At 49.4% G+C, this 69,881-nt stretch overlaps 2 protein-coding genes and 1 pseudogene across 3 annotated transcripts; 1 reads left to right on the forward strand and 2 right to left on the reverse strand.

The window, feature by feature from the left end:
• The first annotated feature begins 565 nt into the window (after positions 1 to 565).
• On the forward strand, positions 566 to 49,041 carry MYBL2 (MYB proto-oncogene like 2). Of its 2 annotated transcripts, none has more exons than XM_074406561.1 (14): positions 566 to 771; positions 6,906 to 6,999; positions 10,988 to 11,059; positions 12,007 to 12,099; positions 16,790 to 17,010; positions 19,892 to 20,090; positions 29,222 to 29,509; positions 33,725 to 34,138; positions 39,334 to 39,473; positions 42,808 to 42,907; positions 44,164 to 44,277; positions 45,681 to 45,785; positions 47,760 to 47,909; positions 48,512 to 49,041. In XM_074406561.1, exons 1-14 carry the CDS (start codon positions 752 to 754, stop codon positions 48,638 to 48,640), a joined length of 2,139 nt encoding a protein of 712 aa, XP_074262662.1. In that variant the 5' UTR covers positions 566 to 751; the 3' UTR covers positions 48,641 to 49,041. The 2 variants fall into 2 exon arrangements, with proteins under 2 accessions (XP_074262662.1, XP_039335517.1); XM_039479583.2 differs by having other exon boundaries at positions 568 to 771; positions 19,928 to 20,090.
• Positions 49,042 to 58,346: 9,305 nt separating this feature from the next.
• On the reverse strand, positions 58,347 to 59,166 carry GTSF1L (gametocyte specific factor 1 like). The gene is made up of 2 exons (XM_010346880.2): positions 58,599 to 59,166; positions 58,347 to 58,523 (listed from the first exon to the last, which is right to left on the reverse strand). Exons 1-2 carry the CDS (start codon positions 58,875 to 58,877, stop codon positions 58,431 to 58,433), a joined length of 372 nt encoding a protein of 123 aa, XP_010345182.1. The 5' UTR covers positions 58,878 to 59,166; the 3' UTR covers positions 58,347 to 58,430.
• Positions 59,167 to 68,068: 8,902 nt separating this feature from the next.
• On the reverse strand, positions 68,069 to 68,679 carry LOC120367886 (small nuclear ribonucleoprotein E-like; annotated as a pseudogene).
• Positions 68,680 to 69,881: the final 1,202 nt, after the last annotated feature.

Consider the following 69,881-nt stretch of genomic DNA (forward strand, 5'->3'; position numbering starts at 1 on the left):
TGAGGCAAGCGAATTGCTTGAACCCGGGAGGCAGAGGTTGCGGTGAGCGGAGCGTGACATTGCACTCCAGCCTGGGCGACAGAGCGAGACTCCGCCTCAAAAAGAAAAAAAAAGTGTGTTAAGGAGGGTCTCTCGGAGGCAGGCGAGGAAGCAGGGAGAGGCACAGACTGGTCTAGGTAGGGGTGATGAGCCGCTTTAGGGTGGGGCTGCAGGGACGCACAAGTGGCTAGGACTGGCGTGGGGGATTCCGCCCTGGCGCTTTCCCTGGCTGGCTTTCCCATGCTCGCGCCTCACTCCCCTGCCAAGGTCTTCGCTATGTGGGCTACTCCTGGGCACCGCAGACCGACCCCTGAGCAGTCCTCTGGCGTCCGCTCTGCGACTCCGAAGTAGCGGCCGCAGCCGCTGCCCCACAGCCGGCCCCAGAGGGGCTGGGCAGGTGCCTCCCGGCAAGCCCCGTCCCTCCCCGCCCCGCCGGCTCCGCCCCTCCCGCAGGCCCCGCCCCGCCGCCCGCGCGCCAGGCCCGGGCGGCGCCGACGCGCTTGGCGGGAGATAGAAAAGTGCTTCAGCCCGCGCCGGCGGCGGCTGCAGTTGCTGCGAGCGGGGAGCGCGGGACTTGCGGACACGCTGACGACGTCGAGCGCGGCCCGGGGCCCGGAGCGGCCGGAGCAGCCTGGGTCTTGACCCCGGCCCGGCTCCCGCTCCGGGCTCAGCCAGCGGGCGGGCGAGCGCGGCGCGGTCCGGGCCGGGGGGGATGTCTCGGCGGACGCGCGGGTGAGACGTGCCGGGCGGGCAGAGGGCCCGTCCCCTTCTCTGTAACCCACCCCTCCCCCACTCACCCCCCGCACCCTCCCCAGACCCCCTTCAATCTGGGCGTCCGTGTGTGTGTGTGTCAGCAGTGAGGAGGGTGTTTCCGCGAGAATGCTGCGTCCTGGGCCCTCTGAGGCAGGGGGCACGCGCAAAGCTGGAGGGCTCTTGGGGGGTCCCTCGCGGCCCCCCGAGCCTGCTGGGCCTCCGAGCTGGGACGGGCGGGTCCCCTGGGATCCGGGCCAAGCCCTGTATGATGTCATTGTGTCTCCCGCCTAATTGCGGGATGGGGGTGGCCCGGCCAGTGTCAGCTGGCAGGGCCTTCGCCTGGGAGGGAGGCGATCCCTGGGGGAGAGGGGGAGTCTCCAAGGCCCAGCCAGTGGGAGGCCGAGCCTGGGAGGCACTTGTCGTTCCAGCCTAGTTTTAGGTCAGCTTGGCTGGTGGGCTTGGCTCCTCAGCATTCCGGGGTGCACAGAACCCCCCAAGCCCTCTCCCCCCGACTGTGAGGCGGGTGCTGAGTTGGGGGCTCTTTGTCTCTCCCACCTCGGTTCCGCGCCCTAGCTGGGTTCAGTTTGAGACCTCTCTTCCTGTTCCCATGAGGAGTTTTGGGCAGCCGGGGTTGAAGGTGCTAGGGAGAGAGAGTCCCTGGGGCAAAGGCAGGAACTGCGGTCTCCATTTTAACTTATTTCCCCAGAGACTTAAGTGGCAGAGCCGAGCCCGGATCCCGGAGCCGGGTCTGTGGCTCCAGATCCCTGTCTTACACCTGTGTGCCTGGGGCCTGAGCTCCAGGCTTTTCAGCCTGCCTGGGAGGCGACTGTGGAGTCCTGACCTCTTTCCTGCCTAGATCCCTGCTGCTCAGATAACTTTCCGTCCGTCTTAAGATGATAGCTTCGTCTAAAGATGAGGCCTTCCACCTCTCTAGATTTTTGCCCTTTCAGGCTGAGGATAGGGATCTGAGTGGCGGTTGGGGCGTCTGGCACAAGGACTGTGTTCCTCAGGCCCCACTTTCCCAGGGAAGCGCCAGTGTCTGGAAGAGTTTTCTGTTCAGGCACCTATCAGATCCTGCTCTGATTTTTTTTCTTTTTTTTTTTTCTTTTTTTTTAAAAAAAAGGCAGGGTCTCGCTCTGCAGCCCAGGTTAGAGTGTAGTGGTACAATCATAGCTCACTGCACCCTCAACCCTCCCGGTTCAAGTGATTTTCCCATCTCAGCCAGCTGGGACTATAGGCTGGATAGCTGGAATTATGGCCACATGCCACCACAACTGGCTACTTGTTTTATTTATTTATATTTCATATATTTATTTATTTATTTATTTATTTTGAGACGGAGTTTCGCTCTTGTTACCCAGGCTGGAGTGCAATGGCACAATCTCGGCTCACCGCAACCTCTGCCTCCTGGGCTCAGGCAATTCTCCTGCCTCAGCCTCCTGAGTAGCTGGGATTACAGGCACGCGCCACCACACCCGGCTAGTTTTTTGTATTTTTAGTAGAGACGGGGTTTCACCATGTTGACCAGGATGGTCTCGATCTCTCGACCTCGTGATCCACCCGCCTCGGCCTCCCAAAGTGCTGGGATTACAGGCTTGAGCCACCGTGCCCGGCCTTCATATATTTATTTTTTGAGATGGAGTCTCGCTCTGTCGCCCAGGTTGGAGTACAGTGTCACGATCTTGGCTCACTGCAACCTCCGCCTCCGGGGTTCAAGTGATTCTCCTGCCTTAGCCTCCCGAGCAGCTGGGACTACAGGCATGTGTCACACCCGGCTAATTTTTGTATTTTTAGTAGAATGGGGTTTCACCACGTTGGTCAGGCTGTTCTCATGAACTCCTGACCTCATGATCTGCCTGCCTCATCCTCCCAAACTGCTGGGATTACAATTATGAGCCACCACGCCTGGCCTGTTTTATTTTTTTGTAGAGACGGGGTTGGGGGATGTCTCACTATGTTACCCAGGCTGGTCTCAAACTCCTGGCTTCCAGGGATTCTTCTCCCTTAGCCTCCCATAGTGCTGGGATTATAGGTGTGAGCCATCTTGCCTGGCCACATCCTGATTTTTTATTCAGAAAGTGTTATTTCAGGAGTGACTGTCCCTAGATCACCCCCAGGTCCTCAGCTACTTCTCCCCTAAGGGGCTCAGTGGAGGAACCCTTCCATGTGAAGGATGGCAGCTCCATAGCCCTCAGCCCATTTTCTGGCCACTTGCTGTAACTCTGCTCTGCCCTAGTGCCCGACTTCCTGCTTAGCCTCTGACTCACCCCTGTCCTGGAACAGAGCCCAGCACATTGAAGGGCAAAAGGTAGGCTATGTTGGACCAAAATGTGGTTGCTACCACTAACTGGCCTCTGCTTTTCCAGCCAGTATTAGGATATGAGGGTTTGCAGATATGTGGAGATAGGACGGTTCAGAGCCTGGCTCAATGAACTTGGCAGGTGGCCTGACCCCTCTGAGCCTCAATTTTTCTGCATCTATTAAGTGGGGGTAATGAGAATGTGGGTGAAGTCGGTGGCCAGCACATGTGGTAAAGTAGATCATCTCACAGAAAAGTCCCAGCTATCTGAGATGCTGACTGTATCAAACAGCACTGGAGGTTGGGCATGGTGGCCCACCTGAGGGCAAGAGTTTGAGACCAGCCTGACCAACATAGTGAAACACCATCTCTACTAAAAATACAAAAATTAGCCGGGCGCGGTAGCTCACGCCTATAATCCCAGCACTTTGGGAGGCTGAGACGGCTGGATCACAAGGTCAAGAGATCGAGACCATCCTGGTCAACATGGTGAAACCCCGTCTCTACTAAAAATACAAAAATTAGATGGGCATGGGGGCGCACACCTGTAGTCCCAGCTACTCGGGAGGCTGAGGCAGGAGAATTGCCTGAACCCAGGAGACGGAGGTTGCAGTGAGATCGCGCCATTGCACTCCAGCCTGGGTAACAAGAGTGAAACTCCGTCTCAAAAAAAAAAAAAAAAAAATTAGACTCTGTCTCAAAAATAAACAGCATTGGAGCACCAGAAAAGTGTACATGCAGACGTTCTTCTCATCTTTGAAAGAGTATTTGCTGAGCTTCTGCTAGAAGCCAGGCCTTGTTTGTGCTGGATGCTGGAGAAGCAAAGATGGTTTCTGTCGTGAGCAGTCTGGGGGCAGTTGTTTTTAAAGTCAGCTTCCTTCTGTTATTAGTATCTTCTGGATTTTTGCCTTCTATATGGCAATGGTGGTGGACCCATGAACTGGGTCAGGAATGAATTCCAGAGCCTTCTATGACTCCATCCCTTCCTTTTCTATTCCTGAAAATTTTTTCTTTTGAAACCAGGACATGCCTGGCCTAAAAAATTTAATTAGTATTTCTATCGACTAAAGGCAGCAGCTTTGCACATTTTTCCATTCATTTGTGGTATATTCAGTCCCTGGGCAAACATTTCTTAAGGCCTTTGGTGATAAGCCCTGGGATACAGAGGTGGAGCTGACCTTTGTAGAGGATGTAGTGGAGATAGGCAGTTGCAGTGTGTAAGGACCCAAAGCAGGAAGTTTTTCCACGTGTTGTAGAAGTGTAGGAGTGACTCAAGGAAGGGATGGTGAGCTCTGGAGAACAAGCAGAAGGTAATGCGGATAGCACAGTAAGCGCCTTTCATTGGGTCTTGAGACCTAGACTTGCCTTGTTTGGAAATCTGTAAGCTTCTTCCAGTTTACAAATGCATGACCTAGCAACTGAGCAGACCGAGATGATCTGATGCAGGTTCTGTTGAGTTGGGGAAAGGTTACTAACCTTCCTCATGTACCTGACATCTCTGGATGTGGATTGTGTGATTTCCATTTTTGTAACTATTAAACTGGGTAAATACGAGGCCTTTTTGGAGCAACTTGGAAAATTCCCTTGTAGAATAAAAACACCCAGGCTTCAAAGCAACTTATACTTGTTTCTTTTTTTTCCCCCTGAAGCCACGTTAGAATATACTGTACATTGATGTATCTTTCTTTCTCTCTCTTTCTTTCCTTTTTTTTCGAGACGGAGTTTCACTCTTGTTACCCAGGCTGGAGTGCAATGGTGTGATCTCGGCTCACCGCAACCTCCACCTCCTGGGTTCAGGCAATTTTTCTGCCTCAGCATCCTGAGTAGCTGAGATTACAGGCACGCACCACCATGCTCAGCTGATTTTTTTTTTATTTTTAGTAGAGACGGGGTTTCACCATGTTGACCAGGATGGTCTCGATCTCTTGACCTCGTGATCCACCCGCCTCAGCCTCCCAAAGTGCTGGGATTACAGGCTTGAGCCACCGCACCCAGCCTGCTTGCCTGCCTGCCTGCCTGCCTTCCTGCCTGCCTTCCTGCCTGCCTGCCTGCCTGCCTGCCTTCCTTCCTTCCTTCCTTCCTTCCTTCCTTCCTTCCTTCTTAAAAAAAAAGAAAAGAAAAGAGAGTCTTGCACTATCTTCTGAGCTGGAGTGCAGTGGCGTCATCTCGGCTCACTGCAGCCTCCATCTCCCGGGTTCAAGTGATTCTCCTGCCTCAGCTTCCCAAGCCTCTGGGATTATAGGCGCCTTTATTTATTTATTTATCATGTAAGATACCTGTTATTGAGGATAGGCACCTGTGTTTTTAGTAGAGACGGGGCTTTAGTGCGTTGGCCAGGCTGGTCTTGAACTCCTGACCTCATGCTCTCACCTCAGCCTCCCAAAGTGCTGAGATTACAGGCATGAGCCACTGCCTGGACAGTACACTGATTTTTCTTTCCATTAATTATGCCTGTGTGTAGGCAAGGATTGAAAAGGGATTTACAAAAATGGACATAAGCTGGATGTGGTGGTGCACACCTATAATCCCAGTTGCTTGGGAGGCTGAGGCAGGAGGATCACTTGAGCCCAGGAGTTCAAGACCAGTCTGGGCAACATAGTGAGACTCTGTCATTACAAAAAAAAGAAAAAATCCAAGCACAAGAAACAATTTGGGCAGTCATGGTGGCTTAGGCTTGTAATGCTAGTACTTTGGAAGGCCAAGGTGGGAGGATTGCTTGAGCCCAGTGAGCTATGATTATGCCACTGCATTCCAGTCCGGGTGACAAATCCAGTCTGTCTCAAGAAAAATAACAAATGGGCGGTAACTATGCCCTTTTGTTGTTTTTTCTTTTTTTTTGAGACGGAGTTTCGCTCTTGTTACCCAGGCTGGAGTGTAATGGCGTGATCTCGGCTCACCGCAACCTCTGCCTCTGGGTTCAGGCAATTCTCCTGCCTCAGGCTCCTGAGTAGCTGGGATTACAGGCACGCGCCACCATGCCCAGCTAATTTTTTGTATTTTTAGTAGAGATGAGGTTTCACCATGTTGACCAGGATGGTCTCGATCTCTTGACCTTGTGATCCACCCGCCTCGGCCTCCCAAAGTGCTGGCATTACAGGCGTGAGCCACCGCGCCTGGCCTTTTTCTTTTTTTTTTTTGAGATGGAGTTTTGCTCTTGTTACCCAGGCTGGAGCGGAATGGCGTGATCTCGGCTCACCGCAACCTCCGCCTCCTGGGTTCAGGTGATTCTCCTGCCTCAGCCTCCTGAGTAGCTGGGATTACAGGCACGCGCCACCACGCCCAGCTAATTTTTGTATTTTTAGTGGAGATGGGGTTTCGCCATGTTGACCAGGATGGTCTCAATCTCTTGACCTCGTGATCCACCCGCCTCGGCCTCCCAAAGTGCTGGGATTACAGGCTTGAGCCACCGCGCCCGGCCTGTTTTCTTTAGTTACTCCCGAGGTAGGAGAGTTCGAGACCACTCTGGGCAACATGGTGAGACCCCATGTCTGCAAAAAATACAAACATTAGCTGGGTGTGGTGGCATGCACCTGTAATCCTAGCTACTTGGGAGGCTGAGGTGGGAGGATTATTTGAGTCCAGGAGTGAAGGCTGTGATCGTACCATACTGATCTTGAGCCCAGTGACAGAGTAAGACCCTGTCTGAAAATAAAAAGAGTTGAGGCAGAAGTGCCTATGTCTTAAAAAGAAGAAAAAGTAAAAACCTCTCCCCCAGACTTTCCCTAGGATAGGCTGGCAGCTGCCCACATGTTCTCCATTGTGTAAAACATAATGGACACACCATCCTTGACCTTTTGGCCTGCTTTCTCCATAGCGAGGAGTTGGATGAACTGCACTACCAGGACACAGATTCAGATGTGCCGGAGCAGAGGGATAGCAAGTGCAAGGTCAAATGGACCCACGAGGAGGTGAGTGCCACGGGGAGGAGGAGAGGGCTGATGGTAGCTGGGGGCTGGCCAGAGGAGCTGAGCTTGGAGTGTCTTCACGATGTCCTGTCAGAGGGGATGAAGAGAGGGAGCCGGTGAAAGAAGGATAGGTCCTCTGATTGTCCTCATGTCTCTTCTCAGAGCATTCTGGGGGACTTAATTCTGAGGACTCTGTGGATCGAAGGGGACATGTGTCTCAGACCTTAGAGCTTATTGTGTCTCCCCACTTCTTTTTTTGGTGGGGGGGCGGTGGGGGGTGAGATGGAGTTTTGTTCTTGTCGCCCAGGCTAAAGTGCAATGAGAAGACCTTCTTGGCTCACTGCAGCCTTTGCCTCCCGTGTTCAAGCAGTTCTCCTGCCTCAGCCTCCCAGTAGCTGGGATTACAGGCATGAGCCACCACCCATGGCTAATTTTTGTGTTTTTAGTAGAGATGGGGTTTCACCATGTTGACCAGGCTTGGCCTCCTAAAGTGCTGGGATTCTAGGCGGGAACCACTGCCCACAACCAACTCTCCCTTTCTTTTTCTAAAAAACTGTATTGGACCTTGTGACACGAAACCTGACTTGGTTTCCTTCTAGCTCCATCTTTTTATTCTTTAATAAACTTGATTGAAGTATAATTTTTTTTTTTTTTTGAGACGGAGTTTCGCTGTTGTTACCCAGGCTGGAGTGCAATGGCGCGGTCTCGGCTCACCGCGACCTCCGCCTCCTGGGTTCAGGCAATTCTCCTGCCTCAGCCTCCTGAGTAGCTGGGACCACAGGCGCGCACCACCACGCCCAGCTATTTTTTTTTTTAATTTTTAGTAGAGACGGGGTTTCACCATGTTGGCCAGGATGGTCTCGATCTCTTGACCTCATGATCCACCCACCTCGGCCTCCCAAAGTGCTGGGATTACAGGCATGAGCCACCACCCGTGGTCCTCTTTTTTTTTTTTTTTTTTTTTTTTAAGAGAGAGGCTCACTTTGTCGCCAGGCTAGAGTCCAGTGGTGCAATCTTGGCTCACTGCAACCTCTGCCTCCCTTCAATTCTCCTGTGTCAGCCTCCTGAATAGCTGGGATTACAGCTGTGTTTCACCACATCCAGCTATGTTTTGTATTTTTAGTAGAGATGGGTTTCCACCATGTTGGCCAGACTGGTCTTGAATGTCTGACCTCGTGACCTGCCCGTCTCGGCCTCCCGGAGTGCTGGGATGAGTCACGGAACCTGGCAGATGAAAGGTTTTTAAAGCAGGGAGTGATGTGAATGTAGCTGGGCTTCACGGGAGCTCACCTACTGTATGGGGGATCAATAAGAGATACAGAGCAGGCTGGGCCTGAGAGACCAGTGTGGAGGAAGTGGGAGAGAGAATGGGAGAGTGCCAGGCAGGCAAGAGGTGACTGGAGAGGGCAGTATGTGGATGGAGCTGACCAGGTGGGGGAGGCCCAAGGGGAATGGGAAAAGTGTAAGTTTGGAAACAATAGTATCCATGTCAGTTGTCAGGGAGGGTGGTAGTGTTGCAAATGGACTGGGGAACATGGGAGGAAGCAGGTATGAGCCTGGCCAGGGGAGGGAGGGGCATGGTATATGTAGGGAAGGGGGTGTCCTGTGCTGGCTCTGGGTGGACATGTGGGTATAGGCCTGGGCTGGCTCACCCAAAGGATTTACAGTGACTTTGCCCAGCCTGTGCTGGTTCTAGCCAAGATGTGGTTGAGGGCTTAGATTCCTGTCGTGGGCCACATGGTGATCAATTTATCTGTCTAGAGCATATATACATATATGTACACATAAATTCGTATGTTTGGCAAAAGCATCTCACTTTAAATTTATCCTCTTTCTCTCCCTTAAATCTACCCTGTTAACCATCTTTAACTTTGTAATTCCAGGGTGTTAAGTATTTTCAGATTGTTTTGCAAAAGATCACTCAAACATTTTCATCTTTGAAACTGGAAACTTGATTGGATATGGTAGTTTATGCCTGTAACCCCAGCACTGTAGGAGTCTGAAGCAGGAGGATTGCTTGAGTCCAGGAGTCCTTAGAACAGCCTGGGCAACATAGCAAGACCCTGTCATTAAAAACAAAACAAAAAATACCCACTAGCTTGGCGAGTCACAGTGGCTCAGGTCTGTAAGGTGGCTCAGGTCTGTGATCCCAGCACTTTGGGAGGCCGTGGCAGGATATTGCTTGAGGCAGTCTAGACCAGCCTGAGTAACATGTAAGATCCTGTCTCTACAAAAAAATAAACAAAAATTAGCCAGGCGTGGTAGTGTGTGTCTGTGGTCCCACCTACTTGGGAGGCTGAGGTGGGGGGAACACTTGAGTCCGTGAGGTTGAGGATGTGGTGACGTGTGTTTGTACCACTGCACTCCAGCCTGGGTGACAGAGCGAGACCCTGTCTCAAAAAAAAAGGAGGAAGGAAAACTGAAACTAATTAAACATGAATTCACTCTCCTCCCACCCTCTAGTCCTTGGCAGCTACCTTTCTACTCTCTGTTTCTGTGATTTTGACTATTTTATTTTTTTTGAGACAGAGTCTCGCTCTCTCAAAAAATCTCAGTTCACTGCACCCTCCACCTCTCAGGTTCAGGTGATTGTCTTGCCTTAGCCTCCCGACTAGAGATGAGGGTTCACCACGTTGGCCAGGCTGGTCTGGAATTCCTGACCTCAGGTGATCCACTTGCCTTGGCCTCCCAAAGTGCTGGAATTACAGGCATGAGCCACTGTGTTTGACCTGATTTTGACTATTTTAGATGCTTCGTGAGTGGAGTCATGAGTATTTGCCTTGTCGAGTCTGGCTATTTGACTTAGCATTGTGTCCTCAGCTTTTATCCATGCTGTTACATGTGTCAGAATTTCGTTGACTGAGTAATATTTCATTGCATATATGCATCACATTTTCTTTTTTCTCTTTGAGATGGAGTCTCAATCTTGCTCTGTTGCCCAGGCTGGAGTGCAGTGACATGATCTCGGTTCACTGCAACCTCCACCTTCCAGGTTCAAGGGATTCTCTTGTCCCAGTCTCCTGAGTAGTTGGAATTATAGGTGTACGCCACCACACCCGGCTAACTTTTGTATTTTTTTTTTTTTTTTGAGACGGAGTTTCGCTCTTCTTGCCCAGGCTGGAGTGCAATGGCGCGATCTCGGCTCACCGCAACCTCCACCTCCTGGGTTCAGGCAATTCTCCTGCCTCAGCCTCCTGAGTAGCTGGGATTACAGGCACATGTCACCACGCCCAGCTAATTTTTTGTATTTTTAGTAGAGACGGGGTTTCACCATGTTGACCAGGATGGTCTTGATCTCTTGACCTCATGATCCACCCGCCTCGGCCTCCCAAAGTGCTGGGATTACAGGCTTGAGCCACCGCGCCCGGCCAACTTTTGTATTTTTAGTAAAGATGGGGCTTCATTATGTTGGCCAGGCTGGTCTTGAACTCTTGACCTCAAGTGATCTGCCTGCTTCGGCTTCCCGTGAGTGCTGGGATTACAGGCCTAAGCCAACATGCCTGGCTGATGTTTTCTTTATATATTAATCAGTTTGATTGAGGAAAACTTTATATGCAATTAACTGCAACTGTTTATAGTATGATTCAGTGGAACCACCAGCATAGCCGGGCTATAGAACATTTCTGTTGTCCCCAAGACATTCCTTGCCCCCCTTTGCTGTTCAACCCTTTCCACCACTGGTCTCAGACAACCACTTTTTGTCCCTATAGCTTAGTTTACATTTTCTAGAATTTCATATGGATGGAATCATATGGTGTGTACCCTTTTACGTCTGACTTTCATGCATCATAGTGACTGAGATTCATGTTACTGTGTGAATTGGCAGTTCTATTTCAGTAGGAATTTTTTGAGACGGAGTCACCTAGTAGGTATTCACTTCATGACAGAATGAATGAACGAGGCTGTTCCCCTTTAGACTGTGCTCCATCACGGACAGCCCTGAGGTTTTCTGCACTTACGTGTGCTGAGCCCATCTTTCTGGTGTTGGCAGGACGAGCAGCTGAGGGCCCTGGTGAGGCAGTTTGGACAGCAGGACTGGAAGTTCCTGGCCAGCCACTTCCCTGTGAGTACAGTCCCTCTGTGGCCCTCCCTCGCAGCAAGGGCTCTAGGAGAACAGTGTGCCTGGGACACACTTTCTGCCAAGGAGGAGAAAAGGGAGTTCCTTGATAAGCCTCTCAAAACACAACCAAATAAAACAGGGCAAATTGACCTTTGTAGGATCTTTCTTCCCAAACAGTCATTCAAGCAAGGCACCCTGATGTAAACATCTCCCGGCTCCTTAGCGTGCCTGGTAATCTTCAGACTCTGAGACATTTGCAGCATGTGGTGCATATCTGCATTTCTTCCTGTAAGTCAGGAGTGAACAGGTGTTTGGTTTCTCAACAATGAGACTGAAACTGAGGGGAAGTGATGTTTTCAGCAGGTTTCATGGTGAGGCCCCTGCAGGCCTGGGAGGTGCTACCACATCTGAGCATTTAGAGTTTCCTGATGATGAGGGGGCCCTCCCTCAGGACCTGTTTCTCAGGCCTTCCCGCCCCTGACCTGCAGGTGTCTGGGAGGGAGGGGTTATGGAAGGAGCTGCCCTGTGGCTTACCGCCTGGGCCGCTCAGGGACCGGAGTCACCAGACCCCTTCCTGGCCCATTTCCTCATCTCCCCCTCTTCTGTGTAATCTGAACTCTGGAGGGAATAAAAATGTTCTCCTAGAAAAAAACAAGGGTCCCTGAGAAACAAGGAGTTAAAGACTTGTGATGGTGGCCCCTTGTGTTCAAATGATGGGGGGCGGGTGGCTTCCCACAGGGGCCCGATTTTGCCCTCTCGTAGCAAAGGGAAACCGTCTGCGTTCTGGGATGTGGGGGTGTAGTGTATGGTGGCCACATGGAACAGACACACCTACCTAAGATGTGCCTAGTCCCAGGCCATTGGCTCTTGAGCCTAGTACTTAACCAGGGTCCCAGCCTGAGGTCCCAGAAGTTCTCATGGATTGGTTTGTTCTTCTGTTCTTTTCCCAGAACCGCACTGACCAGCAATGCCAGTACAGGTGGCTGAGAGTTCTGAATCCAGACCTTGTCAAGGGGCCATGGACCAAAGAGGAAGACCAAAAGGTAACTGCTGTGACAGTGCCTTGCACACAGTGGGCCTTCACCCATCAGCGAATCTGAGGACTGTGAGATTGCCCCTGTGGGGTTGTCATGCTAAGCACTGAGTTGTCTACCAGCAAGTCCGGACACTCCCATGCTGCCCTGGCTCTAGCCCTGAGGTTCCAAGTCTCTGAGTGTCTCAGATGACTGGACTTCTCTTGCTCCAGCCATGGAGGGGAACAGCCGCAGTGCAGCGTTGTCATGAGAGTTAAGCAGGTGATGCTTGTATGGGGCTTGCCTGTCCTGTACATGGTAAGCTCTCAGCAAATGGCAGCTGCTGCTATCCGTAATTTAATGATGATTGCACCCTGTGACCTTCTTCACAGGGCACAGAGCATCACATGTGTCTTCTTTTGATCCCCATGGCAGTCCTGTGAGGTGGGCAGAAGTTGTCAGTCTCATTTTATGGATGGGGAGAGTAAGACTCATAGAGGCTAGGGATGTCCCCACGCTAGGAGAGGCAGTAGTATTACCACAACTGCCTTGGGCTGCCTTGGGAGTTCTGCATCTCTTCTCCCTGATGGCAGCCCAGAGGATATCATTCCACCAAGGCAGGTATGGCTCAACGGAAGGAGCGAGACAAGGGAACTAGGCATTTTTAAATGAATTTCTTTTGAGATAGGTCTTACTTTGTTGCACTGGCTGGAGAGCATTGGCTAATTTTTTATTTGATTGATTTTTTTGAGGTGGGAGTTTGCGCTGTCACCCAGGTTGGAGTACAGTGGCACAATCATGGCTTATTGGAGCCTTGACCTCCCAGGCCCAAGCATTCCTCCAGCCCCCAAGCATTCCTCCCACCTCAGCTTCCAAAGCAGCTGGTACTACATGTGCCACCATGCCTGGTTAATCTTTTTAAAATTTTTTTGTAGAGACAGCATCTCACTATGCTGCCCAGGCTGATTAAACTTCTGGGCTCAAGTGATCCTCCCATATCAGCCTCCCAAAGTGCTGGGATTATAGGTATGAGCCATCATTCCTGGTCTTTTTTTTTTTTTTTTTTTTTTTTTTTTTGAGACGGAGTTTCGCTCTTATTACCCAGGCTGGAGTGCAATGGCGTGATCTCGGCTCACCGCAACCTCCGCCTCCTGAGTTCAGGCAATTCTCCTGCCTCAGCCTCCCAAGCAGCTGGGACTACAGGCACGTGCCACCATGCCCAGCTGATTTTTTTGTATTTTTAGTAGAGACGGGGTTTCACCATGTTGACCAGGATGGTCTTGATCTCTAGACCTCATGATCCACCCGCCTCGGCCTCCCAAAGTGCTGGGATTACAGGCTTGAGCCACCGTGCCCTGCCCTTTTTTTTTTTTTTTTTTTTTTGAGATGGAGTTTCGCTCTTGTTGCCCAGGCTGGAGTGCAATGGCGCGATCTTGGCTCACTGTAACCTCCGCCTCCTGGGTTCGGGCAATTCTCCCGCCTCAGCCTCCTGAGTAGCTGGGATTACAGGCATGTGCCACCATGCCCAGCTACTTTTTTGTATTTTTAGTAGAGACAGGGTTTCACCATGTTGACCAGGATGGTCTCGATCTCTTGACCTCGTGAGCCACTGCGCCCGGCCGGTCTTTTTTTTTTTAATTTGTAGAGATGAGGTCTCCCTATGTTTCCCAGGCTGGTCTTGAACTACAGGGTTAATGGTATCCTCCTGTCTTGGCCTCCCAAAGTTCTGGGATTACAGTCATGAGCTGTGGCCAGCACCCTGCCGTAAAATTAGCTCTGTGGTGGTGGGGTGCCTGTACTCTGGAGGCTGAGTTGGGAGGATCATTTGAACCCAGGAGTTCAAGGCTGCAGTGAGCCATGATCACACCACTGCATTCCAGCCTGGGTGACAGAGTATGACCCTGTCCCTTAAAAAAATAAAATAAAATAAAATTTAGTTTTTTTGTTTTTTGTTTTAGTTTTATTTATTTTTTTTTATATCTTCCTTTCGCTTTGAGCAAAAATTAAAAAATTTAGTTTTTTTTTTTTTTTTTGAGATGGAGTTTCACTCTTGTTGCCCAGGCTGGAGTGCAGTGGCCCTATCTCAGCTCTCTGAAACCTCTGCCTGCTGGGTACAAGCGATTCTCTTGCCTCGGCCTCCTAAGCAGCTGAGATTACAGGTGCACACCACCATGCCTGGCTGATTTTTGTATTTTTGGTAGACAGGGTTTTGCCATTTTGGTTAGGCTGGTCTTGAACTCCTGATCTCAGGTGATCCACCCACCTTTACCTCCCAAAGTGCTGGGATTACAGGCATTAGCCAATATGCCCAGCTTAAGACCTTGCTTTTTTTTTTTTTTCCTGAGACGAGTCGTGTCTGTTGCCAGGCTGGAGTGCAGTAGTGTGATCTCAGCTCACAGTAACCTCCGCCTCCTTGGTTTAAGTTATTCCCGTCTTAGCCTCTTGAGTAGCTGGGACTACATGTGTACATCACCATGCCCGTCTAATTTTTTTGTAGCTTTTAGTAGAGATGGAGTTTCACCATGTTGGCCAGGATGGTCTCCCAAAGTTCTGGGATTACAGTCATGAGCCGTGGCCAGCACCCCGCCGTAAAATTAACTGATGATCCACCTGCCTCGGTCTCCCAAAGTGCTGGGATTACAGGTGTAACCAACTGTGTCCAGTCTGATGCCCAGGCTGGAGCTCAATGGCAGTAACTGAGCTTACCGCAACCTCTGCCTCCTTGGTTCAAGTTATTCTGCCTGAGCCTCCCAAGTAGCTGGAATTACAGGCTCCCACCACGACTCCTGTAATTTGAATTTTTAGTGGAGATGGGGTTTCACCATGTTGTCCAGGCTGGTCTGGAACTCTTGACCTCAGGTGATCTGCCCCCACCTTTGCCTCCCAAAGTGCTGGGATTACAGGTATGAGCCACCAAGCCCAGCCGAGACCTTGTTTCTTTAAAAAAAAAAAAAAAATAGGCCGGGCGCGGTGGTTCAAGCCTGTAATCCCAGCACTTTGGGAGGCCGAGGCAGGTGGATCACGAGGTCAGGAGATCGAGACCATCCTGGTCAACATGGTGAAACCCTGTCTCTACTAAAAATACAAAAAATTAGCTGGGCATGGTGGCGCGTGCCTGTAATCCCAGCTACTCAGGAGGCTGAGGCAGGAGAATTGCCTGAACCCAGGAGGCGGAAGTTGCGGTGAGCCGAGATCGCGCCATTGCACTCCAGCCTGGGTAACAAGAGCGAAACTCCGTCTCAAAAAAAAAAATAATAATAATAATAATAATAATAAATATATATATATACACACACATCTATCTATCTATCTATCTATCTATCTATCTATCTATCTATCTATCTCAGCACTTTGGGAGGCTGAGGTGGGCAGATAATCCAGGGTTATGGGTTTGAGAACAGCAGTCTGGTCAACATGGTGAAACCCTGTTCATCTCTATCAAAAAATACAAAAACTAGCTAGGTGTGGTGGTGTACCTGTAATCCCAGTTTACTTGGGAGGCTGAGGTGGGAGAATTGCTTGAACCTGGGAGGCAGAGGTTGTAGTGAGCCAAGATTGTACCATTGTACCCCAGCCTGGGCTACAGAGTGAGACCCTGTCTCAAAAAAAATAAAAACATAAAATCCCTTAAAAGAAAAATGAAAGTGATATGTGGTTGCTATAAAAATTTAAACCATAGAGAAAGGAAGTCAAAATATTTCTTCACCCAAATCTTTGTCAAAGAGGCGTCCACTCTTCATTTTGCTGTGGCCTGTGTGCACACGGGAACATGTGTGTCTGTTGTATACGCCGGGTCTGGCCTGGCTCTTATGACTGCCTATGTTGTGCTTTGTGTCCTCAGCTAGGAAGCCTGCCTCAGAGGGCAGGTGTGGGGACTCAGGTCCAGCTAGGTCAGCCTGCAATGCCTGATACCACAGCTTAGCCTGTATTCCCCCCAATTTCCATGGAAGTGCTGGAGAGTCTTGTGGCAGCCTGGGGCATGGCTGGGGTGGGAAAGTCTATTTCCCACCTTTAGTTTGGACCCCACTGTGGGTTGGTCCTCTTTATCCCTCTGCCTTTTTTTTTTTTTTTTTTTTTTGAGATGGAGTCTCGCTCTGTCGCCAGGCTGGAGTGCAGTGGCACAATCTCAGCTCACTGCAACCCCTGCCTCCTGGGTTCAAGTGATTTTCCTGCCTCAGTCTCCTGAGTAGCTGGAACTACAGGCGCCTGCCACCACCATGCCTGGCTAATTTTTGTATTTTTAGTAGAGACGACGTTTCACCATGTTGGCCAGGCTCATCTCCATCTCTTGACCTTGTGATCTGCCTGCCTTGACCTCCCAAAATGCCGGGATTACAGGCATGAGCCACCGTACCCGGTCTCCCCTGCTCTTTTCTACTTAACTTATTGGATTGAACCCTGAAGAGGGAAGCAAGACTCTGGTTCCCTTCTTTACCCCACTTGATCACCAATCTAGGAAGAGTCTCTGGCGTTCTTGGCCTGGATTTATTCCAGGCAGTAAATGAGAGGGATGGTCAGATCCTTAGGTACCCTCTGTGGGCTACACAAAGGCATCCTGGGTGGCATCCCTGCAACCCGCTCAGTGGCTTCTGTGTTGTCTGAGGGGGTGTGGTAGGTGGCACCTCTGAGGGCCACAGCAAGGCTTAAGTGGGTGTGAAGGGCTATGGTGGAGTCGAGGGAGGGGCCGGTGCCAGTGGCTACCCAGAGGCTTTTCTCCAAGGTCATCGAGCTGGTTAAGAAGTACGGCACAAAGCAGTGGACGCTGATTGCCAAGCACCTGAAGGGCCGGCTTGGGAAGCAGTGCCGTGAACGTTGGCACAACCACCTCAACCCTGAGGTGAAGAAGTCTTGCTGGACTGAGGAGGAGGACCGCATCATCTGTGAGGCCCACAAGGTGCTGGGCAACCGCTGGGCCGAGATTGCCAAGATGTTGCCAGGGAGGTGAGCTGTCTTCTTGGGGCTTAGGGCAGGTTCCCAGGAAATCATGTCCGTGTTTCTGATAGAGGAGGTTTCCATGATGGGTGCTGTGGTCTTGTGCTCTTGTTCTCTAATACCCAGCCTCGACTCCAGGGCATTGTGGCTCATGCCTGTAATCCCATCACTTTGGGAGGCCCAGATGGGTGGATCACTTGAGGTCAGGTGTTCCAAGACCAGCCTGACCTTTTAAATCACTCTTCCAAAACAGACTCATCTTTTTGAGTCTTTATCACTATCTCTGTAAGTGATGTGCCATTTTACGTGTTGATCTGCTATAGGAGATGAGCTTTCTTGGGCTTTCCCACTCCCCCATAATGTGTATTGTTCCAATAATGTATGATAGTTATTATTAAAATAATGTTTATGGCTGGGCATGGTGGCTTACGCCTGTAATCCCAGCACTTGGGGAGTCCGTCTCTCAGGTTCAAGCAATTCTGCCTCAGCCCCCTGAGTACCTGGGTTTACAGGCATGCACTGTCATGCCTGGCTGATTTTTGTATTTTTAGTAGAGATGGGGTTTTACCATGTTGGCCAGGCTGGTCTAGAACCCCTAACTTCAGGTGATCTGCTTCCAAGGGCTGTTCTATGGGAAAGGTCATAGGTAGAAGTTGTTGGCAACATGCTGGGCGGCTGGGGACTGGATGCGCTGTAGGTACGGAAGATTTTGCCTGGTGAGCATTGTGTCCCTGAGGGCTTGTAGTGCAGATGATCTGAGGATATTCTCTTAGACTAGGTGCTCAGTCAAGCTATTATTCCCTGTTCACTTTTGAAGGGAGGAGCACTCTGCTTGGAACTCCAAAAAAGCCAGTGCCTACTGTATGTCAGCACCTCTGCCCTACTATGGCACTGTATGCTGCTGCATGGCCTTACTGCCTCTGCAGCTTACCTCTTCAAGCTTCTCTGGTAGCACACCACCCTGCCTTTCTGTACTCCTCTACTGATGCTTGCTGCCCTTTTTTTTTTTGAGATGGAGTTTCGCTTTTGTTACCCAGCCAGGCTGGAGTGCAATGGTGCGATCTCGGCTCACTGCAACCTCCGCCTCCTGGTTCAGGCAATTCTCCTGCCTCAGCCTCCCAAGTAGCTGGGATTATGGGCATGCACCACCATGCCCAGCTGATTTTTTCTATTTTTAGTAGAGACGGGGTTTCACCATGTTGACCAGGATGGTCTCGATCTCCTGACCTCGTGATCTACCCGCCTCGGCCTCCCAAAGTGCTGGGATTACAGGTGTGAGCCACCGCGCCTAGCCTGCTGCCTTTTTTTTTTTTTTTTTGAGATAGAGTCTCTCTCTGTCACCCAGGTTGGAGTGCAATGGCACAATCTTGCCTCACTGCAACTTCCAACTCCCGGGTCCAAGCAATTCTCCTGCCTCAGCCTCCCAAGTTGCTGGGACTACAGGTGTGTGCCACCATGCCTGGCTAATTTTTGTATTTTTAGTATAGACAGGGGTTCCACCATGTTGGCCAGGCTGGTCTCAGATTCATGACCTCAGGTGATGGGCCCGCCTTGGCCTCCTAAACTGCTAGGATTATAGGTGTGGGCCACTGCGCCTGATCTGCCCCGCCTTGGCCTCCTAAACTGCTGGGATTATAGGTGTGAGCCACTGCGCCAGACCTGCTGCTTGCTTCTCACCACTATACTTCTATATGCTTTCATGGTACCACCCCATCCTTCTCTACTACTCCGTGCCTCTCTGTTACTACATGCTTCTCTACTAACCTACTCTGCTTTACACTACTGTTCTGTAAAAGATGTGTCTTCTCACTGAATCTTCAGTGAGTGATGGAGTATGGCATAGTCTTCTGACTTCCAGATAAAGAAACCAAGGCTCAGGGAGGTGAACAGTAGTGGGCCTTCTGACCTCTTTGGCCACTTACCGATCTGTGGGAGGTGAGCAGGCCTTGAGTCTGAGGTTAGCGTGAGACTCAGGGTGGGAATGAGCAGGCAGTGTTTGCTTATGGTTTCTACACATACGAAGTGGGCAGGAAAGGAGGTGAGAGTTCCAAGCACATATCTTCAGTTTTATCATTTAAAAAATTTTTATTTTATTTTTATTATTTTTTTTGAGACGGAGTTTCACTCTTGTTACCCAGGCTGGAGTGCAATGGCGTGATCTCGGCTCACCGCAACCTCCGCCTCCTGGGTTCAGGCAATTCTCCTGCCTCAGCCTCCTGAGTAGCTGGGATTACAGGAACACACCACCATGCCCAGCTAATAATTTTTAATTTTTTAAAAATTCTTTTGTTTTTTAAAGATGGGCTTTTACCATGGTGGCCAGGCTGGTCTTGAACTTCTGACCTCAGGTGATCCGCCCACCTCGGCCTCCCAAAGTGTTAGGATTACAGGCGTGAGCCACTGCGCCCAGCTCCAATTCTTACTTTTATTCTTTTTTTTTTTTTTTGAGATGGAGTCTCACTCTGTAGCCCAGGCTGGAGTGCAGTGGCATGATTTCAGCTCACTACAACCTCCACCTCCTGGGTTTTGGCGATTCTCATGCCTCAGCCTCCCAAATAGCTGAGACTACCACCAGGCCCAGCACCTCCCAAAGTGCTTGGATTACAGGCATTAGCCACTGTTCTTGATTTTACAATTTTTTTTTTTTTTTACCTGAACCTGACAGTAGCTGATGTTGTTTTATAATTTTTGTCATAGCCTGAGTGATTCAGCTGCTTATTTTACAGAGCTTCATGGAAATGCTCTGTAAATCATTAGGGCTAGAGGCTCATGAGACTTCATCTTAGAGCTGAAAGAAACCTTAGAGTTCATCCAGTGGAAGATCCACTTACAGGAGCAGGAGTTTGGCTTTGGGAGGTTAGTGATGTGTTTGGTGGCACCCCACCCACAGAACTGGGGTTCAGAGGCCCCCTGCTGCCCCCTGCAGGACAGACAATGCTGTGAAGAATCACTGGAACTCTACCATCAAAAGGAAGGTGGACACGGGAGGCTTCCTGAGCGAGTCAAAAGACTGCAAGCCCCCGGTGTATTTGCTGCTGGAGCTTGAGGACAAGGACGGCCTCCAGAGCGCCCAGCCCGCGGAAGGGCAGGTGAGACAGCTGCTCAGCCTCCAACTTGGTTTGATTTCACATTACTTGTCTGCCTGCAGATGAAGGATAGCAGAGAAAGCTGATTATATAAAACTATGAATTAGTTAAGGAGATCCTCAGCCTTCATCTATGCTCGTTGGTGGCCTCCTTCTTACCTGTTGCTCATTCTCATTTTTTTAAAACTGAAAGCATGTTTGCAATTAAAAATAAAATCAGATGTGACCTGTAATCCCAGCACTTTGGGAGGCTGAGGCTGAGGTGGATTGCTTGAGCCCTGGAGTTGGAGGCCAGTGCAGGCACATGGTGAAACACCGTCTCTATCTTTTTAATTTTTTTTTTTAATTTTTTGAGACGGAGTTTCGCTCTTGTTACCCAGGCTGGAGTGCAATGGCGCGATCTTGGCTCACCGCAACCTCTGCCTTCCGGGTTCAGGCAATTCTCCTGCCTCAGCCTCCTGAGTAGCTGGGATTACAGGCACGCACCACCACGTCCAGCTAATTTTTTGTATTTTTAGTAGAGACGGGGTTTCACCATGTTGACCAGGATGGTCTCGATCTCTTGACCTTGTGATCCGCCCGCCTCGGCCTCCCAAAGTGCTGGGATTATAGGCTCGAGCCATAGTCGGGCTGTGCGTGATTGTGTGCACCTGTCGTCCCAGCTACTTGGGAGGCTGAGGTGGGAGGATTGCTTGAGCCTGGGAGGTGGAGGTTGCAGTGAGTCAAGATCCTGCCACTACACTTCAGCTTTTATTCATAAATAAAATAACAATTTGAAGCAAGCATGAGAAAACATTCAGATTTGATGATGCTGGATATGTGGTAGGTAACAATTGTCCTCTATAGTGTAATCTTTTTTGTAATGGTGTGAACTATTTAATAATTTTTAAAAATCGTTTTTCCCTCTTTTTATTGGCTAGAGGTAACTTGTTGACAGCTACAATTCTTCCACAATGCCCTGCTAGAGGAATATATTATGTTTTTGCTCTATTTCTTTTTTTTTTTTTTTCTTTTTTTTTTTTTTTTTTGAGACGGAGTTTTGCTCTCGTTACCCAGGCTGGAGTGCAATGGCGCGATCTCGGCTCACTGCAACCTCCGCCTCCTGGGTTCAGGCAATTCTCCTGCCTCAGCCTCCTAAGTAGCTGGGATTACAGGCACGCGCCACCACACCCAGCTAGTTTTTTGTATTTTTAGTAGAGACGGGGTTTCACTATGTTGACCAAGATGGTCTCGATCTCTCGACCTTGTGATCCACCCGCCTCGGCCTCCCAAAGTGCTGGGATTGCAGGCCTGAGCCACCGAGCCCGGCTGCTCTATTTCTTGATTTTTCAGTTTTAGAGACTGTCTCTCGATTTTGCCAATATGAATTCCCCTGTTGGATGACTTTCAGATGGTAGAGAAAGGTATAAAATGAACAGTAAAACGACTTCTTTTTCTAGTTTCAACTCTCCCTGCATCTCTTAACCAGAGGAGTCTTCTTCTGACGGTTTCTTGTACATCTAAGTAGTATGCTTTCGATCTTTTACTTCTGATTGAAGAAAAGATCTCTGTTCCACAAAGAGAAACAGTGAGCATCAGGCAACTCATAGAAGACTTTTGGCATAGGACAAAGATAACTGATTGTTAGTTTCCCAAAACTCGACTGTGCTGAAAGCTAGTTACTGACTTGGCTTTTGTCCCCTGACACTTGGAGTGTTTGAAGTGCTGGCTGTGCTGGGCTGGGATTGAGCCTCAGACCATGACCCTGAGGATAGGAGGTCAAATTTTTTTTTTTTTTTTTTTTGAGACGGAGTTTCGCTCTTGTTACCCAGGCTGGAGTGCAATGGCGCGATCTCGGCTCACCGCAACCTCCGCCTCCTGGGTTCAGGCAATTCTCCTGCCTCAGCCTCCTGAGTAGCTGAGATTACAAGCACACGCCACCATGCCCAGCTAATTTTTTGTGTTTTTAGTAGAGATGGGGTTTCATCATGTTGACCAGGATGGTCTCGATCTCTTGACCTCGTGATCCACCCGCCTCGGCCTCCCAAAGTGCTTCAGCCACCGCGCCTGGCCTTTTTTTTTTTTTTTTTTTTTTTTAATACAGAGTCTTGCTCTTGCCCAGAATGGAGTACTGTGGCGCCATCTCTGCTTGCTATAGTCTCCACCTCTCGGGTTCAAGTGATTCTCCTGCCTCAGCCTCCCAAGTAGCTGGGAAGCTGGAATTACAAGCATGTGCTGCCATGCCTGGCAAATTTTTGTATTTTCAGTAGAGGTGGGTTTTACCACATTGGCCAGGCTGGTCTCAAACTCCTGACCTCAGGTGATCCACCCGCCTCAGCCTCCCAAAGTGCTGGGATTGCAGGCATGAGCCACCGTGCCCAGACTGTTGCTTTCAGCCTTACCCATTTCTCTCCAGTGTCATCTTTCTGGTGTGCTATTTATTTAACTAGTTTCTTTCTTTCTTTTTCTTTCTCTCTTTTTTTTTTGACACAATGTCTTACTCTGTTGCAGAAGCTGGAGTACAGTGATGTGATATCTGCTCACTGCAACCTCCACCTCCTGGGTTCAAGTGATTATCCTACCTCAGCCTCCTGAGTAGCCGGGACTACAGGCATGCACCACCATGCCTGACTAATTTTTTTGTCTTTTTTAGTAGAGATGGAGTTTTGCTATGTTGGTTGGGCGAGTCTTGAACTCTTGACTTTGTGATCTGCCTGCCTCGGCTTCCCAAAGTGCTGGGATTACAGCGTGAGCCACCACGCAGCCATATTAAACTAGTTTCTTACTGATGAAGATAAAGATATTACTGTTCTTTGCTATTAGAGATAAAACTTTAATAGCCATCCTTGTTGCCAAATCACTGCTTCATTGTGCAGTTATGTCTTGAGAAAGTCCTAGAGATGGACAGATACATTTGGTGGTTGGGGGGAACCCTCTTGGCTGAGTGTTGTGGCTTATTCCTGTAAACCCCTGCACTTTGGGAGGCCAATTGGGAGAATTGCTTGAGACCAGGAATTGTTGACCAGCCTGGGCAACATAGGGAGACTCTAGCTCAACAACCACAAAAAAAATGCTGGGTACAGTGGCACACACCTGTAGTTCCAGCTACTTCTGAGCCTGGAGCAGGAAGTTCACTTGAGCCCAGTAGTTCAACAGAGTAAGACTCTGCCTTTAAAAAAGCAAATAAGCCAGGCGTGGTGGCTTACACCTGTTACCTCAGCACTTTGAGAGGCCAATTTGGGCATGGTGACACTGGCCTGTAATCCGAGCTACTAGGGAGGCTGAGGCATGAGAATTTAGAATCACGTGAATCGGTGTGGCAGAGGTTGCAGTGAGCCATATTTGTACCACTGCACTCCAGCCTGGGTGACAGTGAGACTCAAAAATTTGAAAAAATGGACAGAAACCTAAGAAAATACATTTTCTTAGATTACTGCCAGGAGAATTTTGCCTGTTAATTCATATATGGGAACACACCCAACTGCCCCCACTCACTGGTCAGTGCTTGCCATTATAAAATTGCTTCCTCTGCTTCAGAAGTAAAGGTGATCATTGCTAAAACTAACAACTTCTTAGCACTGGGCAATGCAGAAGGCTGAGCCTGCTCATCTCAACTTTCAGAAAGAATCAATATATTGTTGAATATGCCTGCCAATGCCTTTTAAGGTTAATAAGCTTGCTTGTTTATTTATTTATTTATTTATTTATTTATTTATTGAGACGGAGTTTCGCTCTTGTTACCCAGGCTGGAGTGCAATGGCGCCATCTCGGCTAACTGCAACCTCCACCTCCTGGGTTCAGGCAATTCTCCTGCCTCAGCCTCCTGAGTAGCTGGGATTACAGGCACGCGCCACCATGCCCAGCTAACTTTTTGTATTTTTAGTAGAGACGGGGTTTCACCCTGTTGACGAGGATGATCTCGATCTCTTGACCTCGTGATCCACCCACCTCAGCCTCCCATAGTGCAGGGATTACATGCTTGAGCCACTGTGCCCGGCTAGTTATTTATTTAGAGATGGGGTCTAGTTCTATTGCCCTGGCTGGAGTGCAGGGGCATCATCTCGGCTTGCTGCAACCTTCACCTCCTGAGTTTAAGTGATTCTTCTACCTCAGCCTCCTGAGTAGCTGGGATTATAGATGTGTGCTACCACACCAGCTGATTTTTGTATTTTTAGTAGCGATGGGGTTTCACCATGTTGGCCAGGCTGGGCTCGAACTCCTGACCTCAGGTGATTCTCCAGCCTTGGCCTCCCAAAGTGCTGGGAATACAGGCATCACTGTGCCTGGCATAAAATTAGATTGTTATCTTAATTGTTTTACAGCTTTCTTTTTCTATTTAATACACCTTTCCATGTTGTTATGTGTATTCAGATCTCCAACATTCCTGAATATGCTTTATCTTACTTAAAACCCTTATGTTGATCTGTTCCTATTTCCATCAGTGCTGTAATGAATATCATTGTAACTATGTGGTTGTTTTTTTTGTTTGTTTATTTTTTTGAGGTGAGTCTTGGCTCTGTTACCAGACTGGAGTGCAGTGGTGAAATCCCGGCTCACTGCAACCTCCACCTCCTAGGTTCAAGCGATTCTTCTGCCTCAGCCTCCTGAGTAGTTGGAACTACAGGCATGTGCCACCACACCCAGCTGATTTTTGTATTTTTAGTAGAGATGGGTTTTCACCATGTTGGCCAGGATGGTCTCGATCTCTTGACCTCATGGTCCACACTCAGCCTCCCAAAGTGCTGGGATTACGGCTGTGAGCACGGCGCCCGGCTGGTTGATTTTATAGATGTGGAATGGTTGGGTAAAATTGTGTGGACTTTTGAAGTTTTCATCAGCATTACTGAATTACTGCCAGAGGAGTTGTACAGTTTAATCCTGCTGTCAGCATTATATGGGACTGCTTGTTTCTAACCTCATTGTCAGTACTGGCTATGGTTATATAAAAAACATCTTTGCCAGTTTTAATAAGCAACAAATTAATTACATGTTATTTTATTTATTTATTTATTTTTTTTTGAGACGGAGTTTCACTCTTGTTACCCAGGCTGGAGTGCAATGGCGCGATCTCGGCTCACCGCAACCTCCGCCTCCTGGGTTCAGGCAATTCTCCTGCCTCAGCCTCCTGAGTAGCTGGGATTACAGGCACGAGCCACCATACCCAGCTAATTTTTTGTATTTTTAGTAGAGACGGGGTTTCACCATGTTGACCAGGATGGTCTCGATCTCTCGACCTCGTGATCCACCTGTCTCGGCCTCCCAAAGTGCTGGGATTACAGGCTTGAGCCACCTCGCCCGGCCTAATTACATGTTATTTTAATTTAATTGAATTACTTTGGAGTTGATCTTTTTTTTTTTTTTTTTTTTTTTTTTTTTTTTTTTTTTTCCAGCTTTATTGAGACATAATTGACAAATAAATTGCATGTGTTGGCCAGGCATGGTGGTTCATGCCTGTATTCCCAGCACTTTGGGAAGCTGAGGCTAGCAGATCAATTGAGGCCAGGAGTTTGAGACCAGCCTGGCCAATATGAGTGAAACCCCGTCTCTACTAAAAACATAAAAAATTGGCCTGGCGAGGTGGCTTATGCCTATAATCCCAACACTTTGGGAGGCCAAGGGGTTCGGATCATGAGGTCAGGAGTTCAAGACCAGCCTGACCCGACCAACATGGTGAAACCCCATCTCTACTAAAAATACAAAAATTAGGTGGGCATGGTGATGTGTGCCTGTAATCACAGCTGCTTGGGAGGCTGAGGCAGGAGAATCGCTTGAACCAAGGAGTCAGAGGTTGCAGTGAGTGAGGTGAAAACGCCATTGCACTTCAGCCTAGCGAGAGAGTGAGACTCTGTCTCAAAAAAAAAAAAAAAAAAAAAAAAAATGCCAGGCATGGTGGCTCAAGCCTGTAATCCCAGCACTTTGGGAGGCCGAGGCAGGCAGATCACAAGGTCAAGAGATCGAGACCATCCTGGCCAACATGGTGAAACCCTGTCTCTACTAAAAATACAAAAAATTAACTGGGCATGGTGGTGCATGCCTGTAGTCCCAGCTACTTGGGAGGCTGAGGCAGAAGAATTGCTTGAACCCAGGAGGCGGAGGTTGCAGTGAGCCGAGATTGTGCCACTGCACTCCAGCCTGGTGCCTGGCAGCAGAGTGAAACTCTTGTCTCAAGAAAAAAAAAGAAACCAAAACATTAATCAGGCATGGTGGTGCGTACCTGTAGTCCCCAGCTGCTCAAGAGCCTTAGGCATGAGAATTACTTGAACCTAGGAGGTAGAGGTTGTAGTGAGTTGAGAGTGCCTCTGCACAGAGGGACTTTGTCTAAAAAAAAAAAACCACAAAAGAAAAAGGAATTACATGTATTTATGGTGTACAATATGTTTTGGTTTTCATTTCTTTTGCTAATGAGGGTGAGTAACAAATTGCCCCTTAATTTGTTATTTGCCTTGGTCTTCCATTTTTTTTTGTCTTTTTTTTTTTTTTTTTTTTTGAGATGGAGTTTCGCTCTTGTTTCCCAGGCTGGAGTGCAATGGCGCGATCTCGGTTCATCGCAACCTCCGCCTCCTGGGTTCAGGCAATTCTCCTGCCTCAGCCTCCTGAGTAGCTGGGATTACAGGCACATGCCACCATGCGCAGCTAATTTTTTGTATTTTTAGTAGAGACGGGGTTTCACCATGTTGACCAGGATGGTCTCGATCTCTCGACCTCGTGATCCATCCGCCTCGGCCTCCCAAAGTGCTGAGATTACAAGCTTGAGCCACCGCGCCCGGCCTTTGTCTTGTTTTTGATTTGTACATTTTATTTGTATGTTAAGAATGTTACTCCTTTATCATGTAGTAACTATTTTTTCCCAGTTTGGTAGATTTCTTCTTTATCTTATAAAGATATAAAGGTATGATTTACATACAGTAAAATTCACTTTTTGTTCCTTCATTTTTTGGCGGCGGCGGTGGGGCGTACATTCGGAGTTTTGCTTTTGTTGCCCAAGCTGGAGTGCAATGACCTGATCTCACCTTACTGCAACCTCAGCCTCCTGAGTGGCTGGGATTATAGACATGTACCACCATACCCAGCTAATTTGGTATTTTTAGTAGAGATAGGGTTTTTCCATGTTGGTCAGGCTGGTCTCAAACTCCTGACCTCAGGTGATCTGCCCCCCTTGGCCTCCCAAAGTACTGGGATTACAGGCATGAGCTACTGCACCCAGGCTTTTTTTTTTTTTTTTTTTTTTTGAGACGGAGTTTCGCTCTTGTTACCCAGGCTGGAGTGCAATGGCGCGATCTCGGCTCACCGCAACCTCCAGCCTCCTGGGTTCAGGCAATTCTCCTGCCTCAGCCTCCTGAGTAGCTGGGATTACAGGCACGTGCCACCATGCCCAGCTAATTTTTTTTGTATTTTTAGTAGAGACGGGGTTTCACCATGTTGACCAGGATGGTCTCGATCTCTCGACCTCGTGATCCACCCGCCTCGGCCTCCCAAAGTGCTGGGATTACAGGCTTGAGCCACCGCGCCCGGCCCAGGCTTTTTTTTTTAAGACGGAGTCTTGCTCTGTCACTAGGCTGGAGTGCAGTGGTGCAATTTTGCCTCACTGCAACCTCTGCCTCCTGGGTTCAAGTGAGTCTCCCGCCTCAGCCTCCCACGTATCTTGGATTCTAGGCACACACTACCATGCCCAGCTAATTTTTTTTGTATTTTTTTTTTTTGAGACGGAGTTTCGCTCTTGTTACCCAGACTGGAGTGCAATGGCACGATCTCGGCTCACCGCAACCTCCGCCTCCTGGGTTCAGGCAATTCTCCTGCCTCAGCCTCCTGAGTAGCTGGGATTACAGGCACCTGCCACCATGCCCAGCTAATTTTTTGTGTTTTTAGTAGAGATGGGGTTTCACCATGTTGACCAGGATGGTCTCGATCTCTCGACCTCGTGATCCACCCGCCTCGGCCTCCCAAAGTGCTGGGATTACAGGCTTGAGCCACTGTGCCCGGCTTTTTTTGTATTTTTAGTAGAGATGGGATTTCACCATGTTGACCAGGATGGTCGCCATCTCTTGACCTGGTGATCCGCCTGCCTCAGCCTCCCAATGTGCTGGGATTACAGGCATGAGCTACCTCACCCAGCCTTTTTTTTTTTTTTTTTTTTTAAATGAGATGGGGTCTTGCTCTGTACCTCAGGCTGGAGTGCAGTGGTGTAATCACAGCTCATTGCAACCTTGAACTCATGAACTCAAGGGGTCCTCTTGCGTGAACCTTTCAGAGTTCTAGGATTACAGGTGTGAGACACTTCCCCAAGGTCCCCCTCTCCACCTTTTTCTTTTTATTAGACAGTCTTGCAATGTTGCCCAGGCTGGAGTGCAGTGGTGTGATCATAGCTCATTGCAACCTTGAACTCATGAACTCAAGGGATCCTCTTGCCTCAGCCTCCCAAAGTGCTGGGATTACAGGCATGAGCACCTGGTCCTCTATAATTTTTAAATTTTTATTTAAGCATTAAAAGTTTATTTTTTAATTTTTTTGAGCCGGAGTTTTGGTCTTGTTGCCCAGGCTGGAGTGCCATGGTGCTATCTCAGCTTGCTGCAACCTCCACCTCCCAGGTTCAAGTGATTCTCCTGCCTCAGCCTCCCAAGTAGCTGTGATTATAGGTGCCTGCCACCATGGCTGGCTAATTTGTTGTTGTATTTTTAGTAGAAATGGGGTTTCACTATGTTGGCCAGGCTGGTCTCGAACTCTTGACCCCAGGTGATCTACCTGCTTTGACCTTCCCAAGTGCTGGGATTACAGGTGTGAGCCACTGCACCCCACCTCTGTGTATTACTTCTTTCTTCTGAGCCCTTTGAGAGTTAGTTATGTAGCATAGATTCCTAAGAATAAGGCCATTCACTTACATAAACACAGTAAAGTTAAATTCAGTACAGGGAATTTAAGCTTAATTCAGGATGCTTACCTACAGTTTATATTCCATGTTTTCCTGCCGAGATGTTGTTTAGGACCAGACATTGCATTTAATTTTGAAGTAGATGGTGTGGCTAATTCTTTTGTAGAATGTTTGTCTATTTGAGTTCATCGGAGTTTCCTTCTTAGATTCAGGTTGTATGTTGTAGCTGGCAACTACTATATAGTCTGTATCTCAGTGAAATCCAAACAGTGTATTCTTGTGTCTTACAGGGAAGTCTTCTGACCAGCTGGCCCTCTGGCCCTCCTACCATGAAGGAGGAGGAAAGCAGTGAGGAGGAACCTACAGCAGCCACCACTTGGAAGGAGCAGGAGCCCATCCCTACAGATCTGGACGCAGTGCGAACACCAGAGCCCTTGGAGGAATTCCCGAAGCGTGAAGACCAGGAAGGCTCCCCGCCGGAAATGAGCCTGCCCTACAAGTGGGTGGTGGAGGCTACAAACCTCCTCATCCCTGCTGTGGGTTCTAGCCTCTCTGAAGCCCTGGACTTGATTGAGTCGGTATGTTGGTCGCAGCACTTCGCAGTGGCACAGAGCACTCCTAGTAGGAAGTGCTTCTCTTGAGGGCCCACATCCTTTTGCCCATTCTGTCGCTAACAGTTACTGACTTGATGCTGAGTGACCAGCCCTGACTCAAGGCCTGGGGACACCAGGGTTGTCACCACGCAGTCCCTCTTCTTGGGGAGCTCCCAGTGTGTGCAGCGGGAGTTTGTGGTGGCATCTGACTTCTATGTATGGCACAGGGTGGGGTGGGAAGACTACCTAGAGGAGGTGTCACTGCACTGAGTCCTAAAAGTTGACTGGCAGGTGACAGCACAGAACAGCGTGGTATTTGTGACATCACACATGGTTGGGCCTCCCTGAAGAGGTCCCCAGGAAGTGCCAAGGCTTGGTTCTGGTCTTGGAGTGGTGAGTGGGTTCTGGTTACTCAGGGTGGGGCAGGCATTGAGCCTGTGTTGTGGTTACTGTGTAGGATGTGGGATTGTGTCCTTTGAGGAGGGTTTTTGGTGTGACACCCTAGCTTCTGGCTGCATTGGCCAGGCCTGCAGTGTAGAGCGGGTTTTGGGAGGTGAAAGACCAGAGGCCTGGTCACTGGGGTGGGGAGTTCAGTATGAGGGGTCTGTGTTCGCCTTCCCACGTGAGTATCTGCTGTCCTAGAACATCTACTAACTGCTGGGCTCTGAGCTTCACATACAGTCTGCGTGGTATCCTGTGAGGTGTGTCGTTCCTGTTTTATAGGTGAGACTGAGGCTCGGAGAGGTCAAGTAGTGTACCCAGGGTTGCACAGCAAGTATGCTTAGTGGTCTTGACTGCCATGCTGTGCTCCTGGTATTACTTGATAAAGGGTTGGAGGGCCATCTATCTGCTCAGGCCCTCTTTCACTCTAGGTCTCACTTCTTTATTTTTTTTTTTTTTGAGACGGAGTTTCACTCTGTTTAACCAGGCTGGAATGCAATGGCGCGATCTCGGCTCACCGCAACCTCTGCCTCCTGGGTTCAGGCAATTCTCCTGCCTCAGCCTCCTGAGTAGCTGGGATTACAGGCACACCCCACCATGCCCAGCTGATTTTTTTGTATTTTTAGTAGAGACGGGGTTTCACCATGTTGACCAGGATGGTCTCGATCTCCTGACCTCGTGATCCGCCCGCCTCGCCCTCCCAAAGTGCTGGGATTACAGGCTTGAGCCACCGCGCCCGGCCAGGTCTCACTTCTTGACCCCAGTAGCTGGGACTGAAACCAGCTGCAGGGTCTGTCTGTGGTGCCTCCACCTCCAGGGGGTTTCGGAGGAGTTTGACAGGCACCAGCACATTCGTGGATTCTCAGCATAAATCTGAAGCAAGCACTGGACACCATCTCTCCTGCCAGCCCTGAGGGGAGTGCTAAGATGAGAGTCGGTCCCTCTATGCCTGGCACACCGTGTACCACAGCAAGACCTCCCTTTACCTCAGACCGTTCTGTTTCCTTTTGCTTGGCAGGCATAGCTCACTTGTATTGAGCACCCACTGATTGCCACACCTGATGCTTAATGAGTAATGACAGTACCTAACTTTTTTTTTTTTTTTTTGAGACGGAGTTTCGCTCTTGTTACCCAGGCTGGAGTGCAATGGCGCGAGCTCGGCTCACCGCAACCTCCATCTCCCGGGTTCAGGCAATTCTCCTGCCCCAGCCTCCTGAGTAGCTGGGATTACAGGCACGCGCCACCATGCCCAGCTAATTTTTGTATTTTTAGTAGAGACGGGGTTTCACCATGTTGACCAGGATGGTCTCGATCTCTTGACCCCGTGATCCACCCGCCTCAGCCTCTCAAAGTGCTGGGATTACAGGCTTGAGCCACCGCGTCCGGCAACAGTACCTAACATTTGAGTGCTTGCCACGTGCCAGGCCCTTCACTTGTTACCTAATGTGTGGGCCCTTCGTTGGTTTTTAACAACCTGTGAGGTAGGTAGTGAGCACCCCACTACCCCCTTCAGAGAGGCTAGGAGACTTGACCAGTGTCACACAGCTGGTACCCTCCAGGAACAGGAGTCAGACCCTGCTGTCTGGCTCAGCACTCAGGCTATTTCCACAATGATCTTCTTCATCTGTTGGGGGAGTTACTGCATGTGTGGAAATTCCGTCCTCCCTTCCCTGCTCTGTCCACTCCAGGTGGTCCTTGTAGGATCTACTTCTCGTCTACAAGACGCCTGCAGTGCTGGGGCCACCCTGAGGTTGGGGTGTGGGCCTGAGGTTGGTCCTGCCCCCAGGTGGCCTTCACCTTTGGGAGTGAGCTGCCCCAGGCTGCTGTAAGTCCTGAGAACCAGAACTTGCCATTAGCACTGGGGTCCACTCAGAGGCCAGATCCCCACAGACCAAAGTGGAAGCCTCTGTGTCCAGAAGACTTTTGGTTTTTTGTTGTGATTATTGGGCAAAGGAGGGAAAACCTGGAATGATTGACGGGCGTCTTAGAAGCTGAGTAACTGACCAAATCCCCTTAGCTCATCTTCCTTGGTATGAAAGCAAAAGCTCATCATGGGTCAGGATGGCTAGTGACTTCCCTAGGAGAATTGTAGGGATTGGAAACAACTTTTGTGAGCTGCCCCAAGGAGGCACCAATGATGAGTGACATCCCATTCAATGCTCTGTATTTCGTTCGGTAAAAATGATGTTCAGGTGGCGTACTGTGGTTCATGCCTATACTCCCAGCACTTTGGGAGGATCATGTGAGCCCACGAATTCGAGACTAGCCTGGGTAACATAGCGAAGCACTGTCTATAGAAAAGCTTTTACAAAAATTAGCCAAGGCCAGGCACTGTGGCTCACACCTGAAATCCCAGCACTTTGGGAGGCTGAGGCAGGCGGATCATGAGGTCGGGAGTTTGAGACCAGCTTGGCCAATATGGTGAAACCCATAACCTGTCTCTACTAAAAATACAAAAATTAGCTGGGTGTGGTGGCACACATCTGTAGTCCCAGCTACTCGGGAGGCTGAGGCAGGAGAACTGCTTGAACCCAGGAGGTAGAAGTTGCAGTGAGTAGAGATTGCGCCACTGTACTCCAGCCTGGGTGACAGAGCAAGACTTCATCTAAAAAATAAATAAATAAATAAAGGCCGGGCGCGGTGGCTCAAGCCTGTAATCCCAGCACTTTGGGAGGCCGAGACGGGTGGATCACGAGGTCAAGAGATCGAGACCATCCTAGTCAACATGGTGAAACCCCGTCTCTACTAAAAATACTAAAAATTAGCTGGGCATGGTGGCGTGTGCCTGTAATCCCAGCTACTCAGGAGGCTGAGGCAGGAGAATTGCCTGAACCCAGGAGGCGGAGGTTGCGGTGAGCCGAGATCGCGCCATTGCACTCCAGCCTGGGCAACAAGAGCGAAACTCCGTCTCAAAAAAAAAAAAAAAATAAAATAAATAAATAAATAAATAAATAAATAAATAAATATAAATAAGAAATAAATTAGCCAAGAGTCTTGGTACATGTCTGTAGTCCCAGCTACTCAGGAGGCTGAGGTGGGAGGATCACTTGAGCTCAGGAATTCAAGCCTGCAGTGAACTGTGATTATGATTGTGCTACTGTACTCCAGCCTGGGCAACAGAGACCCTGTCTTTTAGATGGGGTTTCACCATGATGGCCAGGCTAGTCTTGAACTCCTGACCTCAGGTGATCCACCCACCTTGGCCTCCCAAAGTGCTAGGATTACAGGCGTGAACCACCGCGCCCGGCCGATCCTGTCTTTTTTTTTTTTTTTTTTTTGAGACGGAGTTTCGCTCTTGTTACCCAGGCTGGAGTGCAATGGCGCGATCTCGGCTCACCGCAAGCTCGGCCTCCTGGGTTCAGGCAATTCTCCTGCCTCAGCCTCCGGAGTAGCTGGGATTACAGGCACGCGCGACCATGCCCAGCTAATTTTTTGCACCTTTAGTAGAGACGGGGTTTCACCATGTTGACCAGGATGGTCTCGATCTGTTGACCTCGTGATCCACCCGCCTTGGCCTCCCAAAGTGCTGGGATTACAGGCTTGAGCCACCGCGCCCGGCGCCCTGTCTTTTTAAGGAAAAAAAGAATCTATGAAAATATAGGTGTACAGTCATAAAAAACTCTCAGGAAATGCGTGAGTTATTAATGATTAGTCCTGGGCTGTAGGTTTATACTTGACACTTACATATTTCCCTTAATGGACAAGTCCTCTTGTATTAAAAGGAGAGTAATTGCAATTTTAACCTCCCTCCCTGGACAGGACCCCGATGCTTGGTGTGACTTGAGTAAATTTGACCTCCCTGAGGAGCCATCTGCAGAGGACAGTATCAACAACAACCTGGTGCAGCCGCAAGCTTCACATCAGCAGCAGGTCCTGCCACTCCGCCAACCTGCCACCCCGGTGCCCAGCGTGACCGAGTACCGCCTGGATGGCCACACCATCTCAGACCTCAGTCGGAGCAGCCGGGGCGAGCTGATCCCCATCTCCCCCAGCACTGAAGTTGGGGGCTCTGGCATTGGCACACCGCCCTCAGTGCTCAAGCGGCAGAGGAAGAGGCGTGTGGCTCTGTCCCCTGTCACTGAGAATAGCACCAGTCTGTCTTTCCTGGATTCCTGTAACAGCCTCACCCCCAAGAGCACACCTGTTAAGACCCTGCCCTTCTCACCCTCCCAGGTGCGTGGACCCCATTCTGGCTATTTATTGGGTTGGTACAGACACCTGGTGTTCAGTGCTGGGGGCATGGGTGAGCAAACCAGACCTGGCTCTGCCCTCATGCAGCTTATGCTCTGATAGGAAGACCAGTTAACTAAACAAGACCTAGAAATGTGAGAGGCAGGATGAAGGAGAAGGCTTACGGTGCTGCATACATGTATCTAGTGTGGGCAAGTCCAGGAAGACTGCCAGGAGGAGGAGAAAGGGGCATGGTGGTAACTGGGTAATGAAGGGGAAGAAGAGAACGGTTGTGTTTGTTCAGTCCATTTATGGAACCTATTTCATAGCAGACTTGCTAGCATTGGGGAGCAAAGATAAAGATGATGGGGTGTCCCCAGTGCTGGGAAGACCTGGGATAGCCAGTGCTGCGGATAGGCTTGTAATGAATTAATCAGAATAGAGTGTGGGTGGTGCCATGGTGATAGCAATTGTAAAGTCACTGAGCACTCACTGTTACAGGTGTTGCCCCTTGGTGCTCTGTTAGGCACCACAGAGCCTCAGGGGAGCCAGGAATGGGTGCCAGGGTCTCTGAGATAAAGGTCGTGGGAGGCACCTGGTTTTCCTGCAGAGAGGTGTCTGGGCTGGGTCTCCTTGAGCACCTTGACCAAAGGCACAGAAAAGGAAGGGCAGAGTGGAGGTGTGGAGTTGAGGGCAAGGAGTGGTGGGTGGCACAGGGCCTTGTTGGGCTTAGGTATAACCTAGGTCTTTGGCTCTTGTTAGGTCTGCTCTTCTCGTGAGGCTGTGGGAGACAGCAGGGTTCTAAGGTGGCCTGGTGCAGGAGGCCACCCTGTCATCACGGGTCAGGATGGCTAGTGGCATTTTGAAAGAAATCCTGTATTGGTTTGCTCTGGCTGCTTAACAGAGTACCACAGACTGGGTGGCTTTGACAACAAATGTAGCAGCGTTGGTTTCTTCTGAGGCCTCTCTCCTTGGCTTGTAGATGCTGGCTCATTGCTGTGTTTTCATTTGTCCTAATCTATTCTCTTTTAAAACCTCTTATTTTATAACATTATAAGGATACCAGTTACTGGATTAGGGCCCACTCTAATGACTTTAACTTACCACTTTATTTTATTTTTTTGAGATATAGTCTCACTGTTGCTCAGGCTGGAGTGCAATGGCATGATCTCAGCTCACTGCAGTCTCCACCTCCTGGGTTGAAGCAATGCTCCCACCTCAGGCTTCTGAGTAGCTGGGATTACAGGTGCCCGCCACCCACGCCTGGTAAAGTTTTGTTTTGTTTTTTGTTTTTTTTGTGTGTGTTTTTTTTTTTTTTAGATGGAGTCTCGCACTGTTGCCCGGGTGGGTATGTGTGCAGTGGTGTGGTCTCAGCTCGCTGCAACCTCTGCCTCCCGGTTCAAGTGAGTCTCCTGTCTCAGCCTCCTGAGTAGCTAGGATTACAGGCACCTGCCATCATGCCCAGCTAATTTTTTGTATTTTTTTTTTTTGAGACGGAGTTTGACTTTTTTGTTACCCAGACTGGAGTGCAATGGCGCGACCTTGGCTCACCGCAACCCCCGCCTCCTGGAGGAGGCGGAGAATTCAGGCAATTCTCCTGCCTCAGCCTCCTGAGTAGCTGGGATTACAGGCACACGCCACCATGCCCAGCTAATTTTTTGTATTTTTTTAGTAGAGACGGGGTTTAACAGGATGGTCTCGATCTCTTGACCTCGTGATCCACCAGCCTCGGCCTCCCAAAGTGCTGGGATTACAGGCTTGAGCCACCGCGCCTGGCCTAATTTTTTGTATTTTTAATAGAGACAGGATTTGACTATGTTGGCTAGGCTAGTCTCGAACCCCTGACCTCATGATCCGCCTGCCTCAGCCTCCCAAAGTGCCTGGATTACAGGCATGAGCCACCTCACCCATCCGAAGTTTGTTTTTTTTTTGAGACAGAGTTTCGCTCTTGTTACCCAGGCTGGAGTGCAATGGCGTGATCTCGGCTCACCGCAACCTCCGCCTCCTGGGTTCAGGCAATTCTCCTGCCTCAGCCTCCTGAGTAGCTGGGATTACAGGCACGCGCCACCATGCCCAGCTAATTTTTTTGTATTTTTAGTAGAGACGAGGTTTCACCATGTTGACCAGGATGGTCTCGATTTCTCGACCTCGTGATCCACCCGTCTCGGCCTCCCAAAGTGCTGGGATTACAGGCTTGAGCCACAGCGCCCGGCCTCATCCGAAGTTTTGTATTTTTTTTTTTTTTTTTTGAGACGGAGTTTCACTCTTGTTACCCAGGCTGGAGTGCAATGGCACGATCTAGGCTCACCACAACCTCCACCTCCTGGGTTCAAGCAATTCTCCTGCCTCAGCCTCCTGAGTAACTGGGATTACAGGCACACACCACCATGCCCAGCTAATTTTTTGTATTTTTTTTTTTTTTTTTTTTTTTGAGACAGAGTGTCGCTCTTGTTACCCAGGCTGGAGTGCAATGGCGTGATCTCGGCTCACCGCAACCTCCGTCTCCTGGGTTCAGGCAATTCTCCTGCCTCAGCCCCCTGAGTAGCTGGGATTACAGGCACGTGCCACCATGCCCAGCTACTTTTTTGTGTTTTTTTTAGTAGAGACGGGGTTTCACCATGTTGACCAGGATGGTCTTGATCTCTCGACCTCGTGATCCACCCGCCTCGGCCTCCCAAAGTGCTGGGATTACAGGCTTGAGCCACCGCGCCCGGCTGATTTTTGTATTTTTAGTAGAGACGGTGTTTCACCATGTTGACCAGGATGGTCTTGATCTCTTGACCTCGTGATCCACCCGCCTTGGCCTCCCAAAGTGCTGGGATTACAGGTGTGAGCCACCACGCCCGGCCAATTTTTTGTATTTTTAGTAGAGACGGGGTTTCACCATGTTGACCAGGATGGTCTCGATCTCTTGACCTCGTGATCCACCCGCCTTGGCCTCCCAAAGTGCTGGGATTACAGGCTTGAGCCACCGCGCCCGGCAAGTTTTGTATTTTTAGTAGAGGTGGTTTAACCTTGTTTGTCAGGCTGTAACTTACCGTGTTATTTATTTATGAGACGGAGTCTCACTCTCCTCACTCTCAGCTCCCTGTAACCTCTGCCTCTGGGGTTCAAGCAATTCTCCTGCCTCAGCCTCCTGAGTAGCTGGGATTAGGTGCTCACCACCATGCCGGGCTAGTTTTTGTATTGTTAGAAGAGATGGAGTTTCACCATGTTGGCCAGGCTGGCCTTGAACTCCTGACCTCAGGTGATCCACCCACCTCGTCCTCCCAAAGTGCTGGGATTGCAGGTATGAGCCACTGTGCCCAGCCTAACTTACCCCTTTAAAGCCCCTATCTCAGCTGGACGCGGTGGCTTACATCTGTAATCCCAGCACTTTGGGAGGCCAAGGTGGATGAAACACCTGAGGTCAGGAGTTCGAGACCAACCTGGCCAACATGGTGAAATCCCATCTCTGAAAAAAAAATAATAAAATAAAGTAAAAAAATGAAGGCCCTGTCTCCAATTATTAATACAGTCCCACTCTGAGGTGCTGAGAATTGGGACTTAAGGATGTAAATTTGAGGGAGGTGCAGGTCAGCCTTTAGCATGCTCCAAGTGAGGGCTGCTGGCTGGAGAAGGAAGACAGCGGGGCCCTGAGCTGCTATTTGGGAAGCTCAGGATGATGGAGTACAGTGGCTGCCCTGCTCCAGAGACCCCATTTAGGGTAGAGGCCCTGAGGGTTGCAGATGGCTCTCTATTATAGCACTTTCAGGGCAGGAAGGGAAGAGAGGGGGTGCTTCAAAGGATGGATGGTGGTTTAGATCTAGATATGAGTCTCACCTCTGTTACTCAGTGCAAGATTCAAAACCTCTAAGCCTTGGTTTTCTTATCTGTAAAAGGGGGTAGTAATGGTACCTATGTCTCAGGATTTGTGGGAGCTAAATGAAATTATTTGTGTGAAATACTTAGTGTTTCTGGCCGCGGTGGCTCACACCTGTAATCCCTAGCACTTTGGGAGGCCGAGGTGGGTGGATCACCTGAGGTCAGGAGTTCAAGACCAGCCTGGTCATCATGGTGAAACCCCGTCTTTAAAAAAAAAAAAGAAGGGCCGGGTGCGGTGGCTCAAGCCTGTAATCCCAGCACTTTGGGAGGCCGAGGCGGGTGGATCACGAGGTCGAGAGATCGAGACCATGCCAGTCAACATGGTGAAACCCCGTCTCTACTAAAAAAATACAAAAAATTAGCTGGGCATGGTGGCGCGTGCCTGTAATCCCAGCTACTCAGGAGGCGGAGGCAGGAGAATTGCCTGAACACAGGAGGCGGAGGTTGCGGTGAGCCAAGATCGTGTCATTGCACTCCAGCCTGGGTAAGAAGAGCGAAACTCTGTCTCAAAAAAAAAAAAAAATTAAAAAAAAAAAATAATAAATAATTAAAAAAAAAGAAATACTTAGCCCTGGCAAGAGAAGGTGCTCTCCAATTGGTAACCCCTCTGCCACCAGCATCTCTACAGCTATCACATGCCCTGTACCTTCACAGGTCAGTTCAGAGCTAGTTTTTTTTGTTTTTTTGTTTTGTTTTGTTTTGTTTTGTTTTAAATGAGACGGCATTTCGCTCTTGTTACCCAGGCTGGAGTGCAATGGCGCGACCTCGGCTCACCGCAACCTCCGCCTCCTGGGTTCAGGCAATTCTCCTGCCTCAGCCTCCTGAGTAGCTGGGATTAGAGGCACGCGCCACCATGCCCAGCTAATTTTTTGTATTTTTAGTAGAGACGGGGTTTCACCATGTTGACCAAGATGGTCTCGATCTCTCGACCTTGTGATCCACCCGCCTCGGCCTCCCAAAGTGCTGGGATTACAGGCTTGAGCCACCGCGCCCAGCCAGAGCTAGTTTTATTTCTTCTGTGAAGGAGTCGCTGTCCTGCAGTTGGCTTCCTGTGCTTTAACTGCCTTGTCAGCACTCAAGGGTAGAGATGGCAAAAGCTGGTATTAGGGTGACAGAAGTGCAGAGGTCTGTGTGAACCTGCTTGGTGGCCTCCTGCCATCGATCTGTCTCAGTCCTTGTTCTCTGGTGTCTGGTGGGTCAGGAGGGCATCTCAGTGTCAGAGAGCAGATGTTCTGGGGGAGGGACTCAGGGGTCTCTTCCCATGACCCGCTGAGGCCTCAAGAGTCCACACGCAGGTCATCATTTTGTCTTGTTCCCTCTCTCTTCTTCGGCAGTTTCTGAACTTCTGGAATAAACAGGACACATTGGAGTTGGAGAGCCCCTCACTGACATCCACCCCAGTGTGTAGCCAGAAGGTGGTGGTCACCACACCACTGCACCGGGACAAGACACCCCTGCACCAGAAACATGCTGCGTGAGTGCTGCAATGCCACACCATGGGCCTCAGGACCACTGGTGGAACAGTGGGGAGGGAGCACCCTTGAAATAACAGTTTCCTTTTTTGTGATCCTCCTGCCTCAGCCTCCTAAGTACCTGGCACTACAGGTGCATGCCACCATGCTCAACTAATTAAAATTTTTTAAGAGGTGAGGTCTTGCTACTTTGCTTGGGCTGGTCTTTTTTTTTTTTTTTTTTTTTTTTTGAGGCGGAGTTTCGCTCTTGTTACCCAGGCTGGAGTGCAATGGCCTGATCTCAGCTCACCACACTCCGCCTCCTGGGTTCAGGCAATTCTCCTGCCTCAGCCTCCTGAGTAGCTGGGATTACAGGCACGCGCCACCATGCCCAGCTAATTTTTTGTATTTTTAGTAGAGACGGGGTTTCACCCTGTTGACCAGGATGGTCTCGATCTCTTGACCTTGTGATCCACCCGCCTCGACCTCCCAAAGTGCTGGGATTACAGGCTTGAGCCACCGTGCCCGGCAATAATGGGCTGGTCTTAAACTGGCCTCAAAGTGATCCTCCTGCCGCAGCCTCCCAAAATGCTGGGATTATAAATGTGAGCTCCTGCACCTGGCCTGCATTTGATAATTTTCTATCTTAGGAATGGAGATAGTCCAAATTAGCCTGAAAAACATAATCTCTTTCCCTTTGTAAGGTTTCAAGTGCAAATTTGTTGTGTTTGAGCAGCCTATGTATGGGACGAAAGTGTCCCAGTCTCTGTGTCAGGAGTGGAGGCCACATTCCTGCTGAGCTTACAGAACACAGCGTTTTCTGTCTGGATGCCTGTACAGGTTGCTCGCTAACCTGCTTTCATGGAGGTGCTTGTAAATAAGTTTACCTACTTGGGTCATCATGATTCTAAATTCCAGATAGAGACAGTTGCTTAAATATCTATTCCTCTGCTTAATATATTTGCTGGAGGAGGAAGTCACTTTTATTTTGTGATTCAGAAATAAGCTCAGGAATTTTAGCCCTGATAATGATACATAATTTTAGGAAAAGATTTGTGAATCCCTTAGTCAAATCAGTCTCCAGTGTCTGGCTCAATGGCTCACACTTAAAATCCCAGCACTTGGGAGGCTGAGGTGGGAGGATCATTTGAGACTAGAGTTTAAGACCAGCCTGGGCAACAACATAGGGAGACCATGTCTCTACAAAAAAAAAATTTTTTTTGAGACAGAATATCTCTCTTGTCTTCCGTGCAATCAATGGTGCAATCTTGGCCCGTTGCAACCTCTGTTTCCCAGGTTCGAGTGATTCTCCTTCCTTGGCCTCCCGAGTAGTTGGGATTTACAGGTGCCTGCCACCAAGCCTGGCTAAGTTTTGTATTTTTTTATTTTTTATTTTTTTTTATTTGAGACGGAGTTTCGCTCTTGTTACCCAGGCTGGAGTGCAATGGCACGATCTCGGCTCACCGCAAGCTCCGCCTCCTGGGTTCAGGCAATTCTCTTGCCTCAGCCTCCTGAGTAGCTGGGATTACAGGCACGCACCACCATGCCCCGCTGATTTTTTGTATTTTTAGTAGAGATGGGGTTTCACCATGTTGACCAGGATGGTCTCAATCTCTTGACCTCGTGATCCACCTGCCTCGGCCTCCCAAAGTGCTGGGATTACAGGCATGAGCCCCTGCGCCCAGCCTAAGTTTTGTATTTTTAGTAGAAACACAGTTTCGCCATTTTGGTCAGGCTTATCTCAAACTCCTGACCTCAGGTGATCTGCCCACTTTGGCCTCCCAAATTGGTGGGATTACAGGCCTGAGCCTCCGTGCCTGGCCTCCTTGCATTTTCTAATGTGTGTATATACTCTTTTTTTTGTGAAATAAGGTCTCTCTTCTTCACCCAGGCTGGAGTTCAGTGGTGCAGTCAAGGCTTACTGCAGCCTCAAATTCTGGGCTTGCATGATCTTCCTGCCACAGCCTCCTGAGTAGCTGAGACTACAGGGAACACCATGCCTGGCTGATTTTTTTAATTTTTAGTAGAGATGGAGTTTCTCTGTTATCCAGGCTGTTATTGAACTCATGGCCTCAGATGATCCTCTCATGGATTGCAGGTGTGAGCCACTGCCTTTGGCCATGTGTGATCTGTGCTGTTAGTCCTTGTTGATGCCACAAATTAGAGAGGTTCTGGAACTTTCTGATGTTTCTTAGAAATGCTGTGTCCCATGGAGATGCTTGAGTGGCTCAGATTCCCCTCTTTGAGTTGTGGTTTGAACTGTGAGATGTGTATATTTGACCTGTTGCTTATCTGTCTTCACTCTTCCTTACAGAGGGGGATCTCTGTGTCCCAGGTGGGGGATAACAAGGGTTTGGGAAGAGACTGTGGATCCTGCCTAATCTCTAGGTGCTGAGGAAGGAAGAAAAGAATGGTCTGCGCTTGTTCTAGCTTTTTATCTCCCCATGGAGTGGCTGGCCAGCTGCGGGAAGTGGAGGCAGCCAGGCCCCAGGCTGCAGTGTCTAGGAGTTGGCCTCTTCACTTGAGTCCCTGGCTACTTGGGGTGTTTCTCTCATCCTTTAAATGCCCTGGTTATGCCACGAGAGTCAGCCATGGTGGCATCTCCAGGTGACTAAGGTCACGTACTAGCCTAAGGGCTTGTGTTTGTGGAACCTGGTAGCTTCCATCAGAGCTGACATTTGACATTTGCCCACAGCCAGCTTGGCCCAGCCCCGTACCACAAGCCCTGATTCTGTGGGGCATGAGGTGCCTCTTCTGATCCCCACTCCAGGGGCAGGCAGAAATCACCCATGGCGGGTCCACATCTCATAGAAGCATCTTACAATTCTGCTTCTGGACCAGACCGTCCTGGGTTCCTCTCTGCTCTGCTGAAGGGTTCCCTCTGTGTGTCCATCACTTCAGTGAACTCTTGGGAGACCTGGGGAGACACTGGCCTTGCCTCTTGCCCTGCCTTTCCCTCATTGTGCTGCCACCATCCTGCTTACGACAGGCTCTCCATGGAGAGCTGGGCAGGGATGGGATCTTCCTGGGTTCCCGCCTTGATCCGTGCCCATCTTACTGTTCCTGAAGTGTGGCCATGGGCTACCTTGTTTTCTGGAAACTCCCAAGCCTGGACCGTGACAGAGTAGCATTCTTAGCTCTCTGCCACCCCTCTGGTGCTCCTGGCCCCTCTTAGATTCTCCTGTTCCTTCTGTTTCCCCTGAGCCCCTGACTTTGACCTGCAGGGTGGGGAGAGGGATGGGAAGAGAACCTGTGCTGGGCCAAAGGTCAGATTGGGGGAGGGTGGAGCCTGGGTAGCAGAGTGCCTGGTGTCAGCCCCTTTCTTGTCACTAATTCCCCTGCTCTGGCCCCTGGCAGGTTTGTAACCCCAGATCAGAAGTACTCCATGGACAACACTCCCCACACGCCAACCCCTTTCAAGAATGCCCTGGAGAAGTATGGACCCCTGAAGCCCCTGGTATGTGGTGTGGTCGCTGCCACGGATCTCTGCACAGTGGGGTCTCTTGGGTTTATCCAACCATGTTCAATCCACAGGACCCTTCTCTCTGATGTCTCACTTGATTCTTCCTCCTGAGAAGAGGCAGAGATCCTGATAGTATACATGGGGAAATGGAGGCTGTTCCTTGTCACCTCCTCTGACTGTTCCTGAGCATCTGAAGACATGGTGGTATCCTGTGACACTCAGCCTCAGGATGGGGGTGACTGATGTGAAACATTACAGCTAAAACAATTTCAGGCAAAGATAACACTGTGCGTGGTTCAGAGAAGTGGCAGGTTGCTGCTCTGGCCTGTCTTCTGACCAACTCCTGGTTCCCTAAAGAGCACTGGAAAGCTCCTCTTGGTTATTCCCCACAGTGTGCAGGCTGCCCTTCTCCCCCCTACTCTTCCCAGTTGATGGGGTGGTTGTATTTTCTCTGTGAAAAAAGGAGTTGGCACCTTGGGCTTTCTGTAACATTCAGGTGTCTTAGAAATCAGTGGAGGGTGAGAGAAAGGCATGGTTGTGGAAGCACTGGACTGTGGACAGGGTCTGCAGTGGATCCCCTGCTCTCTCTGCTGTGTGGAGCGTCCTGTGAAGCCCAAGGTGGCTGGGGGCTGAGGCTCTCCTGGGCCTGCGATGGAGTCAAGCAGGCTTTCCAGGGACCCTGCTTGGCAGCTGTAATTAAAGTATGCAGGGGCTTTTTGTGGGACTTCTGAGCATTTGCTGTGCTTCACACCTTTCACTCTTATTAGCACCCTCCCTCCCCTGTTCTCTGCTGCCTGAAGCTGGAGAGGTCCTTGGAACCCCCAGGCCTGAGAAAGGGAAATGGGTTTGAGAGCCCCCATTAGTGTGGAACAAAGGGTTGAGTGAGCCTGGGCTTTGAGCTGTCTGGGTCCTAATTCAGCAGCTGTGTGGCTGTGGGCCAGGCTCTTGATCTCTGAGCCTCTGTTTCTACCTGAGTAAAATGACAGTTATCACACAGGGCTGTGTGAGGGTTACTATGCGTCTCTGGGCTGCTCCTAGCCATGGCAGGACCCCAGGAATCAAGGTCATCAGCTGCTTATCCAAGGCAGCAGTTAGTGGTGAATTACATGTGTGAGATCAACATCCTGGCATCAGGCCTCCTTCCTGCCTTACCCAGGATAGCCCAGCTGCAGCTGGGTTAGCCCCACTGTCCCACACATATGCACTCTGAGTGTAGTATCTCACATGGGCTACCCCATGCCTACCCACAGCCGCAGACCCCTCACCTGGAGGAGGACTTGAAGGAGGTGCTACGCTCTGAGGCTGGCATCGAGCTCATCATCGAGGATGACATCAGGCCCGACAAGCAGAAGAGGAAGTCCGGGGTGAGTGGGGTGGGGGTGGGATAGCCCCCCACTGCCAGCTCGGGCAGGAGGCTGTTGGAGCCGTGGCAGCGGGAGGCGTCTGGAGACAGGTAGTAGCAAGTGAGGCGCTGGGGAGAATGGGGGTACAGCATGTCACCTTTGTCCCCTCTCTCAGGGTGGTTTTTGAGGAAACTGATAAGGTAAGGCAAGGCCATTGTTGTCTCTGGGAGCCTCCCCTGCTGCCCTTTAAAGGATTCACTCACTTACGCAACATTGTGTTCGGACCCTGCTGAAGTGGGGCTGGGCTGGATGTGGTGGATTGAGCGGCGATTAAGACCCAGACTGGATCACCCCTTAGTGTTCAATGGGCGGAGTCAGATGCTAGACAGTTACCTGTGACTGAATTCACAGGGTGCCAAGGGCCACAGAAAGGGAGGTTCCAAGGGAATCCTTTAGATGGAGGTGAGCGGTCAGGATGAGGCAGCCAGGCGCCAGGCTGAGTATCAGGCTGCATGAGCTGGGGGTGGGGCAATGGATTCAGGTGAGGTGGAGTCTGCAAGGACTCCTGGGCAGGGGGCAGGGAAGGGACTGTCCCAACCCTCCATTCTATGCCAGATTCCCTTCCACTGCATTGTTCGCTTTCGTGACAGTGGGCGACTCCTTCAAGTCTATTTGTATCCCTCTTTTTCCCCAGACTGCTCTCCTCAAGGGAGAACTGGGAATGGTGGGATGTACAAGGGTGTTAGGTAAGGAGGGGAGGTGGGCAGTCAGCCAGGATGGGACTTGCTCGGGCTGGCACTCTGTGCGCAGGTGGACAGATCTTGGCTCCTCACCTCCAGGGCACTCCCTGGCCTCTCCTTGGTGGGGATGGTGGTTCTGAGCCATGGCAGCTGCTGCTGGGTGCACTGCTGTGTGGAGGGGGCTGTGGTTCTCAGAGCCCCTCCCTCGTATTGGAGCAGACCCTGGACCTACTTATGTGAGGTGCGGGGTTAGGGATGGGGCATTCCTTGCTTGTATTAAGTGTAGAAGGGCTTGTCCCAAGGGGTTTATGCTTCCATAAACCTGTGAGTGGTATATTAGGTGTTATTGGAATGATTCTCTGCTGGACCTGTTTGAGGGGGCTGTGTCTGGTCCATTTGGGGTGAGGGCAGGTCACTTTGGTGGAGGCTCATTTGTTCCTGCTCACGGTTGCAGCGCCTGGCAGGACAGGATCTACCCTGGGCACAGTTTGTAATGGGGCATGGGGCCTAACTTTCCCAGTGCCCCCATTCTTCTCACAGCAGATCCCCACTAGCTGGGCCTTGCTTGAAGTCTGCACTGCAGCAGGGCCTGGTTTTGTGACCATCAATGGCCATGACCATCAAGGCGCTGATAATGGGAATCCTGACACCCACCCTAACCCCCTCCTATCTCCCAACCTCCAGGTGCGTCGGAGCCCCGTCAAGAAAGTCCGGAAGTCTCTGGCTCTTGACATTGTGGATGAGGATGTGAAGCTGATGATGTCCTCACTGCCCAAGGCTCTGTCGTTGGTAAGGGTTCAGCCACCCTCAGGCTCTGCAGGGAGGGTGGGTCTGGGTACCCACTCCTGGGCTTCCAGAACACTGGGCTCTGCAGGGAGGGTGGATCTGGGTACCCACTCCTGGCTTTAGTCAGTAGCTCTGCTTGTCTCTCACAGAAGGTTTTGTTTGGCAAGAGTTGAGTGGCTAGGATATATTTAAAACCAATGGGTCTGGGTCTCCAGCACCCTCCTTTGCATTCTGTTCATGGGAGTGACCCTAGAGAGGGTCAGTGAGGTCAGTGATGTGTCTTTTTTTTTTTTTTTTTTTTTTTTTTTGGAGACAGAGTTTTGCTCTTGTTGCCCAGGCTGGAGTGCAATGGCGTGATCTTGGCTCACTGCAACCTCTGCCTCCCGTGTTCAAGTGATTTTCGTGTCTCAGCCTCCCAAGTAGCTGGGACTACAGGCATGTGCCACCATGCCTGGCTAATTTTGTATTGTTAGTAGAGATGAGGTTTCTCCATGTTGGTCAGGCTGGGCTTAAACCCCTGACCTCAGGTGTTCCATCCACCTCAGCCTCCCAAAGTGCAGGTGTGAGCCACAGCGCCTGGCCTAGTGATGTGTCTTAAGGCACAGCCAGGAACTTGGGCACATCGGCCCTAGGATGAGTGCCGTTTGGCCCCCAGGCCAGTGCACTCGCTGTGCCAGGTGCTACAGTCAGGTCGACCTCAGGAAGGGGGCTGTTGCTTGTGCAGAGTCTGAGTCCCCAGAAGCCATTCTGTGCTGCTGATCCTTCTCTGCTCACAATGGGGTGAGCTGGCTCGCTCTGGCTCAGAGTGGGGAGGCAGTGAGAGGCACAGTGGCATCATGAACAGAGGTCAAGCGCTGCCTGATCTTTCAAGTAAACGGCTGCCCTCATTTGGCCTGGCCAGGGATCCCTGACAGGCTGGGGACTTACGTGCACCGCAGCCAGATTACTACAAAGAAAGAAGTCACTGCAGGAGGTGAAGAGCACAGACTGAGAGTCAAGTGGCCTGGGTTTGAATTCTGACACCATCACTGCTCTTTTGGGATCTTTCAGGTTCCCTGAGCCCGTTTTTTTTTTTTTTTTGCCTATAAAAGGGATGCCAAGCCTAAGTCAGGAAGGCCCAGTGCCAAGCAGAGCAGGGAGCCCAGAAAGGCTTGGGAGGTGCTTCATGCAACTCTGCTGTGCTTGGTGGTTGAAGCCACATCTTGATGATGCTTTTGGATGTTTCTGGGCCCAGGAAAACTAGGAAGCAACCTTGGCTCCTCCCGAGGCTTCATGTGATAAAGGCATCATTCATTATTGAGTGTGTTATTATTTGATAATGCTTAGGAATACTCTACATTTATTGATTATGTTATTATGGCCTGGGGGCTGCATGGCACCTATCCCAGTGCTCATGTGCCCCTAAGTGCCTGACTGTGTCTTTTTTTTTTTTTTTTTTTTTTTTTTTTGAGACGGAGTTTTGCTCTTGTTACCCAGGCTGGAGTGCAATGGCGCGATCTCGGCTCACTGCAACCTCTGCCTCCTGGGTTCAGGCAATTCTTCTGCCTCAGCCTCCTGAGTAGCTGGGATTACAGGCACGCGCCACCATGCCCAGCTAAGTTTTTGTATTTTTAGTAGAGACGGGGTTTCAGCATGTTGACCAGGTTGGTCTTGATCTCTTGACCTCGTGATCTACCCGCCTCGGCCTCCCAAAGTGCTGGGATTACAGGCTTGAGCCACCGCGCCCGGCCCTGACTGTGTCTTAAGACATCACTGAATCGGGCTCTGAAATGCACGTAAGTGTTTTTTTTTTTTTTACTTGATTTTTTTTTTTTTAAAAAAAGAACTTTAGAGCAGGATTAAGTTCTTTAGAAAAGTGTGTATCGTCTTCCAGGTCCCAGCAACCAGGTGGTGGTGCTGGGGTGGGATTATGGGGTTTTTCGTTCCCTCTACCAGTTTGTGGCAAAAGGTGACTCTTTGACTGGGGTTTGGTTTCAGCCAACAACTGCCCCTTCAAGCTCCTCCAGCCTCACCCTGTCAGGTATCAAAGAAGACAACAGCCTGCTCAACCAGGGCTTCTTGCAGGCCAAGCCCGAGAAGGCAGCAGTGGCCCAGAAGCCCCGAAGCCACTTCACAACACCTGCCCCTGTGAGTGCCGGCCATCCCTGGGGGTCCTGCAGTGCCAGCTTCTTAGCTCAGGGCCTTTGCGTAGGCTATTCCTCTGCCTGTTCCTCTTCCTGCTACCTTTCTGTGGCTGCGTTTGCTTAACTTACTCTTCACTCAGTCTCAATGCCGTGTCCTTGGGGAAGCCTTCCTTGACCCCACGGACCGTAGAGAGACACCCTGCTGTTCTCTCTTATGGGCTGGGTTTCACTTGTAACTAAGTCATCTTTGTATTTGGTTTGCTTAGTGCATGTCTGCCCCCAGGCAGGGGCTGTCTTAAGGCTGCTGACCCATCTCAGTACTCCTCCTGGCTATGGCTTCTCCTTGAGATACTGGTGCTGCCTTTGGCAGGTGTGGGGGGCAGTGCATGGCCGTGTGTCCTTGTCTAGCCTCCTGCTTTTCAGCTGAGGAAGCCCACAGCCAGGGAGTGACTTGTCCAGAGTCACCAGGAATCTGGAGAGAGAAAAAGAAGGCTCTGGCTTCTAGGGAAGGGAGACTCAACTCCACCCTTCCCTGGCCAGGGTCACTAGGGTCTGTTGGGAGCACATAGTCCCTGCCTGGGTGGTGATCCTCTTGCCTCCTCCCAGATGTCCAGTGCCTGGAAGACGGTGGCCTGCGGGGGGACCAGGGACCAGCTCTTCATGCAGGAGAAAGCCCGGCAGCTCCTGGGCCGCCTGAAGCCCAGCCACACATCTCGGACCCTCATCTTGTCCTGAGGTGCTGGGACGGGTCACGAGCCCATTCTCATGTTTACAGGGGTTGGGGGTGCAGAGGGGGTCTGTGAATTTGAGTGTCACTCAGGTGACCTCCTGCAGGGAGCCTTCTGCCACCAGCCCCTCCCCAGACTCTCAGGTGGAGGCAACAAGGTCATGTGCTGCCCTGTCGCCAAGCCCAGCTGTGGGTGGCTTCTGGTGCTAACAGCTAAGCCCCACATCCAGGCCTGCCTGGTTCCCTCCCATAGGCCACAGGGAGCCCAGTCAGCTTCTCCCAAGCCCAGGTCAGGCCTGGCCTCATCTCAGACCCTGCTTAGGATGGGGGGCATGGCCAGGGGTGCTCCTGTGCTCAACCCCTCTTGGTGCATTTATTTTTGGAAGAATAAAAATTGTCTTTCTCTTTGTGCTGGTCTGGACTCTACCTCTCTCCTGGGCCCTGCCCATGATTCCCTGGTGGCCCATGGGCCCTTTCTGGGATGTTGGGACCTGGATGCTCATCCTCAGAGGCCAGCCTTAACTGCACAGCCCAGGCCTGGGCCTTTGACCCCGTTCCTGTACAGGGGCCCAGTGATCCTTGAGCAGTTTCTCTCATCCCTGCACCCAGTGGGCATCTCTGCAAAGCTACGAGTACTCTTGGCCATGAGGTGGGGTGGCGGTGGGCAGAGACTGGGGGCAGAGGAGGACAATGGGTTGGTGCCTTAGGGCTTTGCCTGGCCCTTGCCTCAGTGGCCAAGGCTGAGCAGGAGGGTGGGACAGGCCAGAGCCTCTACCCTTGTAGCCCTAAATCCTTAATTGTGGCAGCAGTTACAGAACACAGTGCTTGGCGGGTAGTTGGGAAGAGCCACTGGGGATTAAAGCAGGGAAGATGCCAAGTCCAAGAAGGTTTAAATGAGGAAGTGAGGTTTTCAGCAGCCGATTTCATGGGATGGGCACATGGCTGTGGTGTGCATGTGGCTGGGCCATAGGCTCTTGCAGGTTTCATGGATGAACTATACCTAACTCATGCCCTGAGCTTTTGTGATTTATCAGCCTGGAGCCTGTCTCCTCTCCAGCTTCTTTTCCAGGCTCTGTCACTGGCTGTTCCCTACAGGCCTTGGTCACCCACCCACCGCAAGGCTGACAGAATTGGTGGATGACCTGTGTCTCATATAGTGTGGATGGGGATGGCATTGCCTTGTCTCCTAGAGCTTACACCAAGACTCTGTGGAACAACTTTGTCACACTCAAATGCAGCATGTTGCAGGCTAAATACGCAAGTTCCTGGGCCCTCTGAGTCAGGCACCTGGGGTGGAGCCTGGAGAAAGGGATTTTTAAGTGCCACCAGTGGGTGATGCACATGCAGGGTGTCTGCTGGCTACACTTGGAGCTCACTGGCCTGTGAGGCTCCAGGAGCTTGTACCCCATGCCTCTCCTGCCTGAGGTTTTGCTCCTTCTCAGGGGCTGCCACAAAGCCCTTTCCTGTCCTGGAGGGAGGAGGCTATAGAGAACAGAGCGGCTGCGGGTAAGTATAAGCTTAACACACCGTTCTCACTAAGCTCTGAGCACTTGGGTTGTTCTTTTGTTCATGCATTAAATAAATATTTACTAGGCCAGGTGTGGTGTCTGACATTTGTAATCTCAACACTTTGGGAGGCCAACGTGGGCAAATTGTGGGCAAATTGAGTCCAGGAGTTCGAGACCAGCTTGGGCAACATGGTGAAATCGTGTCTCTACTTAAAAAAAAAAAAAAATTAGCTGGGCATGGTGGCATGTACCTTTAGTCCCAGCTACTCAGGAGGCTGAGGTGGGAGAATCACCTGAGTCCAGGAGGTTGAGGCTACAGTGAGCTGAGATCATGCCAATGTATTCCAGCCTGGGCAACCAGAGTGAGACCCTGTCTCAAAAAAAAAAAAACACAAAAAACAAAAACACTCACACACAAAACCACACTTAATGAGGGTCCTTCCAACCCTGCCCCCACATGCCAAGCATGGTTCTAATGCTGAAGATACCACAGTTAAAGTACAGAAACCAGGCCAGGTGTGGTGGCTCATGCCTGTGATTTTGGGAGGCCGAGGTAGGAGGATCATTTGAGCCTGGGAGTTTGAGACCATCCTGGGCAACATGATGAAACACTATCTCTACAAACAATTTTAAAACCAGGCTGACTGTGGTGGCTCACACCTGTATGTAATCCCAGTACTTTCGGAGGTGGAGGTGGGCAGATCACGAAGTTAGGAGATACAGACTGTTACCTACTAAAAATAGAAAAAATTAGCTGGATGTGGTGGCGGCACATGCCTGTAGTCCCAGCTACTCGGGAGGCTGAGGCAGGAGAATCACTTGTACCTGGGAGGCGGAGTTTGTACTGAGCCTGAGATCCTGCCACTCTACTCGAGCCTGAGTGACAGAGCTAGACTCTCAAAGCACTTTAGCCGACCTTATGGTACACGCCTGCAGTCCCAGCTACTCAGGAAGCTGAGGTGGGAGGACCTCTTGAGCTGTGGTTGTGCCTCTCTACTCAGCCTGGGTGACAGAGCAAGACCCTATCTCAGAAATCAGAAACCACCTTATTCTCATGGAGCTTAAATTCTACAGAGCAGACAGAAACAAACCCAATCAATATAAAATGTGTCAGAGGGAACACGAACTTTGAAGTGAAGCAGGGGTTACCATGAGGCCAGTCATCTGCTCAGAGAAAGGAAGAGTCAGATTTGACACAGCTCCTGGCCACCATGGGGACAATGAGGGAGAGCCCACATGGAAGGAGATCGATTGCCACTCAGGTGGTTCTGGGTCCCAGCTGCTGTTTGATCATGCGTTTGTGGAACTTGGTCATGAGGATTGATCCAGGCCTGGTGTTTCCCAGGCTAGTGTGGCAAGCAAGAGGGAGTTACCTAAATAGTGCTGAGGGGCAGAGGGCCTGAGTTCAGGATGGGAGTACAGGAGTGGGGGTGTTCTGATTGAGACTCCAGACATGTGAGTAAGGCCACCCTAAACCATCCAGCCTCACCTGATCTGGCCCAGACTGGAGGAACTGCACAGCTCATCAGAGTCAGAATAATAAAAGTATTGTTTGTTATACAGCAGAAGCTGACTGATACAGATGCTGGCATGGGGAACTGGGACACATGTGTACTTGTATGGTTAATTTGATAAAGTGTTCTGCTTCTCAGAGTAAGTCAGGGACTGGGGCAGGAGCCGTCTACAAGTCTGTTTTGATATGCCAGGAATTGTTTGGGAGTCTGAATTAGCTCCCTCTTTTTTTTTTTTTTTTTTGAGACAGAGTTTCCCTCTTGTTGCCCAGGCTGGAGTGCAATAGTGTCATCTCGTCTTACCACAACCTCTGCCTTCCGAGTTCAAGCGATTCTCCTGCCTCAGCCTCTTGAGTAGGTGGGATCACAGGCATGTGCCACCATGCGTAGCTAATTTTGTATTTTTAGTAGAGATGGGATTTCTCCATATTGGTCAGGCTGTTCTCAAACTCCTGACCTCAGGTGATCTGCCCGCCTCAGCCTCCCAAAGTGCTGGGATTACAGGTGTGAGCCACCACACCCGGCTTAAGTAGCCACATTCTCAGCAGACCCTGGTTTATCACTGTGGAAAATGAACACTGAGCCATAGGCTTAACAAGGCTGGGGAGAAGCAGGAGACCTAGGGTTCCTGGAACTTTGCTGGAAATGAGTGGGGTGAAGGATTCTGGAGTTCAAAGCCATTATGACCTTTGTGTCTTGATTTTTCCCCAGAACAGAAGGCGCTGGGGAGAGACGGGCCTCATGGCTTCTGGCAGGCTCTCCCAGTTCCTCCTGGCGGTCCTGGATAGAGCTCTTACTTTGGATCAGACAGACCTGGATGTAAACCCAGCTTAGCTCTTAGGAGCTGTGTATCTCTTCACTGCACTGAGCCTTGGCTCCTTGGCTATAAAATAGGGAGAATCCTTCAGCTTCAGACTTGTTGAAAGGAATGGGGAGAACATGGTGCAGCCTCGGTGCTCAGATAACATGGGCTCTTAGTATGTTATTAGTATGTTTTTACATGTTAGTTTCTCATTTCTTTGTTACACACATACCCTGCAAAGGAGAAATTAGCGCCCACGTTTCAGGTGAGTGCTGGGAGGGAAGATGGTAGGTAGTGGTTAAGTCAGGGCTTGAGCCCAGTCTTGGACAGCAAGTCTGGCACTTTAATATGCCCCATTCCATGCCATCCTCTGTGTCATACTCTTACGGGATCTTTGGGGTGTCACTTTTCTGCCCAAAAACTTCTGTGGCTGGTGGCACCTTTACCTGAGTTCTTGTCCTGCGTCCAGGAGGTACGAAGACAAGTGGAAGGTGAACAAGATAAAGAGCTTTATTGAGTATTAAAACAGTTCACAAGAGACCCGAAATGAGTAGCTTCTCTCTGTAGGCAGGTCGTCTCTGCAGTGTTCAACTCTCAGCAGAGAGGAGGCCCTGGGGAAAGAAGGTTGCTCCTCTCTGCTATTGTTTGTCCCGTTATCTCTAGTTATCAGTAGAGAGGGTAGCTTCTCTCTACAGCTGGTCATCCCTTCCTCTCTCTATCCTCTTTCCAGCTCTGGCTGAGACAGGGGCTTTTATAGACCTCAGAGGGGGTGAAGTGCATGCTGATTGCTCCATGCATGGCCATGGGCAGCAGGGAGGGGGCACCACAAGTCCCCACTCCAGTCCTGGGGACTGGCAGCCGGTTCCCAGACTTCAGGCCAGGAGTGGCCTCACCGGGGACCCACCCCTTTCTGCCCAGGAATCTGACTCTGCCATTCATGGCCCCTGGGGTGTGGCTCCAACCGCATTCCCAGATCGAAGCAGGTGCTGGGAGAAGAGAGCGTCCAGGCAGTGGAAGACACCTCTGAGTCTGCAGTGATGGGGAGGCTTCCCCGCCCTAGAATGCAGGCTGCAGAGATGCCCAGGTCCTGCACCTGGGAGGGCTGCCCTGCTAACTTGTTAGGGGCTCCTGCTTGTCCCCAGCTCCTGCTTGCTTTGTGGAGCAGGAGGCCCAGGTCTGCAGCCTCCAGTTGGGTGGCTGCAGCTACACCCAGGCAGGTGGATCCTGCCTGTTCTCGGCCCCCCTAAGAGCCCAGGTAGGTTGCATCCACAGCTGCGGCTTGGGCAGCTGCAGCCCCACCAAAGAGGGCAGGGCTCCTGCCTGCTCTGTGCAGCAGGAGGTCTGAATCTGCCGCCGAGATTTGGGCAGCAGCAGTGGCACCTGGAAGCACCTGGATCCATGGAGTGTGCAGCTCCCATTGCGCCTCCCTGCTGCAGGTGCCTCCCTGCTGCAGCCTATGTGATGGCAGCAGCCGCTGCCAATACCTGTCAGCCAGGAAAGGAGTATGGTGCCATGGAAAAAAACAAGCATTAGATAGAGGTTCAGTTGTTAAAATGTTTCCATTGGAGTGCAACGTTCAAATAGAAGAGTGCGTGAATCCAAGTGGATGTGGATATGTTTTCACAACCAGCACCCGGATCAAACAACAGAACAAGAACAGCACTGGAAAGCCCCTCTCCACCCAAAGGGTAACCGCCATCCTGACCTCAAACACCAGATTTACTTTGCCTTTTTTTCATTAAATACTGTGTCAACAGAATTTCACATTATGTGAGATTCATCCAAGTAGATCTGGATAGTTACCATTTGTTCATTCTCATGACCATTTTGTTTTATTTATTTTATATATTTTACATTCTAATTTTATCATATTTTTTTTTTGTTTTAATTTTATACATGGTCTTATTCCGTCACCTGGGCTGAAGTGTAGTGATGTGATTTCGGCTCACCACATCCTTGAAATCCTGGGCTCAAGTGATCCTCCCACCTCAGGTGTCCTGAGTAGGTGACTACAGGTGTACCACCATGCTCAACTAATTTTTAATTTTTTTGTAGGGAGAGGGTCTCACTGTGTTGCCCAGGTCGGTCTCGGACTCATAGGCCCTTAAAGTGCTGGGATGAATTGCAGGCATGAGCCACCACACCTGGGCCATTTTATTTTTAATTGACAAATAATTGTGTATGTTTACGGGGTATGATGTGATGTTTTGATATATTTATACATACACACATAGTAGAATGATTAAATAAAGTGAATTAACATATCCATCACCTCACATACTTATTTTTTTGTGGTGACACCACTTAAAGTCTGCTCTTCTCAATTTTGAAATATATAATATTGTTTAGTTTGTCACTGTGAGACTTCAATAGTTTACCCATTATCTCAAGGGACGTGTGGATTGCTTCCAGACTGGCTATTACAAATAGTGCTGTTATGCACATCTCATCCTCATGCTTTGGGGAACTCTCGTGCACATCTGGTTTATACATATCTAGGAGTGTAATTACTGGGGATGAATTCAATTAGGTCACTTGCCACGCGCAAACTTTGTGAACCAAGACACGTAATTTAGCTGTTTTTTGAGACGGAGTTCTGCTCTGTTGCCCAGGCTGGAGTGCAGTGGCGCGATCTCAGCTCACTGTAACCTTTGCCTCCCGAGTTCAAGTGATTCTCCTGCCTCAGCCTTCCAAGTAGCTGGGATTACAGGTGTGCACCACCACACCCAGCTAATTTTTTTTTTGTATTTTTAGTAGAGATGGGGTTTCACCATGTTGGCTAAGCTGGTCTCAAACTCCTGATCATAGGTGATTCACCTGCCTTGGCCTCGCCAAGTACTGGAATTACAGGTGTGAGCCACCGTTATTTAGTTTTTCTGAAACTCACTTTTCATATCTGTATATCGGAAATAAAAATGTTTGCGCCTCAGTGTTGTGGCCTGGACTCAATATAATTATTTCAGCAAGGCACCTGACCTGAATATAGTTCTTCTCTCTTTTCTCCTTCCTCTGCCATCCAGAGCACCCTCTGCCCCAAGACATAGCTTTCCCATGATAGTCTCTTTGCCAGGAACCCTCAACATGAACCTGCAAAGCTTGCCTGCTGCCCAGGGTTGGTAGGGTTGCCCTTCCCCACTGCCTATTGGCCAGCTCTCCTTTGGGAGCTTGGAGGATACCTTCAGAATACTCAACAGAATGCCCCAGGCTGCCCCTGCATAGTGACAGACGTCAGCTCAATCTTGCTCTGTCTTGGCAGAGCCCCTGTGGGCAGGGCTTCCACTCAGACTCCCTCCCTCACGGCCTGATTCAGGGTGTTTCAGGAAGAGTAAGTTTTTCCTGGTCCTATGACTTATAGACATATATTTTCCACATCACTTATTTCCCCTGTTTCCTGTATGTCAGTTCTGTAGTTCATGCACTTCATTAATCACTGTCATCTGGAATTTTTTTCCCCCAAGAAGTCTTTGTTTAATACTTCGTGGAAACAGTTGAAGGGGCCAGCCGGGTGGCAAAGTTATGATTACTGAAAAAAATGCTAGCAGCCTAGGCAACATAGTAAGACCCCCATCTCTACAAAAAGTAGAAAAATTTAGCGAGTTATGGTGGCTCATGCCTGTGGTCCCAGCTACTTGGTAGGCTTAGACGAGAGGATTGCTTGAGCCTAAGAGGTTGAGGCTACTGGGAGCTATGATTGTGCCACTGCACTCCAGCCTGGGTGACAAAGCGAGGACCCTGTCTTAACAAAAAACACAAACTTAGCAGTTAAGATTTCCTCCTGAAAAACTTGCAAAAGACAAAAGGTCTTCTATCTGCTGTTTAAAAATAGATACAGTTTAGATTTTGACCAGATAACATATTCACACATATTCCCATGTAAAAGACACTAAAGAGTCAATAGGAAAGAAAGGCTGTCTTTCTGGCCCCACAGTCACCCCATTGCCTTCCTTGGAGGCAGCCAATATTAGTTTCGTTTTCTTTTTTTTTAATTCTTCTTTTTTTGAGACGCAGTTTCGCTCTTGTTGCCCAGGCTGGAGTGCAGCGGTGTGATCTTGGCTCACTGCAACCTCCGCCTCCCGGATTCAAGCGGTTCTCCTACCTCTTGAGTAGCTGGGATTACAGGCATGCACCAGCATGCCCAGCTAATTTTGTATTTTTAGTAGAGACAAGGTTTCTCCATGTTGGTCAGGCTGGTCTCGAACTCCTGACCTTAGGTGATCTGCCTGCCTCAGCCTTCCAAAGTGCTGGGATTACAGGTGTGAGCCACCATGCCCAGCTGCCAATATTAGTTTCTGGTGAAGAGGTAAGCACATTTTTTTCCATAAGGCAATAGATTGAGAAGATATTTCAGGCTTTGTGAGCAGACTTCCATTCTAGAGTATCCTTCAAGAGAAATTATATGCAAAAACAAGCAAGTACATATTCACGTCTTCTCCTGGAACTCTCCCCAAATGGTGGCATACTATATAGACTGCCCTGGACTTGGTTTTTATCAGTTAAACTAGTGGTTGGCAAACCATGGCCCAACAGCCAAGGCCAGCCCCCCACCTGTTGCTGTAAGTCATTTTATTGGGACCTCTGCTCGTTCATTTACATATTTTCTGTGGCTGCTCTCGTGTCGCAGTGGCAGGGCCGAGTAGCTGCAGCATGGACCACATGGCTGGCAAAGGCTAAAATATTTACCGTCTGGCCTTTTACAGAAAAAGTTTGCTGACCTCTGAGCTCAACAGTGTCTCAGCCTTTCCGTATCAGCACAGAACGAGCTGTCTCACTTTTTTTTCAAGGTGGCGTACTATTCTGTTGTATGGCTGCAGTATAACTTATTTTTAATCAGGCCCTTTTAATGGATAATTGGGTCATTTTTTACTTTTTTTTTTTTTGTCGCTTAAGGCAGGATCTCACTATGTTGCCCAGGCTGAACTCAAGTGATCTCTCGCCTCAACCCCCAGAGTAACAGGACACAGCTGTGATTCACCACGCCTGGCTCATTTCTAACTTTTTTTGCTGCTGCAAATAACGCTGCAGTGAATAAGCTTGTACTTACCTCATTTCTGCATGTGTGAATGTATTTCCAGGATGAAGCCTGGAAATGGAATTGCTTGATCAAAGACTGTGTGTATTGATAATGTTTATAGCTATTGTCAAATTGCCCTCCGTGGAGGCCGTACCAACTGGCATTCTCACCAATGTTATCAAAGTGTCCGTTTTGCCCTACCTTTTTTTTTTTGAGACAGGGTTTTGCCCTCGTTGCCCAGGCTGGAGTGCAGTGGCACAATCTCAGCTTACCGCAACCTCTGCCTTTTGGGTTCAAGCGATTCTCCTGCCTTAGCCTCCTGAGTTGCTGGGATTACAGGCATGTGCCACCACCCCTGGCTTTATTTTGTATTTTTAGTAGAGATGGTCTGGCTGGTCTCAAACTCCCAACCTCAGGTGATCTGCCCGCCTCGGCCTCCCAAAGTGCTGGGATTACAGGCTTGAGCCACTGCGCCCGGCCCATTTGGCTCTGCCTTTGCCAGCAGAATTTTTTTTTTTTTTTTTTTTGAAACGGAGTTTCACTCTTGTTACCCAGGCTGGAGTGCAATGGCGGGGTCTCGGCTCACCACAACCTCCGCCTCCTGGGTTCAGGCAATTCTCCTGCCTCAGCCTCCTGAGTAGCTCAGATTACAGGCACGTGCCACCACGCCCAGCTACTTTTTTGTATTTTTAATAGAGACAGTGTTTCACCATGTTGACCAGGATGGTCTCGATCTCTTGACCTCGTGATCCACCCGCCTCGGCCTCCCAAAGTGCTGGGATTACAGGCTTGAGCCACCGCGCCCGGCCGCCAGCAGAATATTTTAAGCCTTTTGATATTTACCAATCTCCAGGTTAAAAAAAAAAAGGTATCCCAGGGTAGTTTGCTTTGCATGCCTTTTATTCTGATGCATTGCACATTCTTCCATGCATTTACGAGATGTGTGCTCCTTCTTCTGCTGGCAGTTTACTGTCCTGGTCTGAGGATCTTCTGGGGACTGGTCTCTCTTGTTGACTCTTTTGTGTCATTTTCACAGACAAGCTTTTGGGGAATAAAAGTCTTAAGGACAAACATATGCTGGCAATCAGCCCCATCGACGTTCCAGATATCCGGGCTGGGAAGGGAGGGGGAGACCTGCTGGGGGTCATCGTTCTGCTCTGAACTAGGAAGACTAACTTTCAGAGGGTTCTCGGTGTCCTCTTCCTCCAGGGAGCTTCTGTTGACACAGACAGCCTCATGTTCCTCCAGCTTTTTGATGGGGACCACATGGCAGGCGTTGTACTTGCAGATGGCCATCTTTTTGGCTTTCTTGGGGTTCTTTCTCCTGCATGATGCCAGGTGGTACTGGAGTCTCCTGAGTGGGATTCGGTGGTGAGGATCATAAGGGCAAACTTCAAAGGCTTCTGGCTCCATGAGAAATTCTTGAAGCAGGGTATCTCACTGCAAAGAGTATAAAGGAAATGCTTCTGTGGAAAAGCCCTTTTGTAAGAAGGATGGAGCTGTCTTCTGCCCAGTGTTGGCCCTTGGGATTCTGTAGGTGAAGGTCTCAACTTGTGGTCTCTGTTTTCTAGGATCACGAGTGGTGGATTAGAAGATCGATGAGGAGCTGTCAAAAGCAGCTATACAGAGAACAGAGCTAGCACATGGCACCTGAGACAGAACCATATACAGCAGATACAAGAGCTGAAAAACCACAGCAGCTGTTCAGGGAGGTATAGGAGACAGCCATCAGCCCCTGCTTGACTCTGAGGGAGGGATACACTGTGATGTCAAGTGGCAGTCACTGGTGGTCACCATGGGCAGCCTAAGTCACCAGGAAGAGGCTATTGTGCACTGCTTTGGCGGGGTGAATGGCTTTGGTGAATGCTGCCATCTAAAATTGTTCATGGATGTATGTTGTGACTTAAGTCTTTTAACTACGCATATTTATTTAACATAATTCTTTTTTTTTTTTTTTTTTTTTTTGAGACGGAGTTTCACTCTTGTTACCCAGCCTGGAGTGCAACGGCGTGATCTCGGCTCACCACAACCTCCGTCTCCTGGGTTCAAGCAATTCTCCTGCCTCAGCCTCCCGAGTAGCTGGGACTACAGGTGTGTGCCACGATGCCCAGCTAATTTTTGTATTTTTAGTAGAGACGGCGTTTCACCATGTTGACCAGGATGGTCTCGATCTCTTGACCTCGTGATCTACCGCCTTGGCCTCCCAAAGTGCTGGAATTACAGGTGTGAGCCACCGCGCCCAACCTTAACATAATTCTTGATATATTTGAGTTTAAATCTACCATCTTATTTTGTACTTTCTAACCTATTCTTTGGTTTTTCTCCTTTCTCCTCATATTTTAAATAGACAGGTTTTTTTTTTTTTTTGAGACAGAGTCTCCCTCTGTCACCAGGCTGGAGTGCAGTGGTGTGATCTCAGCTCACTGCAACCTCCACCTCTCGGGTTCAAGCAATTCTCCTGCTTCAGCCTTCTGAGTAGCTGAGATTACAGGCGCCTGCCATCACACCTGGCTAATTTTTTGTATTCTTACTAGAGATGGGGTTTTGCCATGTTGACTAGGCTGGTTATGAAATCCTGACCTCAGGTGATCCACCCGCCTTGATGTTCCAAAATGCTGTGATTACAGGTGTGAGCCACCACAACTGGCCAGGGCTGGTTTTTGGATGTGATTCCCAGTGCTGTCTTTCTTTACCCTTTTGTTCTGCTGAGGCCCACAGCAGCCTAGTCTCCTTGGGGGCGGGGGAAGGGTTTAAACCTATCTGGTGAAGCCTTCTGGTGTTCCAGCTTAACATAGGAAACGTTTCCTCAAAAACTCCCCATCTCAGGTGGACCCTGCTCTTGTCCTTGCCCTTCACGGAACTGGACCAAAGTCTGAATGTACACAACTGACAAATATGTCAGGGTGTAAGTAAATATGTAAATATGTCAACCTGTCTGGTGTTAAGTATAATTTTTTCTAAACATTAGCCTTGAGCTTCCTCCTGCCCCCAACCCCTTTAAATTGTTTCTCAAGATCTGAGTGACAATAGAGAAATATCACAGTCCTGAATAGGAAGACTCAAAATCATAAATGAATATCCTCTGTAAACTAAATTATATAAATTACATAGCAACCCTAAATTAATGTATAAATATAATGCAATTCCAACTAACTTTTATAGCTATATTTTATGTGCTGATATCTGATAGACCAAGTCTCTGCTTGTTATTAGTTTTTTCCTCCCGAAAGCCTTGACTATCCTCAAGGATTTATTATTCTAGATCATGTGTCAACAAACTATGGACCCATGGCCCAAATCCCCGTGACTATCTGCTTTTGCAAATAAAGTTTTATTGAAGCACAGCCACACCCATTTGTTTACACATTGTCCATTGGCTGCTTTTGAGCTAGATTTGAATAGTTGCAACAGAGTCCAGATGACCCAGAAACCTCAAATGGTTTGTCTGGTCCATTACAGAAAAAGCTCACCCATCCTATTTTTGATGGTGGTTAAGGAAGCCAACTGTATTCAAATCTTCCCTTCTACCACTTACCAGCCTCCTGACCTTGCAGGGGAAAGGTGTGTGTGTGTGTGTGTGTGTGTGTGTGTGTGTGTGTGTGTGTGGTTCTTGGCATTTATTAAGCTGTTGATGGTGTCTTTTCAGATAGGTTTTGTAGTTTTCTATTTTTTGCACATTAAAAAAAATTAATCTACAATGCTTTTTTTTCTCTATTTTTTTTTGTCATTATAAATGATACTTTTTCCATCTCTCCACATCCTAGCTATGGCGTTCAGCCCTTTTTGAGCCTTGAAGTGATTGGATTTGACTACACTGTTACATAATTGCAAATGATTATGCGTGTGGGATGTCTCGTATTATATGACATGCAGACAATTTAGCAACATGACATTCACTGATGTCATAGTAAGAAACTGTAATGGGAATCCAGGTATAGAGAAAAGATTAGACAAGAGATTCTAAAAAAAGGCATCTTTCATAATCATGCCATTTAATTATTCTGGGTGTGCCAGTCAGGACAAGCAAGGTTAGGCTGCAATAACAACGTCAAAGCTTCAGTAGCTTAAAACAACAAAGGCTTATGAATCACTTTCATTTCATGTCTAAAGCAGGCTTCTGGGTTGGGGAGGGGTCTTGGCGATCTGCTCCTCGTGGTCAGTGGAGCCAGGCTGATGGAGCCCCCGCAGCCACACATGCTTCCCTCCAGAAGAAGGAAGAGGAGATAGTGAGTCTCGCACTGGCTTTTAAAGCTTCCATTAGGAAACGATAAACAGTACTTCTGCTAGTGTTTTGCTGTTCCAAGTAAGTCCTATGGCCCCACCTAACCTTAAAGAGCAAGGAGGTACCCTCCGTCCACACACCCAGGAGGAGGAGACTAGGAACTTTGTGAATTCCTGAGGGCTTCCCCCATCTGCCCTTCTAGCCACCAGCATTCATTTCTCTCTTCCTCACACATACAGAACATACTCCTCCCCATGGGAGAAAATCCAAAGTCCTAGCTCAGCGTGGGGGATCAGTGGCTTTCTCAGTGCTCACCCGGGGCTTCTCGAGATCTTGAGATCTGGCCCTTACACCAGCCAGTGGTATTCTAGGGCCTCAAACCAAGCTGGCTCCTATGTGGAATGTGAGGATGAGGAGTTGTGCTCCCTGCACCCCACCCACTCGTCCTAAGGGTAGCTCCCAGTTTTCTCTGCTGAATGTCCTTGGTAAACTGTAACTTCCATATCATGCATGTGACATAGTACCCATTTTCTCCAAGCCCGCAGTCCACTATAAAAGGAAATGTGGCCGGGTGCAGTGGCTTACTCATGTCCTCCCAGCACTTTGAGGGGCTGAGGTGGGCAGATTGCCTGAGCCCAGGAGTTTGAGACTAGCCTGGGAAACATGGCAAAATCCCATCTCCACAAAAAATACAAAAATTAGCCAGCTGTGGTGGTGTGTATCTATAGTTCCAGCTACTCAGGAGGCTGAGGTGGGAGGGTCCTTAGGTTGGGGAAGTTAAGGCTGTGGTGAGCCCAAATTGTGCTACCGCACTGCAGCCTGGGAGACAGAGTGAAACCCTGTCTCCAAAAATATATTAAAATAATATTTTTAAAAAGGAACTATAGTGTTGTCCTTACTGGGAGGTAACAGGGAGTTCAGCATCCACTTTTCCACAACCCCAAGCCTGGTACAGTGTCTGCTGACGATGCTGACACAGTGGTCTTTTCTTTCTTTCTTTCTTTTTTTGTTTTCTTTTCTTTTTTCTTTTTTTTTTTTTTTTTTTTGAGACAGAATCTCTCTGTGTCACCCAGGCTGGAGTGCAGTGGCAAGATTTGGGCTCACTGTAGCCTCAAACTGCTGGGCTCAAGTGATCCTCCCACCTCAGCCTCCTGACTGCTGGGACTTACAGGTACAACCCATCACACTCTGCTAATGTGTTAAATTTGCTGTAGAGATAGGGTCTCTCTATGTTGTTCAGGCTGATCTTCAACTCCTGGGCTCAAGTGATCCTCCCACTTCGGCCTCTCAAAGGTTTGAGAATTACAGGTGTGAGCCACTGTGCCCAGCTGACAGTGACTTTTAAACTCCTAGTACCATAGTCTTTTTCATGCTCCTGACCAGAGGTGGTCCAGGCTGGAGTCTTCAGCCTTCTGCAGTTCTGGTTGTCTTTGATTGTTTGTGGTTTATTGTCTTGAAAAATTATTTGTGAGGGTTTCCCAAAGCCTGGGCTACATGTGCCTGGCTGAGAGAGGCTTTGCAATTCTGCATCTGGAGATCACAGCGGAAGCACTGTATCCATCACTGAAACCCACATAATGAGGAATCAGACATTACTGTTGCAGGTTTCTTTGTGGCCAAGCACCTATTAATGTGGCAGGTTGAGATTCAGTCCATTACGGAGAGAGGGAAGGCTGGGGTTGTTTGTGCTTCTAATGGACATCTTGAATGGTCCTCAAGCCTGCAGCCTCCTCCTGGCACCTGCTCTGAGCCTGGGACCTGAGCGGTTGCTCACCATGGCAACCCAAGAGGAGACAGGGATGTACACACATCTGTCTGTGTGAAACTTTTTCAACACTGTCTGTGCGTGTGTGACCAACGCTGCAAGTAAGATCAGACCTGCTTTCCTTTCACTCTTCTGAACGCCCCCCACACTGATCTTCATCCTGAGAGATGCTGCCAACAGCTGGTAACGCAGTCATGGAGAGGAGGAGGTCACAGAGTGTGCAGAAACAATGTTTTCTGAAAATGAGAAATTGCGTGTCCTGGTTAGCTTAGCGATTATCACTATGGGCTGAGACACAGCCATTGGAGGAGGATTAGTCATTAAGAATCTGCAGTCTTCAGGCGAGGGAGAGTCTGATGTTATCAAGGCCAGCTTCTCTCCAGTGCCAGCATGTCCACCCCACCCCCAGCCCCTGCCTCAAGCATCCCTGGAGGATGGTCAGACAGTAGCAATGGGGAGCTCACTACCTCTCCAGACAGTTCAGCTGTTAGGCTGTACGCTGAGCTAACTGCCTCCTCATACCCTATAGCAGTTTGTGTCAACACTGTGCCCTCTGCCCCAGGCGCTTCCTCCAGGTTCAAGGCGATCCTAAGCATGCCAAACTCAAGCTGTGTGTATGTGACCCTCACATGCGGCGGCTGCTCTGTTTCTGGCCCCTTGAGTCCAGGAGACAGCTGTGGACAGCAAAAGTAGCCACTTTGGGCTTCTGAGCTCTGGCCGGGCTTCTCCATGCTGACTGTCTCTGTGGGCCGCCCCTTGCAAGGGCGCCTCTGGTCTCAGCCGAAGGACCTTATTTGGAAATCCCACTCCAGGGCATGACGATGAGTGTAGCATTATGTAGCACTTGTCAAAATACATTGTGGTCACAGATCGCTGGGTTCTGGTTAAAGTGCCCGGCTGGGTGACGGGTGATGTTTGGTTGTCTTTGTTGGGTTCCATGTCACAGCTATGCTGGATTTGTAAACTGAACCAGACCACATTCTCTGTTTGTTTTCGGGATGGTTTAAACAGCCTACAAACATTTTTTGAAAGTCTGAGAGAACTTGTCTACTAAACTCTCTGACCCACACCCTTTTGGGAAATGGTCCTTTGTCAGTTTTAAAGTTGATTCTATGTTTTTTGTTGCTTTTGTTTTTTTCTGAGTCGGAGTTTCACTCTGTTGCCCAGGCTGGAGTGCAATGGCGCCATCTCAGCTCACTGCGACCTCTGCCTCCCGGGTTCAAGCGATTCTTCTGCCTCAGCCTCCCAAGTAGGTGGGACTACAGGCTCCCACCACCTGCCCAGCTAATTTTTTGTATTTTTAGTAGAGATGGGGTTTCACCATGTTGGCCAGGATGGTCATGAACTCCTGACCTCAAGTGATACACCCACCTTGGCCTCCCAAAATGCTGGGATTACAGCCGTGAGCGACTGTGCCCAGCCAATTCCATGGTTTTTCACTTCTCTTGGCAATTCCCATTTTTCTCTAAAAGCATGCTGCTATGGATTGAATTGCATCCCTCCCAAATTATGTATTGAAGCCTGTGAACTTCAAATATCTGAGACAGGTCTCAGTCCATTTAGAAAGTTTATTTTGCCAAAATTAAGGACGCACCCATGACACAGCCTCAGAAGGTCCTGACAACATGTGCCCACGGTGGTCAGGGCAGAGTTTGGTTTTATGCATTTTAGGGAGACAGGAGTCATCGATCAACATACGTAAGATATATATTAATTCCATCTGGAAAGGCGGAACAACGACAAAGGTGGGAGGGGCTTCCAGGTCAAAGGCAGATAAAAGACAAAACAGGCCGGGCGCGGTGGCTCAAGCCTGTAATCCCAGCACTTTGGGAGGCCGAGGTGGGTGGATCACGAGGTCGAGAGATCGAGACCATCCTGGTCAACATGGTGAAACCCCGTCTCTACTAAAAATACAAAAAACTAGCTGGGCGTGGTGGCGCGTGCCTGTAATCCCAGCTACTTAGGAGGCTGAGACAGGAGAATTGCCTGAGCCCAGGAGGCGGAGGTTGTGGTGAGCCGAGATCGCGCCATTGCACTCCAGCCTGGGTAACAAGAGCGAAACTCCGTCTCAAAAAAAAAAAAAAAAAGACAAAACAGCTACATTCTTCTGAGTTTCCGATTAGACTTTCCAAAGGAAGCAATCAGATATGCATTTATCTCAGTTAGCAGAAGGAAGACTTTGAATAGACTGGGAGGCAGATTTGCTCTAAGTAGTTCCCAGCTTGACTTTTCCCTTTAGCTTAGTGATTTCGGGGTCCCAAGGTTTATTTTTCCTTTCACAAGCCTTAACCCTCAATGTGACTGATTTTGGAAACAGAGCCTTGAAGGATGAAATGAAGGTTAAATGAGGCCATAAGGGTGAGGCCCTGATGCGACAGGACTGGTGTCCCTAGAAGAGGAAGAGACTCGAGAGCTCTCTCTCCTCCCGCACAGAGGAAAGGCCAGGTGTGCACAGAGCAAGAAAGACCCTAAGCATGCCAAACTGAAGCTGCGTGTCTGTGACATCAGCAAGCCAAGATGAAAGACTTTACCTTTCCCTGCCGGCACCTTGATCTTGGAGCCTCCAGAACTGTGAGAAATAAATTTCTCTTGTTGCAGCCACCCAGTCTGTGGTATTTCCCTGGGGCAGCCCAAGCTGAGGAAGACGCATGTGTTCTCCACGGACCTCTTCCAACTGCCTAGCACACTGCATACATTTAATACTCTCTTCTAATCCAAAACCTCTCCCCTGGGGCTTTGATTAAATTTCGCTGACTTCTCTAATGTGCTTTTGTGTTCTCTCCCACTCATTTGCTTTCTGCCCCCCACCCCTTTATTGGGCTTCCGCAAGGCTAGGTATCTTACAGCTGTTTACAAGAAACTGAGGCTTAGATGTATCAGTTCTATGGATTTTTATGTTTCCTGTTTCATTAGTTTTTATCTCTACTCCTACTTCTCTCCCTAGGTTTATCGTGTTGCTTATTTTCTAGCTCCTTAAATTGGATGCTTCATTTGCCTTCAGTCTTCCACGTTGAATAACAAAAACATTTGGGGCTGTGGGGAGTGTTTGGTTTCATTCCCTAAGTATCCCTACGTGGAGTTCCAATTGTCATTATGTTCTGAATGGCCCATAACTGCAGTTTTGTTCCCTTCTTTGATTCAAGTTATTTAGGCATAAATTTCCAAGTGATTTCATTTTTTTTCTGTTGTCTATCCTTTTGTTTTTAATTTCTGTTTTTATTGCACGGTGGATAGATAAGGTGGCCTGAGAAAATGATTGCTTATGCGTGCCTGGGAGGTGTTCTTGGTGGCCTAAAATGTCATCGGTTTTGGTCACTTCCCTGCAGATGTTTGAATTAAACGTCTTTCCTGTTTGTATGTATTTATTAAATGAAGCTTGTTTTTCTAAGCTGCCATTGCTTGGAATTCGAGTCCTACAAGTCGCGCTGGGGAATGCCACGCTGTACTTCGGCTTCTCCTGGGGAATCCCAGTGGACATCAGCACAGATGCAAGAAGGCCTAAGGAAAAGCCACCCATGAATCTTTGCTTAAAGTTGATGCCATGTTTTTGTTTTTTTTTTTTTTTTGAGTCGGAGTTTCGCTCTGTTGCCCAGGCTGGAGTGCAATGGCATGATTTCAGCTCACTGCAACCTCTGCCTCCTGGGTTCAAGCAATTCTCCTGCCTCAGCCTCCCAAGTAGCTGGAATTATAGGCATGCACCGCTTAAGCCACCCATGAACCCCTCTTCCGTGGTTAGGGCCACGTTGGGACAGAGGGTAAGGAGAATTGGATTTGGAACCTAATAGACTGACGGCTTTGAACAAACCAGTGACCTTCCAATGCAGGCTGCTTCTCTGTAAACTGAAGACTGACTAGAAGATCATATTAAACCCTGCCATGCTCGGGACATTCTTTTCCTAGACTAGGCATTTAGCAATGGTGAAGCTGATTGAATTGGGAAGTACATTCTAGCCCATGGTTTCACCTATCCTTTCAGCCTTGTGGAAGTGTGAGTGAGTCGATGTGGGCCAGTTCCACCCAGCACAGCACTGGGTCAGGGCCTCACTGGGCCAGGTCCGCCTTGTGTTCCAGTTCATATCAAGACTTTCCGGTATGTGTCTGGCCTCCTTGCTCGTTTACATTCAAACAGATTTCCCCGTATTTTTCCTTTGACCATGGTAACAAGCATTTGGCAGAGAGCAGTTCAATGGATGCCAGAGTCAGTCATCTGGAAATCCTTTTGCTCTTAACCTTTCTGTAGCATTTCATTGGGGCTTTTTGTAAACAAGCTATTTGTGTGTGGGGAGGGAAAGCTCTGCTCTTTGCTCTTACTCTGTCTTCTCTCCAGGAGGAGCTGCTGACTTCAGTGGCCGGATTCCAGATTCAGGAACCCACTTTTCCTGGTGGGAGGGTCGCTTCCTTTTTTATTTGCTCCTCCTGGGTCTGGGAGGGGCCATCTGCCTCTTTCTTTGCTGTCATTTTCTTTTTTTTTAATACAAACAATCCCATAGCATTTATTGACATCTGGTAATAACGTAAGGGTAATCAAAACAATGTGAATAAATGGTCACACTGGACAAAGGACATCTAAAAACAAAATGTATCCTTCTCAACAATTTCTCACTTCATTGATCATTTCTAGTTGGAGACACTTTGTAGCAGAGTTATATTATCTCCTTTTAGCATGAAATGACCCAGTTGTTTTCTTGACTTTGTTTTAGAATAATCTCTTCTGCATCATCTAATACAAGGTTCATATACTCATCAAAACCAATGACACAGGCTTCTATCCACATATTCACTTGCTCATAGAGCCACACCTGAATCCGTGATCTATTTTGTAAGTTATCTGAAGATGAGGTTGATGGGCTGCACCATAACCTTCTGCACTGTCTTTTTTTTTTTTTTTTTTTTTTTTTTTTTTTTTTGAGACGGAGTTTCGCTCTTGTTACCCAGGCTGGAGTGCAATGGTGCGATCTCGGCTCACCGCAACCTCCGCCTCCTGGGTTCAGGCAATTCTCCTGCCTCAGCCTCCTGAGTAGCTGGGATTACAGGCACGCACAACCATGCCCAGCTAATTTTTTGTATTTTTAGTAGAGACGGGGTTCCACCATGTTGACCAGGATGGTCTCGATCTGTTGACCTCGTGATCCACCCGCCTTGGCCTCCCAAAGTGCTGGGATTACAGGCGTGAGCCACCGCGCCCGGCCAACCTTCTGCACTTTCTGGCCCTGGCCACGGTATGCCATGGTGGGATTTCACAAAGAGCACACCCGCACGCTGCCTCTGAGAGCGACTTCCGGAATAAAGCTGCTCTCATTTTCTGACACACCCGCTGTGGTGTGCTGGGTTGCTACAGGCGATCCGGGAGGCCAAGTTAAATTTCAGATAAACAACGAATGTATTTTTCTTTTAGTACAATGTCCTAAATATTGCTTGGAACACACTTATATTAAAAAAAAAAAAAAAAAAAGGTTAGGCCAGGTGCGGTGGCTTATGCCTGCAATCCCAGCACTTTGGGAGGCTGAGGTGTGCGCCTCACCCGAGGTCAGGAGTTGGAGACGAGACTGACTAATATGTTGACACCGCATCTCTACTAAAAATACAAAAATTAGCTGGGTGTGCTGGTGTGCACCTGTGATCCCAGCTATTTGGGAGGCTGAGGCAGAATCACCTGAACCCAGGATGTAGAGTGAGCCGAGACCGTGCCATTGCACTCCAGCCTGGATAAAGAGAGGGAAACTCGTCTCAAAAAAAAAAAAAAAGTTTAGTGTGAAATTTGAATTTAGGCATCTTTTATTTTTATTTGCTGAATCTGGAAACCGATATACTCTAGTGACTATTCTTTTTTTTTTTTTTTTGAGATGGAGTTTCACTCTTGTTACTCAGGCTGGAGTGCAATGGCGCGATCTCGGCTCACCTCAACCTCCGCCTCCTGGGTTCAAGCAATTCTCTTGCCTCAGCCTCCTGAGTAGCTGGGATTACAGGCACGCGCCACCATGCCCAGCTAGTTTTTAGTATTTTTAGTAGAGACGGGGTTTCACCATGTTGACCAGGATGGTCTCGATCTCTTGACCTCGTGATCCACCCGCCTTGGCCTCCCAAAGTGCTGGGATTACAGGTTTGAGCTACCATGCCCGGCCTCTAGTGACTATTCTAAGGGGGTTTCTAGAACATCTGGTCATCGGATCCAGATTTGGGTTTCCATGAAGCCTCTGTTCAGGTCTCCAACATCATGATAATAATGTAGAAATGTGTTTTCTGTTTTCTTTTGTTTCTTTTGAGAATCTGTTCCTTGGAACTTCATGAGGAAGGTTAATGGACAGGATAGGACTTGGGTATTCCCTCCAGTGAGCTGCCATCATATGGCATTACATCCTCACTTTGGCCAGGTATGTGTGCCTGTAGCCCAAGCCGCTCAGGAGGCTGAGGCAGGAGTATTGCTTGAACC

The sequence above is a fragment of the Saimiri boliviensis genome, chromosome 9, assembly GCF_048565385.1.
Source record: "Saimiri boliviensis isolate mSaiBol1 chromosome 9, mSaiBol1.pri, whole genome shotgun sequence".
Lineage (NCBI taxonomy): Eukaryota > Metazoa > Chordata > Mammalia > Primates > Cebidae > Saimiri > Saimiri boliviensis.

Excerpts from the sequence above, each read along its gene's own strand:
- MYBL2 (XM_074406561.1), top strand. The coding sequence starts at position 752 with ATGTCTCGGCGGACGCGCGG. Across the intron at positions 772-6,905 it reads ATGTCTCGGCGGACGCGCGG|CGAGGAGTTGGATGAACTGC; the intron begins GTGAGACGTGCC and ends CTTTCTCCATAG. Across the intron at positions 42,908-44,163 it reads ATGGACCCCTGAAGCCCCTG|CCGCAGACCCCTCACCTGGA; the intron begins GTATGTGGTGTG and ends GCCTACCCACAG.
- GTSF1L (XM_010346880.2), bottom strand. The coding sequence starts at position 58,877 with ATGGAGCCAGAAGCCTTTGAAGTTTGCCCTTATGATCCTCACCACCGA. Across the intron at positions 58,524-58,598 it reads AGAACGATGACCCCCAGCAG|ACTTTTATTCCCCAAAAGCT; the intron begins GTCTCCCCCTCC and ends TTTGTCCTTAAG.